General features: G+C 34.5%; 2 protein-coding genes across 2 annotated transcripts; both read left to right on the top strand.

The window, feature by feature from the left end:
- The first annotated feature begins 21,014 nt into the window (after window positions 1-21,014).
- On the top strand, window positions 21,015-40,329 carry LOC103031216 (immunoglobulin-like and fibronectin type III domain-containing protein 1). The gene is made up of 22 exons (XM_049479168.1): window positions 21,015-21,104; window positions 21,626-21,748; window positions 23,283-23,422; window positions 23,532-23,631; window positions 23,721-23,756; window positions 23,855-23,897; window positions 24,006-24,192; window positions 24,534-24,647; window positions 25,834-26,002; window positions 26,076-26,348; window positions 27,112-27,513; window positions 31,112-31,236; window positions 31,337-31,478; window positions 32,154-32,447; window positions 32,610-32,909; window positions 34,609-34,788; window positions 34,880-35,008; window positions 35,158-35,237; window positions 35,336-35,528; window positions 36,851-37,144; window positions 37,865-38,185; window positions 39,281-40,329. The coding sequence occupies exons 1-22, from the start codon at window positions 21,056-21,058 to the stop codon at window positions 39,283-39,285; spliced, it is 3,699 nt and encodes a 1,232-aa protein (XP_049335125.1). The 5' UTR covers window positions 21,015-21,055; the 3' UTR covers window positions 39,286-40,329.
- Window positions 40,330-45,777: 5,448 nt separating this feature from the next.
- Window positions 45,778-61,457, top strand: LOC103031522 (immunoglobulin-like and fibronectin type III domain-containing protein 1). The gene is made up of 21 exons (XM_049479627.1): window positions 45,778-45,814; window positions 46,653-46,784; window positions 46,973-47,112; window positions 47,210-47,309; window positions 47,844-47,864; window positions 47,962-48,013; window positions 48,572-48,764; window positions 50,758-50,926; window positions 52,289-52,561; window positions 52,627-53,055; window positions 53,830-53,951; window positions 54,082-54,223; window positions 55,255-55,548; window positions 55,641-55,931; window positions 56,047-56,226; window positions 56,520-56,648; window positions 57,366-57,445; window positions 57,601-57,793; window positions 58,444-58,737; window positions 59,979-60,299; window positions 61,260-61,457. The coding sequence occupies exons 1-21, from the start codon at window positions 45,778-45,780 to the stop codon at window positions 61,262-61,264; spliced, it is 3,597 nt and encodes a 1,198-aa protein (XP_049335584.1). The 3' UTR covers window positions 61,265-61,457.
- Window positions 61,458-62,653: the final 1,196 nt, after the last annotated feature.

The following is a 62,653-nucleotide window of genomic DNA, read 5'->3' as shown; positions in this document are numbered from 1 at the left end:
TAATAACAGCCAATATTCTGTGTGAGAACACAAGTGTAAGCTGACTGTAAAAGAGAAATGTAACGAGGCCGTGTGACAGTTGGAAAAATAGAGCCTCTGGGTGAGCATGTGGTGGAGAGAACGACATGGATTGGAGCTGAAGGATGGACAGATGGTGATGGACAGAGATATTAGTGTCCTATAGCAGTGTTTTCCAAACTTGTGTTTAGAATGATGTTTTTTTTATTTATTTTTTTAATTACCATTAAAATATCAGGATAAATATCCTTAAAATATAATCTTAACCCTCTTGCTATTTTTAAATTTACTAACATCTTTATTCCCTGGGTCGACATGATTCCAGCAATTTAAACCTCCAAAAAATTAATATAATTACCTTCAAAGTTTATTCACCAGTAACTTCATGTTTATTTGATAAATTGTCAGCAGTTCTGGCATTATTATAATGTTATATTAGTATTACATAAGTTTTATAAGTGTTGTGTTGTTAAGTCAGGGCCTAAAGTAAATTAATATTTAAAAAAAGATTATAAAACTGAATGTCATAGTGACCTCTATATTACTACCACACAAATGTGTGTAAAATATAGATATTTCTCATGTTTTATGCCAATAAAACAGCCTTAATAAAAGTGACATTAAATAAGAAAAGACATTAAATATGAATCACAAAACTAATGTCAAAAAAATAATAATAATATTTAGAGACTTTAAACATTGAGTGGGGTCAAACTGACCCCAAAGATAATAGTAGGGGTTAAGCTTAATCACAACTGAGCATCTACATGATTATATTTGTTTCTAATCATAACAAAAAATAAATTTTAATTGTAACAGATTTTAATTCATTTTAAATCATATTTTAAATCCATAAATAATGGATTGGCTGCCCGTCCAGGGTGTATATACTGCCTTAGCCCGATGCTGGCTGAGATAGGCTCCAGCCCCCCAACCTCCCGCAACCCTGACGGATGGATGGATAAATCATAATGAAATTAAATAAAAGAAACTATATTTAAACTCTTATTTTGATTTTATAATGTATACATTAATGGGGCTGTGCATTAGAAAGAACTTGGTGACAGAATAAGTACAGGGGTTGTGATTTAATATATTGCAATATAATGTGATACTGTAATATTTGGTGATAGTTTGAATCAAATTTGATTCCATCAAAGACACTACCAGAGAGTACAGCACTGCCATCTAGTGGGCGGAGCTTAAACACATCACAAAGTGAACCATTGTCTTTACATGTAAACTATTGATTAAAAAGCAATGTTGTGTTTGAGAATTTATACAGTATAGCAAAGCAAATGAATGAAGTTACACTTATATAGAGGCTTTCTAGAAACCCAAGGACACTCACGTTTTACACACAACCATTTATATTCACACCGCAGCAGCCAATAGCGCACAGCATACTCTTAACCGGAAAGCACCGTCCACCTGGAGGACTGCGTCGGGCACTACTTTTACATTACATTTACAGGTTTTAGCTGACAATTTTATGTACAAGTGAATGACAAGGTTACTCGTATTACAGAAATGGACCAATGTAGTGTGAGGGGTCTTGCCCAAGGACTTTTATTGGTGTAAAACTGCATAGTGACCCATCCACTGCGTGGACTGTGGGAGGAAAGCAGAGTCCCTGGAGGAAACCCAAGCAGATATGGAAACTCCACTCAGATAGGGACTTGAACCCAAGACCGTTAGTTCTGGGAGGCGAACGTGCTAACCACTAAGCCACCGTGCCATTTTAGTTCATGTGCTAACAGTTTTGTAGCACAGAAATTTGAAATATAGAAGCCTTTAAACTTTTATTTATATATATCAAAAAAATCTACAATCAAATTAAAACCCTCTTTGTTAACAGCTTCTAGTGGTCGTTTGATTGCAGCCAGCAAAAAATCACTAGAAAACTCCTCAGAAGCAAAACACCTCCTGGAAATCTTTAACTCAGCATACACTTAAAAACTATAAATAAACAGCATTTTAAGTAGCACCTTGGTTTAATATTCAAACTCACAATGCAGGTTCAGTCCTCAGGGAGCCCTTAATCTACTGTGCGTACTCTTGTTTGTAAAAACATAATGACTCTGCTGTCGCCATTTCTAAAAGTAGCATCTTTAGACAACCCCAGACGCTCCAAATGAGGCACAGAACTGCGTGACTTTAAAAGTATCAAACAAAGCACGGGACATTGTTGTACTGCTGTATCATGGTCACTCCTTGACCTTGCCCACCACAGCAATAAATGCCTTCAAAGACATGAAGCATCTAAGCTCATAGCTCAGCATGCTCAGAGCCTGCTTTAGGCTGGCCTGCAGTGTGCAGCACATAAAACTTCCTAAAATACCCGTCCCTATCCGTCACGCTTCTGTCGGAAATAACACATTTCCCTCTGCATGCAAGACTAGTTGCAGCTGTTTCTAGAAGGAACAGCATTTTTTTTAATTATTCAGTTATGAACTAAATCAATTTAAAGTAAAAAAAAATATATATATATATATATATATATATATATATATATATGTATACATATATATATATATACATATATATATATATATGTATATATATATATATATATATATATATATGTATATATATATATATATATATATATATATGTATATATATATATATATATATATATATATATATATATTCATTAAAAACTAAGAAAATAAGTATAAACAGACTGGTAACTATGGAAAGGAGTTCTGTATCTGTCCTACACTGAAAAAAGTGTCTGTTTGTTTTATAAAAAATAAAATATGTCAATATGACAATGATCAATTACGTAAATGCACAATCTTTCTCCAACTCAAATAAATACATTTTTTGCAATACCTCCTTATTTGTTGTAAAAACAATGTAATTCATTTGCGCACAAACTTCCACAAACAAGCTTGAGAGTGCCTTTTCAGGATGTAGTTATTTATGATGTACACACCTTTCCCATTGGCTCCTGGCACCACCAAAGGCTATGATATGTTACGTAAAAAAACTGTAATAATACCAGAATATATCTATTACAGTTTACCTGGATAAAAAGTAAACATAATTTTGCATAGTTAATATAAAAATAAGCCTAATTTATACAGTAATAAGATAAATTTATTGCAATTTAGGTCAACATTTTGACTTTCAGTTATATGTATATGTATTTTAGCAACTGTATCCCATATTTTTCACACTATAACAAGCATTTAAAATCCTTAAACTTCCTCAAAAATCATCAGTGTGCCTTATATATATATGATTTATGAATTTTACCAGTCAGGTTGTAAAAAAGCAGTAAAGCCACTCCGCTGAAGTACAGCGTTATACAGGAGTTTCAGTTTAGTATTAGCATTAACCGCTAACCATGCTAAGCAATAGCTCTTTAGACATTCAGAGGTGTTTAATATCGGCCTGTAGTCTGCAGCTAACCCCAGCTAGCACTGCTGGAGCAGCATTAGCATTAGCTGCCAATCGTGCCAAGCTCTAGCTCTTTCACTATTCTGAGGTGAGTGTTATTAGCCTGTAGCCTAAGCATTTACCGTGTTAAAACACGTTATGTGGGACGAACCACTAGCTAATATCGCCCTGGCTTACTTAAAGCTAAGCTTAAAGTAAATAAACAGAAGCGAATTACTCAACAAATAAACAGTTCTTAGGAGAGATATGTGTAGATTAACATCCAGCAGTTTGAATTTGAAAGAAAATATTTTAAAAGAATCAAAGTTTTGTTTACTTAGCTTAGCTTAGCTGTACCCAGTGGTGAGATTTAGCTGAATTAGAAGGGAAACATGGCGACACCCTTGTTCCTTACTAGTGTCGCATAATGCACTTTACAATCCAGTGCACCTTATAGTGTGAAAATAGACATTTACTGATAGTGCGCCTTATAATCCGGAAGTGCCTTATAGTGTGAAAAATACATGTTTTTCTCACACAAGTTCTTGCGTTGTTCCAAACAGATACTTTTACATTGAGGAAACACAATACAGTAACATGGAACCACATGATTAAATGAAGTTAAAAGTGATATTTTTTAGTGTACCTTCTGTGAGGATCCCATTTAATGATGTATAAATTAAACACACATGAAGTGATCATGTTAAATAACAACAAACATAACTAAATAAAACAAAATATCTTTTATATGTAGTGAAATGCAGTTAGTGCAAATAGTTTAAACTTCTTCTAAGTGTGCACACACAGTCATGTAATGTGTATAGCAGCTCACCGTCAGTGCCTGCATGCTTTTCCAGTTTCAACACCACTCATCATCTGGGTGTCAAAAGTGATTTACACATTTAACATATTTAACATATTTCCCTCACCACAGTCAGAGATCACCGTAATATCATATATGGCAAGGAGCACGAGGGTGCCTGGCACAGCTGAGAAACAGGCCTAGAGGTGCTAGGCTGTTAAAGCTGTTTAAGCTGCAGCAACTATTTATTACATGATATTAAAAGAATCATACGTAGATTAGGCGAGTTAGTGAACATGGATATCACCTAACTTCTCAGGCAACAGTGGTAACTTAGCATAGCATTAGTAAGCAACAATGTATCTGCTTTATTTTTTATTTTAGTCTGTCCACTTATCCATTTTTGGTGAAAGTGTGTTAACTGCTTTTGTTTTATGTTTTTTTCACAAATCTATCTTTAATTATTTTGATGTTTACCTTCCCTTTTAGATTAATTTGTTTATTCTTTGTCAATCATGTTTTACAAAATTAGTTGCATTAAAAATGAGGGTTACTCTAAATGTGTATATACAGCTCTAGAAAAAATTGAGAGACCACTTCAGTTTCTGAATCAGTTTCTCTGATTTTGCTATATATAGGTATATGTCTGAATAAAATAACCATTGTTGTTTTATTCTACAAACTACGAACAACATTTCTCCCAAATTCCAAATGCATAGCTTTCAGACCTTAAATAAAGTTCATATTAATAAGAGTTCAGAATATTTGGTGGAATAACCCTGTTTTTTAATCATAGTTTTCATGCATCTTGGCATGTTCTCCTCCACCAGTCTTACACATTGCTTTTGGATCACTTTATGCCTTTACTCCTGGTGCAAAAATTTAAGCAGTTCAGTTTGGTTTGATGGCTTGTGAGCATCCATCTGCTCTTAATTATATTCCAGAGGTTTTCAATTTGGTAAAAGCAAGGAAAAACATAATCATTAAGTGGTTTCCATTGTTTTCCAGAGCTGTATATTTCTATTTAAAATATTGTCTGTATTGTAGATGTAGAATCTAAAAATTAAAACATATTCTGGTTTATTTAACACTTTTTAATAAAATAATAATTCTGCATGTGTTTCTGTATAGTTTTAATACAGACTTCAATATTAAATTTAGAATGTCACAAATCATTAAAAGAAAGAAAACACATTAAATGAGAAGAGGAGTGTCTAAATGAATTATTGACCTTTAATCTAAATAAAATATGTATTTTCTCTTAGCATAGTTAAAAATTTAATATTTAGAGATGGAGAACAAGCATGCAGCGGTGGAGCCTAGTGGACAGGAGTGATCAGGGTAAAAACTAGCCATTTACAGCCTATTTACAGGCTTTTACTACATCAGTGTCACTATGCTGAGCAGTGAGAGCAATAAAATTCAGAAGAGGTTGCTGCCCACCACTATATAATAGAGAGACAAATCTTGTCAGGTTCATTATCAATGATGGTGGCATTACAGACACAGCAGGAATACATTGTCAACATGTAGGTGGTACAAAGATGAAGCTATATCTATTATTATTCATTAATCAGTAGAATCAATCCTTTTTTTGACTCAAACGGGATTGAAGCTGTCTCATAGTTTACTTTATGAAACAGTTTCAGAATATTTCTGAAACTTAAGAAAGGCAGCCTATTCAGGATAAGTCAAAGTATATCAATCTAGCTTTTAACCTTCAATTTATTTGAGTTAAAATCAGGGGGGTGGGCGACATGGCCCTAAAATGATATCACAATATCAGAGTATTTTTGTGACAACAATATATTTGGCAATATGACAAAACATTGAATGAAAAAACATATTTTAAGAATACACTACTTAAACAAAATAAATATTACAGTTTTATTTGCCGATATTATTTAATACGATATGATGGAGGTTTTCACTTTGACTGTAACATAAGTCAATGATCCAACATGTCATGATTCTAATAATGCACGCCATGAATCCAGGAATGAAGTAAAATTAAGTAAAATTAAGTAAAATTAAGTAGAGAGAGAGATAGAGAGAGATAGAGAGATAGATAGATAGAGAGAGAGAGAGAGAGAGAGAGAGATAGATAAATAGAAAGAGAGAGAGAGAGAGAGAGATTGATAGATAGCAAAGTGCAATGACATTGATTATAAACGTGACTGATGTAACACATAAATAAAAATATAAATATGCATATGTTACAAAATAGTTAAATGATACTAGTTAAATAGGAAAATGATACTGATCTGATATAATATGTCTCTAGTAGATATTTAAAGGAAAACAAGAAATGTGTAAATTTTGCATATGGCCATAAAATAATGTCACAATATTTCCAGGTATTTTTTTGTGATAACAATATAAAAAAAACAATATAAAAAAATATCATATTCAATATTCTTGAGTATAATATGTTGTGGCACAATCCTAGCTTAAATGCTAACAACTATTGACATCACAGCTAGATACACATATCTGCCAGTGAGATGTCCATACTTTGGCATCGTCAAACTGTATAAAAAATTCTTAACTACAAATTTTCTAACTGCTTCCACTGCTATTGTGGCTATTCACCTGAATAATACATGTGGATGTAAAATTACTTTTTAGAGATTTATTTCTAATTTTCTTTCATTTTTCCCCCCTAATTTAGCTAGGCAGTTTGTCCCACTCATTCAGCTGCTACTTAGCTAAATATCCCCATCACTAGTGATGCCACAAAACCAGGAGGGTGAAGACCAACACATGCCTCCGCCGATACATGTGAAGTCAGACTGCGCCTCTTTTCAAACTGCTGCTGATGCTGCATTGCCGAGTAGCATCACAGCGCTCTCTGAGGAAAGCGCAGCGACTCGGTTCTGATACATCAGCTCACAGATGCCTTGTGCAGATCGATATCACCTTACAAGTGATGAAGGGAAAGAGTGGAATCTACCCAGAAAGATCAAGACCTATTGTGCTCTCTCAGGGCTCTGGCAGTTGATGGCTAGCTGCATGACCGAGATTCGAACCAGCGATCTCCAGATCATAGTGGCAGCACTTTAGACTGCTGAATCACTCGGTGCCCTGTATAATGACTGTTAATATTATTTATAAGTTGGCTGATCAGAGGAGTATGTGCCCCCCTTATATATTAGCCTTTATAGTACATGTGATACTACATGTGATAGTACAAGGTGCATGTTAGCCTTGATCCCTCCCAGCGTTTCTTCCTCCTCCAAGTCTTAAAGAATTTTTTTTTATGCCTCTGTTGTTCACTGGGGGTTCTGTATTGTATGTTCAGTGATAATAATAATAATAATAATAATAATAATAATAATAATAATAATAATAATAATAATAATAATAATAATAATAATAATAATAATAATAATATCAATGTAAAAAATAGTGTTGCTTTATTGCATGGATTAGCTCTCTTCAGATATGTATCATTGTTTAGTATATAATCATTTTAAGTGACACTCTGGCGCCAGTCATTCCTAGGTCAACATACTGAGAGTGACTTGCTGGCTACATCAACACACTGAGAGTGATTTACTAGGAAGCTACAGGTGGGGTAGCTGGGCTCAGAGTGTTATGCATTCTCTGCTGATGAATGGTTAACTGCATGTCTGAATTATGATATGGTTGAAATTTAATACCTTCCTTCTGAGAAAATGACACACTTGTGTGCTATTGTGCAACTATACATCACTCATAGTCCTATTCAGCAATGAACAATATCAAGCTGGTTGTGGAACTGCAATTATCATAACAATGGCTATCATAATGCATATAATGATATAAGCTGCGTTTGCTTCAAAGGCAAGCTGGACTACATAGCAGGTGACTTCATCATTCATCTTACAGACTTGCGTACAATTTAAGTACAAAAAGAGATGTGTTAAACTTGAGCAGAACAGCGCTTAAAACTATCAGAACATGAGATGCATGGTAAGTATAAAGAAAAAGTGTTCATTTAAGATTATACCATGTTTATTTATGTTTGTTACTTTCTTAAACATGATAATGTCGGAGAAAATCGTGCTTAGTTTCCTTTTTTTTCTGTTCACTGACAGTAGGTTTATAGTGTTGTTATTATGTATTGTTGCAATTAAGACTCTATGTTTGCTTAGATAAATTAGGTAATTGCTTATGAACACCTTTTTTTCTCTTCTCAATAGGCTTTGCAGGTGTAATTTATGTGACAAGAATCAGCTAAATAACATACCTATACTGAAGCAGAGCATACAGAAGGAAATAAACAGAAGGAAATAAAATGTTGTAGGATTTAATTGTATTCATTTGTATTTACTGATGCACATCCAACACTCAAACAGCATCTATCTCTGCGGTTCAGCATTCAAACTGTTTTAGGCTAAAAGACTTGAAGTAATAATCAGTTGGAACAGAAACTGAAGACCCAAAGTTGAAGCATTTCTTAAAAACTTTCAGAAAAAAATAAGGATGTTGATATATTGATAATAAAAAATATTGATATATATATATAGAAGTGTCACAATATTACTTTTTTGCAATACTGAACTCATTCTCAAAAGACCAGTATATATCGTCTTGTGTAAAGTATTGCATTATATTGCATTATATAGTGTTCTAACTGTTTTATTGTAATATGTATATCATCAGGTTTGCTACGTATTGTGACATGTGATTCTCATTACACTGATTATCTGGTCGTTTACCAAAAAGCACTTAAAATCATCGTTTTTTTTAATCATTATTATTAAAACATTTTCTTCATTGCAGATTAATAATAAAGTCATACAAACCATGAAGTAAATTATATGACATTATTTATTAAACAAAAAAGGTAAACCAGAATATGTTTTGTATGTTAGATTCTTCAAATTAGGCACCCCCTTGCTTAAGATTGTTTAAGATTAAGACAGCTTTGCACATCTTGTCTTAATTTTCTCAGTCAGCTTTATGAGGTAGAGTCGCCTGGAATTCAGGCTTTCAGTTAACAGCTGTGCCTAACTCACCAATAGTTAATAACTTGATTTTCTTGCCTTTTAATGTGTTTGAGAGTTGTGAAGAGGTAGAGTTGGTATACAGTGATTAGCCCTATTTAAGTAATGTTTTAATCCATATTATGGCAAAAAACTACTTAACTATGTAAAGAAAAAAAATACTTTAAAAAATGAAGGTCAGTCAGTCAAAGTATCCTCAGATGCAATTGAAAAGACCATAAAAAATGTCATGATGCAACTAGCTCTCATCAGGACTGCACCAGGAATGGAAGAGCAAGAGTTACCTCTGTTGCACAAGATAAGTTCATTAGAGTTACCAGCCTCAGATACCGCAGGTTAACATCTCCCCAGATAAGAGCACCAAAATGCTTTACAGAGTATTTTAGTTTGTTTAATACTTTTAAGTTACTACATTTAAGTTACTACAAAAAGAAAAGAGAAAAACACTGAATGAGAAAGTGTGTCCAAACTTTTGACTGGTACCCTAAATAATGATCTTACATCATACTTTTTCCAGTTGCTCTCCATTAACTATCAAGTGCTGCAGCTCCCATCCGTTCAGGAGGAGCTCTCCGTCGATAATTTAGGACCCTCAGATTGGCAGCTACTGGGCACTGAGCTGTTGGGCAGGGAAACCTTCCTGGCATTCCTAGATGGATTTATTAGCCTTGTGGATCAAGAGACCTCACTGGACTATCAAGCCGAGCAGCAGAGCAGTAAGAGCAGAGAAGGTCATCTCACTGAGGGTAAGTCCACACAGCTTACACACTGTGTGGTACCACATCTTCAAAAACACATTCAATTCAGAGAACAACCGTGTAGATTATGTCTTTTAAGACTTTGGCTACTTTTAGTTATTTGCTTTTGTGTTTTTTTGCTGCTTAATTCATGCTGACATATTTATAATTCATTATCTGATTCCCAGAGGTGGAAAAAGTACTGAAAAATTGTAATGAAGTAAAAGTATCTTTACTTTGCTAAAATTCTACTCAAGTAAAAGTAAAAGTACCCATCTAAAAATCTACATGGGTAAAAGTAAAAAAGTACTCGATTTAAAATGTACTTTGAGTAAAAGTTACATAGTTAATTATTTGATGTAAAAAAGTACTTTCAGGCATTATTTGTTCAGATCACCCCATAAAACATTTTCAAGAACAAGTGGCATAGGTTTCAATTATCCTTTTTTTTTTCTTTTTTTTTTTTTACTGTTAAAAGGTTATGGTCATATAGGTGACGATAAACTGTATTTTTATAGTTTTACAGTTCATTATTATTTTTATTAATTTGCCACTGCTATTTACATGTTTTTTGTTTACATTTAAGCAGATTGTTTAAATGTTTCCAATAAAACTTAAGGAATCATCATCATCATTTTTTAATTCAGACAATTTGTTTTTTTTCCCCCAGCATTTAATTATTTACTTAGTAACGGGGAGTTTTCCAATGTGAAGTAAATTACTTGTGTCAAAATGTACTTGAGTAAAAGTAAAATTACCTATTTTAAAAACTACTTAAAAAATTACAAATTAATCAAACTCTACTCAAATTCCAGTAATTTGAGTAAATGTAATTCATTACTTTCCACCTCTGCTGATTCCTTAAAATTTGTTGAAATGACATTTTTAAGCATTTATATGTAAAGGACAGAAGTTAAGTTATTAAAAATGTGTATTATTTGTTCCTTTAAATGTAATTCTAATTTATTTAGACAGGAATTATTTGTATGTATGCTCCTATAAACATACAAGTGTAACATGTGCGTGATGATCTAGCTCACAGATGATTCATCATTCCTCATCATCCCCAGATGGTAAATGTTCATCACTGTTCTTTTAATAGCCACAATAACCATTGTGGCAAATTTCACTTATATAAATACAGTACTACAGCTTATAAATTCCCAGCTGACTTCAAACTCAGTGTCCTACCACAACTATCAAGTTCCTACTGTACTGTACTTCAATTTGTTTATCATAACCATTTTGTGATTGTGTATTTTGTGGACTTTAAATGGAATTTGGAACACAATCTAAATTCATTGACAAAGTGCATATGAGTACATCATATATTCTAAGGCAATATTAAGCAAATATTGTGATATAAATCTGATAAATGGTTCAGAAATGGCTTTTTGTAATGAGAATTTGGGACATGCGCTATTCCAGCGTAATAACTTTGCACATTTGACAGCCCTAACCCTTCTTCTTTTAACAAATAAGGTGTCTGCATTTGAGAAATATGTAAATGTCTGCAAAACACTATCACACTAATGAACTAATGAAGGACGTCAGGGTTTATATGCAACATGAGCTGCATACAGCTCCAGGACTGCATACAGAAGAAGCGCATGGTTCATAGAGGACTAAATTATGTTAGACAGCAGTGAAAGTTAGAGTTATGAAGAATCAAACTGATAAATTAAGGTAGAAAAATCTGTCTTAAAATGATTATTTAATATTACAGGGTTTAGAATAGAAGAATAGAGCTTTACTAAACTGTGTAACACATTGATTTTCTACTAAGGGAACTCAAAAACATACTGTGTGCATCTTGACCTACTATAGTAGAGGTGGGCGATATCACCCTAAAATAATATCACGATATTTCTTGGTATTTTTGCGATAACGATATTCATGGCGATATGACAAAACATTCAGTTAAAACATAACTGCAACAAAATAGATATATAGAGATATATCCAGAGATATGGAGTGCATTAAGTAAAATAAATGATACTAGACAGATAATTTGGATCTAGTAGATTTTTAATGGGAAATGAGAACAGTGTGAAGTTTTCTTTTGCTAAAAACAGAAAATAAAGTAGTACCCTGATGTGATAATTAGGGATGGGTGATACGGCACTATATTTCAGGATATAATATTGTTCACGATATTCAACAAAGTTGGCGATACTAGCATTGTTTAATCTTTCAAGCTAAAATTTGATATAACAATCGCAAATTATCACCTTATTTAAAATACTTAAACATTTCTCAATATATATTAAATTGTATGTATATTGTATATATTTGTGTGAAACAGAGTGTTTCACCAAGTTCTTGACAACACACAGCCCTAGAAATGCAATAATTTACTAGTACTGGAATTCCGAAACACTGATCTACATTGTGTCCATCTCTACATACAGTAGCATTAGTTTAATATTATACTAAGTATAATATTTAAAGTTTAATATTATATTAAGTTTTATACATCTAAATTTGGCAAGTGAAGAAAATGTGCTACATATGTCACTTTATGTTCATTAACACCCATTTCACACATTGGAATCATGTGAACTCAAAACACAAGTTGTCAGTTTAGTTCATTTCATACAACAGTCATTGCAAACTGGAGAGAATGACTGCAAGTTAAAAAAAAAAAAAAAAAAACAGCACAAAACTATTTGATGAAACTTGGTCGTACTTTCTATGATGCATTAAGAGTTAACTGCATCTTTTTCCTCATCATACTAAATTTGGAATGACTTTCTAGTCTATTTCGTATGTTACATAACTAGGCATTTTCCTTATTACAGTGTGTGAATTGTAAATCCTATATATATATTAGCATTGGTATTTGTCGATCCTGTCTGTGTACTTTTGTTAATGCTTGTCTATGTCTGTTTATGTCTATGTGTGTCTCATCTATGTCTGATAACCTTAAATTGTGTATGTATGTAATCCTCCCTATATATATATATATATTTAATTTTGGGAATATGGGTGTTGAGAGGGAAGTAATAGGGACCTACTTGGATTGTTAGTTTTTTTTTGCTATAAATAGAAACATAATAATAGGATGGAAATAAAAAAAGAGTAAATAAAAAAGTGTGGATAGTGGCCCGGGATTAGAAAAGGGAAAAAAAGTATTGTAAATAAATGCAGTAATAAATCATCTTAGTAAAAATATACTTGATATAAATTACTTGCCCTGTTTTTTTTAATGGCAAGTAAATCTTAAAGTAAAGTTAGTTTAAATCCATAGTTCAAACACTATTTCTACTAACAAATTCGTAAAGCTTTTAAGCATATAAAACCCACCTGGTTACATCATTTCCTCTGACCTCTGAGTTAAATCTGCTAGCATAAGTCAGTTACCTATTATCAACTTATTACCATCCATCTCATTACACATGCATACTGGGGATAATACAAGCACAGTCTGCAAACTTATAATACTGGAGAGAGCTTTAAAATACGAGGCAGACCTTTATTAGACGGATGAAGGGATGATTTCCCACAGCAGCAACAACAGCTTAGTAGTCAGAGCTGGCAAATAATCACTGGCTTGAGATTTGAAATAATATAACGCAAACCTTAATTACAAGTATTATCATTATTAATATTGACGAATACTAAAGTGTGTAATGGGAGCATGCACTTTTTCCTTTTTACTCTTTTTTATGATACTTTGATACTTAGTTTCTTCACAATACTTTTCTCTAAGCTCACTATTCACTGCAATAATTGTGCTCATGTAACACAATTTGCAAGCACTTGTGTCATTTACAACCTCTTGCCACATTTAAACCCTGTAAATTCAATGCACCATTTCAGAACAGGGCTTATGAGTTGTACAAGTTACTAAGAGTGTTAGCATCACTGGGACACCCAATTAATATATCTACCTACCTGTATCATATATTTTGATATATAATAAATGTATAAATGTTTTTTTGTTCCAACAAGATCCAAAAGTATGGAGTCTCTCATGGTGACAGTACGAGAATGAGATTTCTCATGTCGGCTGTTAAATAAATACGTTGTGTGAGAATAATCAGTTTTTATTTGGTTGCAATTTAAAAAGGGTATCGAAAAAGTTCAAGGTATTGTACCAGTATCTGTATCGAAACATTTAAAACGATACCCAGTTCTATTTATAACTCATAATAACACAGTAGCACAGTCATATGCCACAATCATTTGATATTCATTAGTCAGATTATTTTTCAAAAAAAAAAAAATTAATTAAATTAAAAATACAAAATGAAAAAAAATATTTTAAAAAATCACTTTAGATTAAGAAGAGTTTGTTAATTGTATTATATTAGCTATTTTTTGCTTGTTTTTGGATTAGTAAAAAGTCCAGAGCCACTGCTAATCCACTGTGAAGTTTGGAAACTACACCAACATAGAGAAAGTTAGCGAGCAGCAGTTACATAAGTTGACTCTTCAAGTGCAAGACGTTGCTAAGCTACTCAGACTGGTTGGCCTCACTTCTCCAGCATATGGAGTGCCCTTGGGCAGCACCTTTGGTGTTTGGTCACTCCACACATTGACAGCGCTATGTTTTCCATGCTGTACTTCTGGCCCGGCCACGAACACTGGCAGCAGGTGTCTGCAATAAATGTTAGCATTTGCAACAAACCACATGGGACCATAAAAACCGACCCCTGCCGTGTCAGGTGGACCGGCTTTACGTGTCCTGTCAGTGGACCAGAAGCTCATTTTCAGCCATAGGATCCATTCCAAGAAAGGAGCAGACCCTAGTCCTGGTGGGGGCACAGGCCAAATTTACACCCTCATGTCTTTGACAAACCTGAGATTAACACTTTCTTTACAAGGCAAATGATATGTAACATACAGTCCCAGCAGTGTTTTAGATGAATGTTGTTAATTTCATTCTAAAACAACATGTCTATAAACTGGTACTAAAGTAAATCAGTAAAGTTTAAATTAATATATCCTTCCCCCCGTATTCCAAAGACTAAACATTTTACAATGCTGCCTAGTGGTAGATCCAGCTATTAAGCTCCAGTTAGATTAAAATATGCATTTAACTATTGGCAAATTGCTTAAATTTAGCTATTCTTTTATTAGAAACATTAATTGTGGATGCTTATTAAATGCACTGCGATGATCAGCATAACATCTAACCATGTCAAATGTTATACTGCACAATATCGTTTGTGTAATGTTTGATGATTACTTAAATTGTGTGTTGCTGTAATTGTATATTGTGACTGTTCTTTTAATATTTAATAATATAAAAAAATAATATATATATATATATATATATATATATATATATATATATATATATATATATATATATATATATATATATATATATATATATATATATACACTGTTGGGATGTCCTCGTGAGGCTGTAGCAAGAGACATAGATATTCGAACCTCTCGTTACGTATTAAAGCGTAATAAATCACTTAGCTCATGATCATCAGTTCTGTTTAGAGAATAAAAGGTGCTAACTATGAACTTTCATATAATTGGATTCAAAACTGGAGTGTTGAGTAAATTCCTGATAACTGGCCAAGCGTAGAGGAATAATTAAAAAATCATCTTACATTTTTATTTTTATTTTTTTGCTCTATTTATTTATTGTCATAATGTAAATGTTAGATTTTTCCAAATGGCTAATTTCCATGTTCAGTCACTGCACAGGTTGATGTTATATATGAACATGGAAATTAGCCATTTGGAATATATATATATATATATATATATATATATATATATATATATATATATATATATATATATATATATATATATATATATATATATACACACATTTACATTATGACAACAAATAAATAGAGCAAAAAAACATAAATACATAAATAAAAATGTAAGATGATTTTCAATTATTCCTCTATGCTTGGCCAGTTATCAGGAATTTACTCAACACTCCATTTTTTAGTCCAATTATATGAAAGCTCATACTCAGCACGTTTTATTCTCTAAACAGAACTGATGATCATGAGCTAAGTGATTTATTACACTTTAATACGTAACGAGAGGTTCGAATAACTATAGCCTCACGAGGCCATCCCAAGAGTCATCTACTGCACATAGTTTAGAATTACAGTAGATATTAAATCAAAATCTTATTATATCTTTATTAGTGCACGAGTTAGTGACCGGTCAAACATGCAGGCAATGGATTCTAGAGAGTGACATCTATATGCAGTTTTTTTTTTTTTTCTGAACACTCATTGCGTTTAAAAAATGAAATATATATATTTTTTTTTATTTAGGACAGTTTTGATGATTAAACTTTTCTGATTTCTATTAGTAATTTGTGCTAATGGTGTTTACAAAGGATGGATTTCAGGGTATTAAATGTTCTTTGGAAGGTTTAATATCTTCTGTATGTAAAGACATTTTTACAATACATAATATTTAGCTTGATACATGTGATTGCATCAGTAGCTACAGACTGATTAAAAGGACAACTCCATTTTTTTTACTATTTTTTTATTGTTTCTTACACTGTGTCAACATTTTATTATGATTGAACCAATAGAACATTTCCAAAATGACGTGAAATAAACAATTTTTTACATTGACTTCCATTGAAATTTATCATGGTTTTATCTCTCTCCCATAAAGCATATTTTTTGGAGATACATGTTTTTCATTGGACAGCAACGATATTCTTATTTACTAAGTACAGATAATTATTTTCCATATATAAACTGTAATTAATCTAATGAAACTGGATTAATTACACTCTTTGAAATGAATTGTGCAGTTGGGTCACAATATGATTAAATATTATCATACTGTTCCCCTCTGCTTTTAGGCATAAATTACATTAACTTACACTCTGAAGAGTGGGAGTATTTATTGCTTGCTGGAACTGTCAATAACAATTGCTGACCTACCCAACCAGTCCTTAGTGAAATATGTTCACATATGTATGTGAAATGCTTATTTCACCCAAAGCGATGAACACCTCAGTTTCTTTCTTTATTACCAAATATAGTTGCTGTTTTGTTTCCCTTATGTTATATTTAGGTAGATTTATCATGTAGAATCACTCAACAGTGACTCAATCTCTATATTGCACTGGGTTATATTCATAACAGTGTACATTTTGTGGTTATATATCTATTCATTCTATGTATTTTAGATCCATTATTGCAATATATACAGTACAGCTTTGTAAAAAAAAAAAAAGAGACCCTTAATAATGATGTTTTCCTTGATCTTACCAAACTGAATTTAATCTAGAGCAAGATGGATGATAACAAGCCATCAAGCCAAGTGGAACTGGTTGATTTTTTGCACCAGGAGTGGCATAAAGTTATCCAAAAGCAGTGTGTAAGACTGGAGGAGGAGAACATGCCAAGATGCACAAAAACTGTGATTAAAAACCAGGGTTATTCCACCAAATATTGAACTTGTTATAAATGTTATAAATTACAATTTTTTTTTTGGAGAATTTTTAAAAAATGTTCGTAGTTTATAGAATGACAAAATGTTCATTTTACTCAAACATACACCTATAAATAGCAAAATCAGAAAAACTCATTCAGTCTCTTAAGCTGTACATTTTAATGTATTTAAGGCGCACTACTCTCTTCAGATATCTTCACTGCTGGCCACGTTTCAAACACTCTCATACCTGTCCTCTCTTCAACTTTAAGATTTAGTGGAGACCTCAACGAGTTGGTAGATTACGGAAAACATGTCAGCATGTCAGCATTGGCTTAGCTCAGAGTCTGTGGCCAAAGTGTGAGTGACACTTGCTGTCTTCCCCTTAGCACAGAACAAGACAAATGTTCGGTTAGAGACCCTGCTGAGGTCAGGGCTGGAGAGTCTGTTCCAGCTTTAAAAGGTCAGCGCAGTGTAGCTCACACTCTGGTCCAAGAATGAACTGAACCTCACGTTATATCTCCTACTGCTATCATATTTCATTATACTAGCAGGATAAAGAAAATTTACTTATTAACTTATATAACTACTATTAATCAACTAATGTAACAAGTACTGTCAGTATTTAAAACTGAATATAAAAAAAAAACTAGAGAAATCCTAGAAAATTATAAAAAAGGTATTTTGGTAATATAGTTTATTATACTGTATATTGGGGTGTGCAATATCATATTGTATGCAATAATATCACCAAAATTATTGAATATATTTTTGAACAATATTATACCCTGAAATATGTTTTTAGCAAATGAAAAATTCACACTGTTCTCATTTCTCATTTTATATCTACTACAGACAGATTATATCTGTCCAGTATAAGTTATTTTACCTTAAACCTGGATATACAGAGATATTTGGAGTGCATTATTAGTATCATGATATTTTGGATCATTGACTTCTGTTACAAATCTAATAAAATAATAATACAATAGAATATTTTATTTTTTAATTTCTCAGTTAGGGGTGTGCCATATTATATTGTATGCAATAATAACATTTAATTTTCATTTTGTTGCAGTAGTGTATTCTTGATTTTTTTAAAATTTATTTTAAATTCAGTGTTTTGTCAAATCGCCAAGAGTATCGTTATCATGAAAATATCATGAAATATCCTGATATTATTTTAGGGCCATACAGCCCACCCCCACTGTATATAACAATGTTATAAACATTATATATGAATTAGGTTAAATTAGGTTACACATATAAATGTAATATCGAAATGAGTAACACTTTATAATAACTTTTATTAATATACCATTAACTAATGATTAACTGTTATTTTTTACATTTTAAGAAACTAAAAAGTTGCTATCACATTTGTAAATACTAATAAACGCATTTGCAACATGAACTGCAATTGATAAACATTTGCCTAGGTTAAAATTTGTATTTACAAGTGATTTATTAAAGTTTAAATTCTGATGAGCTAATGCTTTAATAACATTTAAATATGAATATCCATGCTGATAAATAAGTGTCATCTGTGAGCATATGTTAATATTCAAATTCTGATGAACTACTGCTTTGTGCACATCTACTGATCATTAGTTAAAAATATGTTATTGAAAGTTATTATAAAGTGTTACTTAGAAATGTACACTGCTAAGAAAAACGAAAATTAATAAAACCCTTCAAAACTGGAAAATGGAAATATATTTATAGTTTACATGAGTTTTTTTTTTTTTCCAGCTGTATAATGTATAATGTTTAATTTCTCATTTCTTCTCTTTTTAAGACTGAATTTTTATTTATTCACTGAATACTAATTATATGCTTATGGCTGACATCAACAACTGGCAAATGTACCATTTTACTACTGGATATTTTAAATATTTAAAGTGTAAAACATATTAAAATTTCATTATTTTGCCATTATCCTGCTAGGGATGGTTTTAGTCTATAGCAATATAGCAAACACTAGCAAGCAATGAAATCCACTGACACTATTAGAGGCGTAGTATAATAGGCAGCAAGTGAACAATAATTTTGGTGCACCTATTAGAATTTGAACATCTTTTACAAGGGCCAATCAGTGACAGCTATCTGAGACTAAGTCAGAACATCTTCAAATCAGAAGGTCTTGTGGGTTGTTGGCGGTGTGCAGTGGTCAGCACCTACCAAAGGTGGCCAAATGAAAGAGCACTGGTGAACTGGTGATAATGACATGGGCTCCCAAAGCTCCCCTTGTCCAATTTGACAGAAGAGCTGCTGTAGCACAAATAGTGGAAAAAGCTAATGCTGGCTATAGCTCAATGGATCAGAGCTGTTTTTGCAGCACTACATGTTATTACTGCTAATAAACAGACTTATTAAGTAGCTCTCCTACATAATCTCTGGGCATACATATAAATGTATTTATGTATAAATGAAGTATTAATGCTGCAGTGCTTTGGCTAAACTTAAAAGTACATGTAACAATGTACATGTGAGTACTTACTGACCCCTAGAGGTGTTCCAATGTGCTACAGACAGACAGACAGACAGACAGACAGATAGATAGATAGATAGATAGATAGATACTTTATTTATCCCGAAGGAAATTTAGGCAATATAGACAGACAGACAAAGATACAGAGAGACAGACAGATACACAGAGAGACAGACAGATAAATACATAAAGAGACAAAGAGACAGACAGTCAGATACATAGAGAGACAGATATACAGGCAGACAAATACATAAAAGGACAGAGACAGACAGACAGTGACATAAAGAGACAGATAAACAGTGTGACAGGTACATAGATAGACAGGTAGACAGAGAGGCGGATACATAGAGAGAAAGAGAGACAGACAGATAGATAAACAGACAGTGAGATACATAGAGGGACAGACAAAGACAGACAAATACATAAAGGGACAGATAGACAGACAGATACACAAAGACAGATAGACAGACAGATACACATAAAGAAACAGATAGACACTCACATAAAAGACAGACAGATACATAGAGAGGCAAAGAGACAGACAGAAACATAGAGGGACAGATAGACGGATAAAAAGAGAGACAAATAGACAGATACATAAAGGGACAGATAGACAGACAGTCACAGAGAGACAAAGAGACAGACAGATACATAGAGAGACAGATAGACAGATACAAAAAAAGGCTGTTAGACAGATACATAGAGAGAAAAAGACAGACAGATACATAGAGACAGATAGATAGACAGACAGATAGATACACACACAGAGAGACAGATAGACAGACAAACAGTCACATAGAGAGACAGACAGACATTAACAATAACCATGCGATGGATGGTGCAGTTAACAATAAGTAATCTACAGTGTAAAAGACTGCACAATGCAAATGACAGTGGTTATAAAAGTGAACTGGTGTGCCTTTACACATGTAGCTATATGTATGATAAGCATACTGTTTGTCCATATAGTGTAACTGTATTAAACTCAGAAGCAACTGATAAAATAGCAATAGACCCCCATCTCCAATAGGAATAGTTAAAAGTTTAATAGATCTGAGTTTTTTAACTCTTCTTATTGAGGACAACAGCAGAATGAGTTTAGTCCAGCTGCACTATATGAATATAAACGATAAACTATATTTGAATCACATGATAAACGTTTAATCATAGAAAATAAACCACTTATTCTTTGTTTGCAGATACACCCTGAGATTTGTGTTTTACTACTGGTAGCAAAATGTGGAAGAAAAAATCAAAGCTGTCGGATCCAACTGCAGTAGGCCAAGGTAATTTTAATTTATTTACAAATGCTATTCATCTAATCCTCCTACTCACCAACATAAGAGTTAACTCTAGTGGTGCTACAAATTCTACAAGTGGCACAAATGTGACAATTCTGCTATTTATTCTCTGCTTGCACTACTTGACTACAAACAGGTCCTGACCAAACAAAGCCCTCTGTTGTTTTCCCCCGACTTTCACAAAATAAACTGAAAAAATCTGATCTGAGAAAATATTTGCACTTTTGCCCTTCATCCCAAAAGGGCATGCATGATTTTTAACAAGAGTACTACTGCAATATGAAGTGCCCTTCAGCTCCCGCTACTATGATTACATGCAGAGGGTGTAACTGAACGTTTAAACAGAAGTCTTGCTTTATTGACTCTGCTTCATGAATAATTTCAGTACAAGTTTTTATATCCAGGATCCAGACAAAGAAGTAAAATCCACGCAGGATTCAGGATGCCCAGGATGCCACTTTATTTTTCTCAGTTTCATTAAAACTCTTCGCTTTTTTTTAATTCAGCGGGCATTAAGAAGAAGTCCAAAGTGCCTGGTGTGATGATCACCCAATTTGTGGAAGACATCCCAGAAGGGAAATCTCATCCAGACTTCACCCGTAAACCCATTGCTCTGACCATTCAAGAAGGTGAGCCTCTTCTAGTTGTTTGCAAATAACGATACAATCACATTCACACAGCAGGCAAAAGTGGGCCAGTTTTGATTTTCACACCAAAGCCAATATTTTCGCTCATACCCTTTTTAATATGACCAATATCAGATATTTAACTGAATATTTAACGGACCAATAGAAACTCTTTAAAATGACCTGAAATAAACTCTTTTTACATTGACTTCCATTGAAAGTTTACAAGGTTTTTTTTCTCCTGTAAAGTTGCTGTTTTGGAGATTTATTTGGAGATATATTACATTTCAGTTTCATCACAGAAGTTATCAGTCCATTTCAGTGTCTGACAGCTGAGGTTCTTGCAGAGAATGCATTCCAGCTCATGGTAAAACAGGCACATACTATTCGTCCATGTACACTTGTATTGTTTGTATTATTCTCTTTTTTTTAAGCTTTTTTTTAATTTACAATTAAAGCTGCAGCCAGGGTCTGTGACCGCTTTTAACCATGTTACACAAACACAGAATGGTTGCAACAAAAGGCTTCAAAATTTAAAGTGGCTGTCTGTATTATTTTGTTTCTACACTGAAAGCTGTAGCATTTCTGAATAGAGCAGCAAAATATTGTGTTTAATGGAACCAGTGTGCTGGAATGACCATCGCTGCTAAACCTAATATATTAATTCTAAAACAGATTATTCTTTCATTTTAATGCTATATATTGAAGTTAATTCTGGCGAGCTGGAAGCCCTGCTTTAAGACGCAACACACATGATGTACAGTGAATTTATGTTAAGCTATTATTTAGTCTATTTAGTTATATTAGTCTAGTTTCTTCCTTCTCCTTGAAGTAAAAGTTGAAATTCTTATCTGGCTGTTTAGACTCAGATACAGAGTTGCATTGGATTTGTATTGAATTTTAATTGCCACATATTGAAGTGGCCCAAATTAGACTAAAAAAAAAAAATCATATTTATTATGGTTTTGCCAACAGATTTTGGCCAATTCTACCTGCTATATAAACTGCTGTGCACTCTAAAAAACAGAGGTACGATATGAGTACTTTTTTGTACTCGAAGGTACACTCTTTATAATTGTACCCTCAAAGGTACAATATTGGTCTTTACAGGGTCAGATTTGTTCCCTCTGAAGTACAAAGTAATTTCTAACAGCAATAAGTACAAATTTGTACCATTTAACCAGCCAAATGGTACATTCAGTATTCTGTATCTTTGTACTAATGAACAATATATATTTAAATTGCACATTTTTTATTTGAAAGCCAGACAATTTTGTATCATCAAGTTTTTGAGCCATATTTAGTTGATGATAATGTTTATAATCTTTATGATCTTTACTGCCACAAAAACCATGGGTACAAAAAAGGACTTTCACTGAAAGGTACTTTTTTGTGCCTCAATATAAGGTACAGCCCCAGCGACAAGCTTTGTACTCTTTTAAGTACAAATCTGTACTTACTTTTCTTAGAGTGTGTAAGCCTTAAGATGATTCAGTAAGTTCAGTAACACAGTGGCTTTGTTTTCTCTGTCTAACAGGCAAACTAGCCATTTTCAAGGCTATTGTCATAGGTGATCCTGCCCCTACTGTCACATGGTCCAGAAATAATGGCGATGTCTCCGACCCAAAGAAATATCAAACTAAGTTTGATCCTGTTTCTCGAGAACACACAATTGAGGTTAAACATATTTTACTTTAAAAAGTCAGATATTTTCTACATATTGTCTTCAGTATTTTTTAGAAAGGTTCAAAAGAGAATCCTCAGTGACTCTTTTTCTGTGTTCTAGATGCCAAATGTATCACCAGAGCAAGCAGATACCTACAAATGTTTTGCAAGTAATGAGTTTGGAAAGGCATCCGTCACTGTTGTTTTGAACGTCATTGAAGGTACAGAACTGTCTTGCCTGTGTTTACATTCCAATTTCAACCCATAAGTCTCAGGTCAGTAACGTTTTGTCATTCTCCACGCATTTCAGTGGGATACAAAAAGGACAAAGCCCAGAAAGCAGTTCGTGAGTCCTCTATCACTTTCTCACGATCAGTATGATGAATGAGAATGAGAGATCTTTTTTTTCATGTTTTGCTTTTCTTTTTTTTTGTGTGTGTGTAGTAAGTGATCCAAATGACTTCAAGATGGCACTAAAAAGGAAAAGGTTAAACAGAGCAAAAAATAAGATTGATACTTTGAATTTCTTTAAATCTAATGATTCAAAAATTCCTTTTACTTCCACAGTTCTCAATTTTCTTTCATTTCCACACAGTAAAGTGCGTCCAAAGACGGAACAGAAAAAAGAGGGCGAGATCGACCCAAAGTTCTGGGAGATTTTGCTCAGTGCTGATAAGAAAGACTATGAGCGAATTTGTGCTGAGTATGGAGTGACTGACTTCAGGTGGATGCTGAAAAAACTCAACGAAATGAAAAAAGAACGAGAGGAGGAGCAAGCCCAGGTATATCTCCGTATATTTCCTTATGAAGAACTTGCCTAACAAACAAACAACATAATTTCAATATAGTATAAGAGTATTTTGTTTGGCATTAATTTTTTTTTGTGTTGGGTTTAAATCCCACCCACTGTAGAGCAGTGCAGTACTCCCATTAGATCCCACTGTTCTGACTGGATCAAATTTAAACTTTTTCTTTACACAGATTTTATAAATAGGACATATCACCTTTGGAATGCAATGCATTTATTGATGCATATTATATTAGCAAGTTATTGTCAATATATAGCCCTAAAAAAAAACTTGGCATACTATTCCTCATTTTCTTTGTCATCTTCCTCCTCCAGTTTGTCAAAAGCATCTCTAACTTGAAGCACATTGAAGTCAAAGGTGAAGGCATAGCATCGTTTGAAGTTGACCTGGACCTTATAGATCCTTGTAGCAAGGTTTTTGTCTACAAGGTAAGTTGAATAGGTAGTTACACATCTTTTGTTAAAGTTACAACACGCACTGACGAAACAAGAATGCATTAAGATGAAGTTGTTGACTGGGTTTGGGGGTGCCAAGTGGTCCAGCAGTCTAAAGCACTGTCACTATGATTACACTAAGACTGCTGCCATCAGCTGCCAGAGCCCTGAGAGAGCACAATTGGCCTTCAGCCCTCTGTGAGCTGATGTATCAGAACAAAGTTGCTGCGCTATTCTCCAAGCGTGCTACTCTGCAATGCTGCATCAGCAGCAGTTCAAAAAGAGGCGGCGTCTGACTTCACATGTGTTGGAGGAGGCATGTGTTTTGTGGCATCACCAGTGATTGGGGATATACAGCTGGCTAGCAGCTAAATGGGAGGGACAATTTGTCTAGCTAAATTGGGAGAAATTACAGAGTAGATCCTGCTCTACACTCAAAGATAGCTGAAGCTGGAATTCCAGCTAGTCCCATACATGCTCAATTACTGATAGATCAACAAACCAAGCAGGTCAAGGAAGTGTTGCAGTGTGGCTGAGATATCCCTGGGAAAATCTCGGTGTATGTGGGGTGAGCATGAACCTGCTCATAAATGCCAGTTGGAAGCCCTTCCATAATAATAATAATAATAATAGTAACTATACAAGTCACAAGAGAATGGCTCCACAGATTATCATACCAGCAGTAGGGGCATTGTGTCACTCAATGACAAAGCAAAGACAAGATGGAGCTCATCTTAAACCTCTATCTTTGACCCTAACCATTGTCAGACCCAAACAGAACCTGTATCAATCACTAAACTCTAGCAGTAGAGGTTTTCCATTCACGACACCACTGCAAATGAAGATGGTGGATAGCTTACTAATAGCCAAGATGGCAGGTAATTCAGCAAAACAACTTGAGAGGGGGTGCATCATTGGACATCATTGGAGTCAAAGATCTCTCACCAAGAGGTACACTGCCTAAAAAGAGCCTCTTAGAACCTTTTATTACAGAAGAGGAAAGACTTTCGTGACCTTTTGTAAAAGACCCAGTGTCTAAAACAGACCACGCCTATCATTTAGATATCATTTACATATTTTCCTGCAATAAACTATTCATAACTCCTGCAGTAATCCAGTGTGTAAAGTGTATTTCAAGACATGTTCAGCATTTTGAAGAGCAGTGCAATTTAATCTTTAGGACGGAGAGATGATTGAGTGCTCCAGAGAAATGGAAATGGAAATAAAGCACAGCCTGAAACAAGTGGGCAAGAAGTTTGTGTTCTCCATCAGAGACCTTCTACCCGATGATGCCGGCCTTTATCAGATAGACGTTGAGGATGTGAATATGTTCTCCACAGAATTTAAGAGTAAGTGAACTTTCTAAAATGAGCTCTTTGTGTTCATCATGGATGAGACTGCTACTAAATTAATGTATTTCAGTTCCACAGGTGGACTTCTTGGTGAAGATTCAGGAGGTTAAGGCCATGGAGAGGGAAGATGCTGTATTTGAGTGTGTTTTGTCCAACCCCTTCTCCAAAATCATGTGGGTGGGAAAGAATGTTCCTCTGGAAAATGGAGAGAAGTATGAGATTTCCGTGTCCGAGGACAAACTAGTTCACAGACTTGTGGTGAAGGACTGCATGCAGGTGGATAAAGGCATCTATGCTGCCGTGGCTGGAATCAAATCTTGTAATGCCTGGCTTTTAGTTGAAGGTGAGCTCAAATATGAATAATTTTAATAGTTTTGACTTTCTGTTTTATAAAACCCGTTGTTCCCTTAAAGTCATAAAATGTAAGTCCAATGTGGGTCCAAACTTTTATGTGTGGTTTCAGAGTATTTACCCAATAAATCACAATAGTTATCAAAAAAAATATTACAATTAGAGCTGGGCGATAAATCTTTTTTTTTTTTCTCTCTCGATTAATTTAAATTTACAGGCAATGTGTTTTTTTGAAAATCAATTTTCTCTCTGTTGTAACTTCCACTTCCTCTTCTCCCTATTGTGTTTTTCCCTTTGTGAATTAGTTTTTCATTTAAGTAAAACCAAAATAAAGGTAAACCCAGTTTTGAACCATTTCATTGTCATCTGCAGTTTGCGTTTAATCAAAAAACATTGACTGGAACAATCTGTAATTAACCCACATGGCTGGGCATTTCTCAACAGTTTCTCCAAAGCAACGATAGAAAGAAGTCCACCATCTATCTACGTTTCACCTCTATCAGAGGCACAGTGCTGCTACTGCAGCTTAGCCAATCAGCTCTCCCTCCTGTTCCGCCTCTAAACCCATACATCACCCAGTTTTTGCTCTTTTCAAATTTGATCTGAGGGTGGAGTCAGCATAAATTAGGGGGTTTAGTGGCCATTTAAATTTCTATTCATTTACATTTACAAGTTAACATGGTTGAGTATTTTGTATTTTGTATTTAAAGAAGTTAACCTTAATATTGAAATATGTTTCTTATTTTATGCCTAAGCTGACAATGACCCAAATCTGCATGGCAAAAAGAAATCCAGAAAAGCAACACAAGCTGGAGGATCAGGACTGGACCTGGGGAAGATTGCAGCAGATCAGCAGGCCAAGCTGGAGAAAGAGAGAGCAGAGAGGATTGAGGCGGCCAAAACAGCCACAGCAGATACAGACACAGCAGGAGGAGGAGCAGGAGATGGAGGAGCTAGTAGCAACTCTGGATATGGATCTGGATCCGGCTCCAGCGCTGGATCCGGCTCCAGTGCTGGATCTGGATCTAAACCTGTCTGTAGTTCTGGTTCTAGTTCTGGGGGTCATTCTGGAGCAGGGACGGTGAAAACTGGAGACACTTCTGGACACACTGGGCGCGGAGATGATGGACCACTTAGTGCGGACACTGGAGACACAGGTAGGAAACTGTATTTACAGTTATTTTTACAAGTGAAGTAATTATTATTAATGATCAATAATGACGTTTTTTTTAAAACAGTACCAGTCAAAAGTTTGAACACACCTTAAATGTTCTGCATTGTAGATTAATACTAAAGTCATCCACACTATGAAGAAAACCACCATTGAATTACTAATCGAACTCAAAGTATAACCTCTTGCTCAGAAAAGGCTTATCACATCTTGGAACAGTCGCAAAGACCATCAAAAATGTTATGATGAAACTGGCTCTTATCAGGACCACCCCAGGAAAGACAGAGCAATAGCTACCCCTGCTGTACAGTTTAAGTTCATCCGAGTTACAAGCCTCAGAAACCGCTAGTTAACAGCTCCCCAGATAAGAGCACCTAAATCAGGGGTGTCCAAACTACGGCCCGCGGGCCATTTGCGGCTCGTTTCCTTTTTTGGAGCGCCCCGCGAGGTATTTTAGAAATAGAATGAAAGTTGGCCCGCTGTTAAGCAGGTTTTTATAATGTGAGATTCAAAGTTTGAACGCTAGGTGTCAGAAACGGGCCAAAGAGTCTAAAAGCGGAGAGGGTGCTCAGTTGTAGCGCAGAAAAATGGGCAAACGAGTCGAAAAGCGGAGAGAGTGCACAGTTTTAGCGCAGAAAAAAAGGGGCAAATAGTCTAAAAGCGGAGAGAGTGTTCAGTTGTAGCCCAGAAAAACGGGCCAAAGAGTCTAAAAGCGGAGTGTGTTCAGTTGTAGCCAGTGTTGGGCACGTTACTTTGAAAAAGTAATTAGTTATAGTTACTCGTTACTTCTCCAAAAAAGTAACTGAGTTACTAACGGAGTTACTCCACTATAAAAGTAATTAGTTACCAGTAAAAGTAACTATCGCGTTACTTTTTATTATTCGCCCGTCAAAAAAAAGGAAATCAATTATGCATTTACTATTATTATTAAAAATAAATAAATAAATAAATAAACCCAAAATGTTGACAGAAATATAATCTAACGAATTAAAAAAAAAAAAAAACGAAATTGTTTTCGTAACGTGCAGTAACGTGCAGTAACGGGGTGTCTGAAATGGTAACAGCGTTATAGTTACAGTCATAGTAATTAGTTAGATTACTCGTTACTGAAAAAAAGTAACGGCGTTAGTTACTCCCAACACTGGTTGTAGCCCAGAAAAACGGGCCAAAGAGTCTAAAAGCCGAGAGGGTGCTCAGTTGTAGAGCAGAAAAACAGGCCAAAGAGTCTAAAAGTTGCCGTAATTAAGCAGTTTAATACTAAGAGACATCATGAAATGAAACATCAATTTGAAAAATCTTAGTTTACACAACACTGTCAAAGATAGATAAAGATAGTAAGTCAAGTAAAATGGTGTGTAAATAAAAGTAATCAGGAAAATGTATTATTTAAAGTGGTATATTTCATTATTTGTTTTATTATAGAGTCTGTGGCCCGTGACTTCAAATATATTTCTCCTTCTTGCCCCCAACAAAAAAAGTTTGGACACCCCTAGTCTAAATGCTTCACATATTTTGGAGTATTTTGGATGGTTTAACACTTAAGTTACTACATGATTCATTGTGTTTTTTCATAGCCTGAATAAAAAAAAAATAAAACACTGAATGAGAAGGTGCGTCTAAACTTTTGATTAGTGATCATGAGAGAAAAATCAATGCATGAATGAATGTTTTTTTGAAGGTGAAAAAAAATTGTTTAATTCTAAGTAGTCAGCTAAGGGACCTTTTAAATTGTGTAAAAACTAATTATTTAAGAAACTTTGAAGAGCTTAGACAAAATAAGAATCTTGGAGTCCGAGAGAGCACAATTGGCATTGCTCTCTCTGTTTGAAAAGTTGGGAACTCTGGCTCAATATATACTGGCGGAGGCATGTTCTAGTCTTCACTCTTCTAGTGCTCTTAGTGATAGAGGGGAAGTTTATATGAGTGGGTTGGGTAACTGGCCATCCAAATAAGGGAGGAAATGACAAAATTAGAAATAAATTATATTAAAAAAGTGATACTATGAGAAACGTGACAGTGCACTTAACAGCAGACAAAAACAACTACATTTAAATTAAGTTACTGCATCAGTTTGCATCTGTGTGATGTAAATTTTATGGTTATGTAGGAAATGTTTCAGGACTGTCAGCACAAACTGCAGGTGCTGCTAAAGGTACTGACATGTTGTCTGGAGACTCAGACACTGGCACAGGTAGGTTTGTAATAGATTGATTTATGTGTCTTCAGCTGTATGGAGACCAATAACATCTAAAAAATTCAATAATTAATGCTTTAGACATTAATATGTGTGACCCTTGAGTAAAACTGTAAATGTACTAATCCAGCAGAAGCTAAAAACTAAAATGGTGAAGATAACAGCAAAAGCAAAGCTAATAATGAGTCAACTGTAACCTGTCATATTCATACATCACCACAGTGTGGCACTACAAGATCATAAACAGCACACCATTTAAAGATGATGGGATGCTACAGTGTAGTCACTGATCACTGCTTTCATTTTTAATAACCCTGTTAAAACAAGTGGGGTGGGTGATCTGGCCCAAATATTATTTCACACTATTATATTTTTACGATAATAATATCCTTGGCTATGTGACAAAACACTGAAGATTATTTTATTAACTTTAAGAACACACTATTACAACAATTTTAATGTTAAACTTTTATTGAGTATAAGTATAACAGTTTAAAATGTTCAGTAGAAACTTTTTTACTCTTTTGTAAATAATAATGTAACAAATGTAATATATGTACGTACAAATGTAATAAATGTAATAAATAATGTAATATAATATTTAGTGCATGCATATCATTGCTGTCCAATGGAAAAAAACAGCAACATCTCCAAAACAGCAACTTTACAGGACAGAGATAAAACCGTATTCAATTTCAAAGGAAGTCAATGTAAAAAGAGTTTATTTCAGAGAATTATATTATAATTATATTTGGAGAATTTCTATTGGTCCTTTCATTATGACATGTTGACACAGTGTAAGGGACAGTTTGTGTGTTCAGATTACATAGTAAACTAAAAATCAACAAAAATGGAAATACTTGTTTTTCATTGGACAACGACGATATAAACTGCAAAGTAAACAATTACACAAAAACACCCGTAATGTCTTACAGTAAATAGCAAAACTATTTCAAAATAAATTTTAAAGATTTCAAGACAGAATACTGTTTTTAGCATGATATGGATTCTTTTGTATTGCCTGAAAAAGTATATTAATATTTTCGTGAACTATATTTTGCACAGCCCTATCCAAAATAAAAGAGAGTTTTACATGTTAAAATTCATCTGCTTGCCACCAGAAAATTTGTCACATACAGAATGTACCTAGACTACACAATTAGCAAAACACTTTTTGAATGAACTATGCATCATACATTATTAATTCAGATTTCATTTTGTTATTTAAATATTTGACAAATACAAAAAAAAACTTGAGAACAAAATCAGAACTACCTTAAGTGTAGATATGATATAAAATAATAAATAATAAAAAAATATATAATAAAAATGAATTTAATTACTATACCATTAGTTATCTAATATAGCAACCCCTATGTGCTCCTGCTAGATGGAAAAGTGCACCTGACCAGCGGACTGTCGGATGTTTATGCAGTTCGTGGAAAGCCAGTAGAACTGGTCTGCAAACTGAACAATAGTAAGGTTGATGGAGATTGGTCGAAAGATGGGGAAAAGGTAAAGCTCTGTATATATATTTTTTTATATATGATGTAATATATATATTCTGAACTCTTCCAATATAGGATTCCTTTTTTTTACTCTCTATTTTTGAAAGCTTTCCTCTAAAGGTGGAGTAACTATATCCAAGGATGGTGGAACACATAAACTGACTATCCAAAGCTGCAAGGATTCTGACTCAGGCCAATATGAGTTTGCAGCAGGTGACTGTAAAACCAGTGGGATGCTGACAGTTGGAGGTATCCAAGCCTATTCACATTATTCCTTCTGATATAATGAATACTGCTGTATTATAACCATTATGCAAAACTACTTACAGCTCTGGAAAAAAAAAATAAAAGACCACTTCAGTTTCTGAACCAGCTCGATTTTGCTATTTATAGGTTTATGTTTGAGTACAATTAATATTGTTGTTTTATTCTATAAACTATGGACAACATTTCTTCCAAATTGCAAATATAAATATTGTCATTTGGAGCATTTATTTGCAGAAAGTGAGAAATGGCTGAAACAACAAAAAATAATGCAAAGAAAACAAGTTCACATTCATTAAGTTTTAAGAGTTCAGAAATCAATATTTGGTGGAATAAACCTGTTTTTTAATTACAGTTTTCATGCATCTTGGCATGTTCTCCTCCACCAGTCTTACACACTGCTTTTGGAAAACTTCATGCCACTCCTGGTGCAAATATTCAAGCAGTTCAGTTTGTTTTGATGGCTTGTGATCATTCATCTTCCTCTTGATTATATTCCAGAGGTTTTCAATTTGGTAAAATCAAAGAAACTCAATTTTTAAGTGATCTCATTTTTTACAGAGCTGTAGATCATCATAAATGTGCTTATATCATAAAGACATTGATATAAAATATCATTCATGCTGGTCTTTTCTATAAATGTTTGGATGAATGTTTCAGATGCTCCAGAATTTGATGCTGATGAATTGCACAAGTTCTCCAAACCTGTGGTTGTGAAGACTGGCCAGAACGCATCCTTTAAGATGGTGTTCCCGCCACAGGATTCCTTGCAGATCAAGTGGTTTAAGGATGGTTCTGAGCTGATGGATGGTGGTGGGGTGAAAGTGGTGAAAGAAGCAAATTATAGTCGCCTTCAAATAAAAGACTGCCTGGAATCAGATGCGGGAGAAATTAAAATCCAGCTTAAAAACACTTTTGGTACTGTTGAGGCTTTGTCCAGACTAATAGTGCTAGGTAAGTGGAATATTTTCATAAATTAAAATTTAAAATGAACGATTTTAATTTAGAACCAGTATAGTTTAGTAAGGTTAATTGTACTATTGACTCATAATTATACAAAATACTGATATTTTATGCAATTCTATGTTGTTGTTTTTTTTATTTCTTGTTTAAAAGGAAAGCCCGGTGCACCAAAAGGTCCAGTAGAGGTGCTGGAAAGCACTGCTTCTGTAATTGAACTCCAGTGGAAGCCACCGAGCGATGACGGTGGCTCAGCAGTAACCAACTACATTATTGAGCGTCAGCAAGCAGGCCAAAGTTTGTGGAAAAAGATGGGGGACGTTTCAGGAGATCGAGTGACCTTCAGAGACAGAAATGTGTCCCATGGCAAGAGATACACCTACCGCATATATGCAGAGAATAATGAGGGGATTGGTAAACCACTGGAGACTGACAGCATCATGGCTGGCACTTTAAGTAAGAGACTTTAGAGATATTGCTCATATTGCTCATGCTTAGGAGGTTTCCACACCAGCATTATTATTGCTTCATTTTGTCTGGTGTAAAAACAGTAATTGCACTCAAGTGCCGACCAAAACCATCATACTGAGACCTGTAAGAGGAGGTGGTTTTGGTCCGGTTACAAAAAAAAACTCCAGAGCAGTTTGTTTTCGGTGAGAACGTGATCCGACCTCAATATACTATTTTTTTTAAATATACATATTTGAGTTCAACAACTGTTCAGGTGCAGTTTAACCTGATATACAGTCATATGAAAAAGTTTGGGCACCCCTATTAATCTTAATCATTTTTAGTTCTAAATATGATATGATCTAAAAACAAAGATTGTTTAGAACATAGTTTTGTCTAAGAACATAGTTGTTTAGGGGAAGGATACAAAAAGTTGTCTCAGAGATTTAACCTGTCAGTTTCCACTGTGAGGAACATAGTAAGGAAATGGAAGACCACAGGGACAGTTCTTGTTAAGCCCAGAAGTGGAAGGCCAAGAAAAAATATCAGAAAGGCAGAGAAGAAGAATGGTGAGAACAGTCAAGGACAATCCACAGACCACCTCCAAAGAGCTGCAGCATCATCTTGCTGCAGATGGTGTCACTGTGCATCGGTCAACAATACAGCGCACTTTGCACAAGGAGAAGCTGTATAGGAGAGTGATGCGAAAGAAGCCATTTCTGCAAGCACGCCACAAACAGAGTCGCCTGAGGTATGCTTTTGCATAATGAGAATATATATTTTGCATAATAAGAAATGGCTTCTTTTGCATCACTCTCCCATACAGCTTCTCCTTGTGTAAAGTGCGCTGTATTGTTGACCGATGCACAGTGACACCATCTGCAGCAAGATGATGCTGCAGCTCTTTGGAGGTGGTCTGTGGATTGTCCTTGACTGTTCTCACCATTCTTCTTCTCTGCCTTTCTGATATTTTTCTTGGCCTGCCACTTCTGGGCTTTTATATTACTGTGTCCATCAGTTATTAGATATATCAAACTGAAATGGCTGTTTCAAACACCCAAATATTTAGAACTAAAAATTATTACGATTAATAGGGGTGCCCAAACTTTTTCATATGACTGTATTAGCCAGATAATCACTACAGATCTAATGCCATCTCTGCTGCTGCTTCATGAAAAGCTGTTTTCCCACTGAATCATTTACTGCACAAGCAGAGCTCTTACAGTTTGGATCTCGCCAAGGTGATACACTCACTTTAGGAATACAGAGCAAACCAAACTAATGTCTGAGATTTAAATAAGATGCATGCTTTTAGCATTGTTCATTTCATTTCATTGTGTGTGTGCATGTACAATCAAATGTAAAGCAAATTAAATCATAAATGTCATGTTACAACTTGCCTCAGTTTGATGCCAAAGGAAATTCTAAATGTACACATTTTATATATTAATAAAATGTAGTTTCCTAACTTTTTTCTCACTAGAAATGTAACCTGTGTTGGAAAAGTTATTTCTTCAGTGATGTATTTTAAATATATATGCTATATTTCTCAAAACTATTACAAGGTGTTCAAAAAGACATTCAATTTCATGTGGTGTGCTATTTTTTCAAAATTACAATGTTTATGAGCTGCTAAAGAATTATATATTTAGGATTTTTTTTTCAGATAAATCCAAGATATTTAATACTTGTTCATGTGTTTTAGTCTATCCTGGCCAACCAGCTGCTCCTAAGGTGGTTAGCGCATTTAAGAACTGCATTAATCTGGAGTGGAGTCCTCCGGAGAAGGATGGAGGAACAAAAATTCTGGGTTACCAGCTGGAGAAACGCAAGAAAGACACAAACCAATGGGTTGCTTTAAACTCAGTTAATGAACCAATTGAAGGTATATATATTTTTTATTATCTGAACTTTTTGTCATTTACATAAGTTAATTGAATGAAAGGAAGTGGTTTAATTAAAATATTTTTTCTCAGCTCTGAAATATGCTGTGAAGGAGGTATCAGAAGGATCAGAATACGAGTTCAGAGTGTCAGCTATTAACGCCTCTGGAGCTGGAGAACCCAGTCAACCTTCATCGATGGTCTGCGCTAAAAATCCCAACTGTAAGTGGCAGAAACAACAGGCATAAGTGCTAAATATCTGATGAAAGGTTCCATCTAAATCTGGTTCTAAATTTTAAGGTATTAGATAAAAATATTTTCAAATACTTTAATTGTATTTCTGTTATTTCTCTGTTGTTTTTTTTTCTCAGTAAAACCACATTTCAAAGATCCCCAAGACTTCATGGTTGTAAGAGCAGGAAACTCTGCCAGAATAAAAATTGATTATGAGGTAATATACTTATCCCAATTCCCTTGTTCTTTCACTCCATGTAGCCATAAACACATGACATTATACAGAAAATACCCTTCCACTATATTGGGTTACAGGCTTCCCCACCACCAGAAATCCAGTGGCTGAAGGATAATGAACCTGTCTCTTCATGGTTCAACATCGTCAACATTGAGGGCTCATCAATGCTCATCATACCCAGCTCACAGCGCTCAGACTCGGGCATCTACACCATCGTGGCAAAAAACTCCAGCGGGAAGACGAGTTTTGACATAGAGGTTAGAGTAACAGGTAACGTAATCCTATATATATAAATATATTTCCATAAATCAAATAGTTGGTCCATTATTTTATTTTTTTTAACTTCATTGCCATTAACACACATTGACAGGAAATTAACATTGTGTAACAAAATCTCATTGAGATTGGGCTTCACTTAACACATATTATATACAAATAGAATCAAAGAAATATATCCATCTTTACCTTCTCTTCATTCATATCTACGTATTGATACATGTTTACCTATACATACCTACAAAACATACATACATACCTATATACAAACATACCTGCATACATTCCTACATATCCACCTATATACCTACATACATTCCTTTATGATACATATACAATTTTGATACAATCTAACTAAGGTACATAATAACAGGTGTCCACCTTCTTATACAATTTGGAAGCTTTAGTTGTAGCTGTGCAGTCATGTGCTCCATCATATAAACATATTTGACTTTTTGTAACCATTGTCCAGCAGTAGGGGGATCAGGTTTCATCCAATTAATCGTAATAGTTTTCCTCGCAATCATCAACAAAATATGCATTATATAACACGGATTATAGTTGGTCCATTATGATTTAGATTTATTGGTTCATTAAAGCTGATGTCCATAAGTTTTGGGATTTAGGGCCCTATTTGGTGAGAGTGGGTAATTGCACCGAGAATGTGGAAGAATCATTTTAAACGGGTGTGGGTGGGTGGGTGCGATGCGGCCTCCTTTCAGAGCAGATGAATCAAATTTCAGGTTATGTTCAGAAAAAGAGAGAGAGCACGCTCAGTCAGAAACTTTACTTCTCTGTTCTATGCTTTTGCTGTGGGTGAATGAGCTATTGAGGTTTCCCCTTCTGAAGTCTCCACTGCTCCACTAGCCGCTCGCGTTCAGTAAAACTGAACCGGACCCTCTTTTAAAGACTGTACGTGACGTAAGTATGTAAAAACACGTGACGTGGGCTGAAGAACTCCAACAAAAAGCTACCAAAAAATTAAATAAAAGCTAATCTAAATAATTTTCAGCTCCCCTTCACAGAGAAATTAAGGAATGGACCATAACAATGGGTGAAATGGGATTAAGCCAAAAACACAACTTTACGCTTTCACGTTTAGGGATGCTGGGATTAATTTTAGGGGTGCTTAAGCCAATTAGTGCTTAGAATATTAGAATCTTGTGAAGGACATTTCATAAACAAGCAAAGACCTTACTAAATTAACAAGACATTTTGTATATTTTAATGTAGGCAAATTTGTAGGTCATTCTCCACATTATACACTGAAGATAAACATTTACAATCTGTCCACTATCCATTCTCCTCATGATCAGATGAGCCCAAGAGACCAGGTCCAGTGGCACTGGAACAGGTGGTCCACGGTAGGGTCATCATCACCTGGGCTCCGTCCCCAGATGAGGAGCTTGATGACCGAGTGCACTACATGATTGCCGCACATGACTCCAGCTGCCGTGTATGGCGCCCAATAGCTGATCGGCTTTTCTGCACAACCTACACCACCAATGTCCAATCAGGGCAAGAGTACCACTTCAAAGTCTACGCCAAGAACGACGTGGGATTATCTGAGCCGTCAGAATCACCAACATGGGGAGTCAACAACAGCAAAGGTGAGGATTAATGAAAGAATAGAGATGCAAAACTGGTCACTTGACCTTGCCAAAAGTGTTGATTGTAGGCCTGTCACAATAACAATTTTTGCAAACGATATTATCCCAGAAATAATTGCGATAAAAACAATATTGTTGGCATTTTAAGACCATTAAATGGCACTAATATAATGATAACATAATATCATAACAAAGGAATTACACCCTTTAAAAGACAAACTTACCATTCCTGTTCATGCACCTAATTTTAGAACTCGAAAAGTTTCCAGCTTCAACCAAAGTAGGTTATAGGCAAGGGAACCACGCCATGACGTGCAGCCCCGGTTTGTCCCAGCTGGCCTGCATTGGACCGGCATAAAGGCAACACGAACCTAAGAGACATTAAAGTTAGGAGACTAGAGCCGCACTGGGCCATTACTATGTTTCTTTAAGTTAGTTTTGGGTGTCGATAGAGGCCATTTTTTCTAATAAAAGGTACGTTTTGAGTTCATTCACTGCCTGTGTCTCTCTGTGCTTCTGCACTCACACCCACAGTCACAATATACTGTATGTAAGTGCATTTTGTAACTGCAAACACAATGGACGATATCACGATTATTAAAATGATTGAGGTCATGTCCATTTATTGAACGATAAGTCGATAATGTAAGTATTGTGACAGGTCTAGTGGGTTGGTGATGAGTATTTCTGTTTTGGACTCATTGCCTTCTGCTTTTCTAGCTTCAACATTTACGTCTCTACCCGCCATGATCACCTTTGAGAGACCACCCTCCATTCTGGTTCCTCTGAAAGTTCATACTCCACCAAAGGGCTATCAATGCTTCATGACTTGTGCAGTTCGCGGCTGCCCTACACCCTACGTGTCCTGGTACCTCGACAACATCTGCATCAACTCTAATAAGCATTACTACATCACCAACGCTCACGGAGTTTGCTCCATGTACATCCTCAGAGTGCAGCCTGATGACGGCGGCGAGTACAAAGTGGTGGCAGTCAACTCTTTTGGGAAAGCAGAGTGCTCCACAAAACTTAAAGTAAAAGGTAAGAAAACTTTTAGTTTTGGTAACACTATATGTGGATGGTCCATTGTATAGCCTCATTGATGCTCAACTGACATTTAACTAACATTCAATTTAATGTATATTAACCCTATTGTTATGTTTTATTTTTGTCAGGAACAGGAAAAGTGTTCCTGGGTCAGTTTGACCAGATGCATGTTTAATTATACAAAAGATTTCTGAAACCAAAAAAAAATAAAAAATCCTATGAAGCAGTGTGAATATTACATTACTAACTCCATTTCTAATCATTTTCTCAATATTTTCGCAATGGTGTTCCTTACCTATAACAGATAATGGTTTAATTAGGATAATTCACTTGTTTTTTATAAAAAAATGTTTAAACTTTATTTTATGTTTCACTACTTTATTACTTAAAAAAAACAACATATAAAACACAATATTTTTACATAACATTAAAACATAACATTGCAATTTTGTTTTAGTTTTTGTTTTTTGCAGGGGGTGGTTGCAAATATGTGAGATGAACCATTTTGATATTATATGTTGATTACACTAATTAAGACAAGCAGCAGACGTTTCATAATGAAAAAATACTTTTAACTATTTTTTTCTCTTATATTTTCAAACTTTAAAACGGGTCAATTTGACAAGAAACAGAAGGCAACTTAATCCTATGTTGAATGTAAATTATTTAAATTAGAACCAAATCATACACCTAACTCTAACCTTAAACATGAATCAACCCTAAAATCTAACCCGAAACCTAACCCTAACCTTAACCCTTAATCAACCCTAAAATCTAACCCTAAACCTAACCCTAACCTAAATTTTAAATTTAACCCTACACCCAGTCCTAAAATGTTAAGATTAGAGTTTGGGTTAGAGTTGGATGGTGGGTTATATTCAATAGAGAATCAATTACTTTTAACTTTTAGTTCAATTGCATATAAAAGACATTCAGTTGAATGTTAGTTGAATGTCAGTTGAGCATCAATGAGGCCATCAAGTGGACCATCCAAGTAAAATGTTACCTTAGTTTTAAATGGTCTTTTTTAATACAAAAAAATAATTTGTAATCAGACTTGTAATTTGATTTTTTTTTTTATTATTTCAGATTGAACTACGTGTCACACTGGAAAATAATATAACTGATTCAGACATTTTTATAATTAGAAATTAAACAACTCATGGGTGCACACGTCATGTAACACTATATGCTGTCATTAAGAATGTGTGACAATGTCTATGATCAATTATACAAAAATATAGTGTGTATTCTCCATGTTAACAAAACTGTATTTTCTGTTTTTGAAATGCATAGGCCCCATTTCTGTCTTAAAACAAATGATTGCATGATTTCTTAGTATGACAATTGCAAAGCAGGAACTCTGAAGGAAAATAAAATAGTTGTAAAATAGTTGTCTAATGCTTTTGTATGGTTTGGCTTATTTATTAAATGGTAAATAATTTGGTGTGTCTTAATAATCAATGTGTGTCTTATAGTTAATACATTCAGTACTTAAATAAACACTGTCTAGCTGCAAGTTTCATAGAAATAATCATTTTATCCAGTTTAACCCTTGTGTGGTGTTCGGGTCTGTGGGACCCGTTTTCATTTTTCATCAAATGATACAAAAAATATATTTTTACTGTAACTCAAACTCATTGGCATTGGCTCATTTTTTTGTGAAAAACATATACCCAAACACATTTTCGATAAACACACACTGTACACCCCCCCCCCCCTCACACACACACACACACACACACACACACACACACACACACACACACACACACATTTATACTACATACAGTATGTTTGGCCAAGGGCTAATAAACATTTTCATTTGTAAGTTTGAAACTAAACAAATTTTCCACTCATATTTTGAGTTTAAATCATTTTCTTTTACATTTTATTAAAAACTAATAAAAAAAGTGTAGCACTTTTTAGAAATGTAACATAAGAAAGATAAAGGGCAAATATTAACCATGTAAGCTGTTTATATTACTTGCAATTTAGGTGAAGCAAGCATGTGTAAAGCATTTTAATGTAAAATTGCTTAATTTTGCTGAATTAAATACAAGTAACAACAAAAAAATGAACACCACACAAGGGTTAAATGGGTGTAATGCAGCAGATTATTGTACCACTAGTGCATTTTGTTATTTTGTCAAAAACACCATAATAAATATTGTGTAAAAAAAAGTCTGTGAGAATTGAGTTATTGAGGGTCGATGCAGTATTTATAGTGATTATCACTCACCTTCTACTAACAGTAATTTCTCAGTAACGCGCCACCATGTTCTAAATACATATACAGATATAAAATATCTTATTGCTCGTTTTCCATATTCCCATAGCAGCATCATAACAGAATAATTGTAAACATTATCTCCAGTATTTTCTTTAAAGGACTCTTACAGTCCTCTAACCCAAAAATCTGTCAATATATCTCAAGGGAATCTCTCAGAACTAGAAGCCTTTTTCGCAATATAAGGTGCAAGTATCCTTTTATTTTCCCAAAAATCATCAATCTGGTACGTCTTATGTATAAATTCTACCCGTCAGGTATTAAGGAGCAGTAAAGCCACTCCGCTGAAGTACAGCATTATACAGGAGTTTCAGTGAAGTTTCTCCAGCACTGAGCAGCATTAGCATTAGCCACTAAGCACGCTAAGCGCTAGCTTTTTCTCCGTCCAGAGGTGAGTATATCAGACTGTAGTCTGTGAGTATACCGTGTTAAAACAAGCTATGGGAAACAAACCGTTAGCTGATAGTGCCATAGCTTACTTCGGGCGGCGTTTACTAGCGCTAAGTGCTAGAAGAGACACTTACGGCACCCTTGTTACTTACTAATAACACTTAAAATGTGCCCTATAATCTGACACAACTTATGTATGAAAATAGGCGTTCAATGACAGTGTGCCTCATAATATGGTGCGCCTTATAGTCTGTCAAATATGGTAAATTAAAGCATTTTCATTTTTAAGCTTAACAAAGGGCTGTTTTCCTTATTTAAATTTTGAAAACTGTAAAATATGGAAATAATAAAAAATCTTTACATTTATAATACAAATATTATGAGAATGTGTCATCTTTAGCTTTATGTCAGGTCACAGCAAGTCTTGTTTTACTGCTATTCACAATCACAGACATTTTGACCATGGGTATTCGAACGTTTGTATGCTATAAATAAAACAAAGTCTAAAACTAAACTTTTAATAATGCCTAAAGGGTTAATTAAGTCGTAATTTGGGGTGTCCAGATTATGGCCAGCGGGTCATTTGCGGCCCATTTCCTTTTTTGGAGCGGCCCGTGAGGTATTTTAGAAATAGAATGAAAGTTTGCCCGCTGTTAAGCACGTTTTTAAAGCGGTGAGAGTGCTCAGTTCTAACACAGAAAAACGGGCCAAAGAGAGGGTGCACAGTTGTAGCACAGAAAACCGGGCCAAAGAGTCTAAAAGCGGAGAGGGCGAGCAGTTGTAGCGCAAAAAAATGGGCCAAAGAGTCTAAAAGTGGTGAGAGTGCGCAGTTGTAGCGCAGAAAAAGGGCAAAATAGTCTAAAAGTTGCCGTAATTAAGGAGTTTAATATTAAGAGACATCATGAAATGAAACATCAATTTGAAAAATCTTAGTTTACACAACACTGTCAAAGATAGATAAAGAGTAAAAATGGTATGTAAATGAAAGTAATCAGGAAAATGTATTATTTAAAGTGGTATATTTCATTATTTGTTTTATTGTTTGTGGCCCGTGACTTCAAATATATATTTTCCTTCTGGCCCCCAACAAAAAAAGTTTGGACACCCCTGACTCTAATCTTGGGAAATCTCTATTGAAAATGCCATGCTGTCCAAGCCTAGGCCTTATCGCTGCTTGGAAATCTGCACCATGGTGTTCAGAGGACAGTTTTACTCGACAGTTTTACTCTCATATGGCCTATCTGACCACCTGGCTCCAACTTACGAGAGCAACTGTCTGGGAATGTGAAGCCTGTTCTACTCAGCCCATATGAAATAAAATCCTGTTCTAGAAGCAGTAAATGGAAGTGCACCAGCTCATATGCATATCTGTCCTAAGATAGGATTAGAATCAACACTAACAACTTTACCTTATTCTGCTTTCCATTGTGTTAACTACAATTCTACCTTTTAACTTAAATAGTTACACCTGATTGTTTTGCTGGCACCAGATAATAAAATGATCAACTCAAAATTGATAACTCAAATACTATTGTCCAACATGCCCATACCTTTGATTCATTTTTATTACATTACACCATTTATAATGGCACAGCACACTCAATGCAATTAAGTGTAATAACTATTAAATGCTATTGAACATGATTGAGAATATAATAAATAGCATTAACATCGTATAATAACAATGAAATAATAATAATAACTAAGGGAGATAAGGTTTAGATGTAGTGTCTATAGTTTTGTGTAGTCATTATGTGGTATATTTTATATATTTTTGTGGTTGACAACAGTAAGAATAAAAATCTTCTGTATCATTGCAATTAACCATTCAATAACGTTGTTCTCTCATTATTTTAATTCTCTCATTTCTAATTAGTGTAAAAATATACATGGTTCACATACAGAAACTCCTCCTCACTGCTTGGGTAAGCCAAAACAAATAAAAGCCCATACAGGGTGGGAGATAACCATATGCAGAGATTCAGTAAGGATACCCAATATTTTACCACAGAGTAAAAAGAAGAGTCCGCCCCTAAAGACACCAGTTACAGAAAGAAAAACTCAAAGTACTAAGGTGAGTCCATCTTCTATCCATTATTTTTAACATTGCCTAGATATTTATCAGTGTTCAAATCAATGTTTAAATTTTGTCATTCCCAAGATCAGAGAGGAATTTGGGGTTTTACAAAAAAATATATATATAAATGTTTGACCGAACTGACTGGAAGATATTAATTAATATTGTTTTAATATAGTATTATATTAGTTCATTTTTTTTACCTTGGTCAGAACTAGGTTAGTAACTAAATTAATTCACTGGGCATGGTACCAATCATTATGTACAGTTAAATATATATGTATTATATGTATATGTATGTACATTAATGTTTCTGGTCGAAGTATCTCCTATAAGTAGGTACAGTAAGTGCACATCCTCTACAGAGACGACACTGATGCACACTCTAATGCACAATTCTTGTTTCATTTATTAAATTTAACTCCCTACAACATAAAAATGTTACGTTTATAAAAAAAAACAACAATCTTCTGTGAAGTTTGCCATGCTCACTTTTCCGCCTGTTTAATTTACCTGTATATCTCCTTAATGAGATTCCTTACTGCGTTTTCATATTCTGCATTGATGTTGTTGACTTTTTTAATATTCAACATAGTTCACTAAGAACAAACTGTGTAAAAATGAATAAACCAATCAAAATTAATAATTAAAAACAAACATATTTCAATATAAAAAGTTCCCTTGTGCTGATCTTATAGTAATACTTTTTTTTTACCTTTTTACCTTTATTTTATTCATTAATAAAATTTAATTAATAAAAGTTAATCATTAATTGCAGTAAATTGTGCGATTAGTTTTATTGAAATCCATCAACAGCCCTAGACTGTACACATATTTTGCACAAGTGCTCACGACCGAAATTATGAATTGTAAGATACATTTACTCCCACTGTTCAAAAGTTTAGTGATGAATAGTAGACGATTACATTGGATCAGTGTTCTGGGTTAATAAAAGTCATGAGTAATAAGTGACTTTAATAAGTGAGGAAAATTAATACTTAAAACATATAAAATGGCAAAATATGTATGGAAAAACATCACATTTTAGTTTGTGTTACAATTATTTACAGAAAACCACAATGCTAATTTAAATGATTGTCTAAGTATGGTTTAACCTAAAAAAAAAAAAAGGAAAATTTGACTTCATATGGTAACAAGCATACCAATACTGAGTGAAATATGATTAAAATCTACTTTTATTAACCAATGATTTCTTACATTTAAATTCTTACAGAGTCAAGTTTTATATAGTTTTAAAGAAATAATAATACAATAATTACGAATATTGGAAAATATAAAAAAGTTTTTTGCTTTGAAGCCCAGAAAATACAATTCAAAGATAATTCCAAGTAATTTTGTGCAGAGCATGTATTAGTGAGACAGCAGAACGATAGAGAAGGAGTGGTATTGGATATGCTAGCACATCCCCGCTACTAGACTTTATGAGGTCTGTGACCTATCAAGCGCAAAATCATAACTGTCCCCTGCAGCTTGCAAACTTCGCTAAGGATCTCGTTAAATTCAGGACTCTAAAATTAAAAGTTTAACTGTTGGTCTTGCATTACTCCATATAAAATACATATCAAATCTAAAACGGATTCTGTTTCCAGAGCCACTGGCTGAATACAACACTTTGATTATGTAAAAAACACCATCTTAACAAGGTAAAGGTTTCTTAAGCAGTATAACAGTTAAATACTGAGAAAATGGCAAAGACGTTTTAACAATACACACTATGGAGGGAAAAATAACATTTTGTTAGTAATTAAGCCAAATAAAAACATTTAGTTTGCAAGTTTTGTTTGCAAGAACATTTTATTCTGAAATGTAATCTTAATTGGAGCATGATTTATAAAACCATATGTCAGCACCATGATCCCGCTGAAGACAGATTACATGACGTTTACTACCTGGAGAATACAAGGTTGAAATATCACGACACACCCAGAGGCGTCCGAGGTACCGTCCGAGAATTATGGCTGTCAGATAAAGTTTCATGTTACATGTTTGCACCCACAAGGTTTCTTGGCTACTGATGGCCAGTAACTTTCCCTGTGCAGCTGAGTGATTTGCAACGTACCGATTAGAGTTTTTCCATTTCCATCATCTGCACTATTTCTATGCACAGTACAAACAAACAGTGAGTTCTGTAACTACTTACTAATGTGCTATATATGAGAACAAACTACAGAAATAATTGGATTTTCAGCAATGCATTCCAATTTTTAAAAACAAGGATGCATTGAATACAGCATAAATAAGTGAGTAAATTAGAACAAATAAATGAATAAATCCAAATGAGCAGAAATAAATAATTTACTTAATTTAAACTGAAAATATTTAATCAATCTAATTTAGTTAAAGTCATATTTCAGTGTTTACTCTATTGTATAAAAAGATACATTTTTAAGTGGCAGAGGCAGGCTCAACCCGTCCAAAATACATTTAGTCCATTTCCTTTATACAAAAGTGGAAAAAGTGGCTAAATTAATGAAAATAAAAAAATAATTGTTTTGCAATCATTTTTTCAGCCAAGTGTTTTCATTATGTTCAGTTCTGTTTCAGCCAAAACATTTCATTTTACTGCATCTCTACTTTTAACCACATCATCACTGACAACAGATGACAACCTTGTAACTAACTCATGCCCTGTGTTTAAACTGTGTGAATTACCTTAAATGAAAGAACAATAATTTAAAGTAAATTTTTTTTTTTCATTGTAGAAATTATTAATGTTAGATTTAGTCCCCAAAAAGATAAGTGTGTGTTACTAAATGTTACTTTTCTAAACTTATTTAGCACTCATCAGAAGAACACAGTATTTCAGACATGTCGGTGTCGGTGGCAGATGCTCCTGCTGGGGGAGGTAAGGCACAAATGCAGCTCAATGTTTTTTTTTTACTCAAAATGGCTGATAAAAAAATGTATAAATAAATATGTGAACTGATACGGAAATGCAATTCTTCTATGCAAAATCACTTAATGTGTTTATTGAATATACAATAAAAACTAATTGTTTACATGATGTTTCAAAAAATAAATAGCATAGTTTATTGAAATTAAATAATGTGTGTGGAGTATTTTGCATTTGGCTGCTAAAGTAAAAAAAAAAAAAGTATATTCTACTATAAAAGCCGCCATGATCTTACTTTTAAAATGACAAAAGATATATACATACAAAACTAACAAGTCTGACATTTCCATAGGGTTTACCTCCAACTCAACACATACAGCTGTGGGAAAAAAAGAGATCACTTCAGTTTCTGAATCAGTTTCTCTGATTTTGCTATTTATAGGTATATATTTGAGTAAAATGAACATTAATGTTTTATTCTATAAACTACAGAAAGCACTTCTCCCAAATTTCATATAAAATGATGTCATTTAGAGCAATTATTTGCAGAAAATGAGAAATGGCTGAAATAACAAAAAAGAATATTTAGTGGAATAACCCTGGTTTTTATGCATCTTGGCATGTTTTCCTCCACCAGTCTTACACACTGCTTTTGGATAACTTTATGCCACTCCTGGTGCACAAATTCAAGCAGTTCAGCTTGGTTTGATGGCTTGTGATCATCCATCTTCCTCTTGCTTATATTCCAGAGGTTTTCAATTTGGTAAAATCAAAGAAACTTTTTTTAAGTGGTCTCTGTATTTAAAAAAATGTAATTAACACCTTTTTATTTCTAAAACTCCTATTCTAGTCCTACAAGTGGAGATCAAGAAAAGATCCAAAGTGCCTGGAGTAATGATCACGCAGTACGTACAGGAACTCCCCCACGGGAAAACTACCCCTGATTTTACCAGAAAACCCATCGCTGCCACAGTTCAAGAGGGTATGGACTTCTTTTTCTTAGTCAAATGTAGAGCATAATGTGCATAGGCACAGTTTTCCTGACAAATTTTAGTATTAATTCATTTATTAGATGCAAATAATTAATTATACATGTCCATGTCTGTTTCTGTAAGTGAAAGAACCTGTAAATTCTCACAGTTACCAATGCTTAAACACATTTTTGTTCAGGTAAAAATGCCGTTTTTCGAGCAGTAGTGACAGGAGAACCTGCACCTACAGTCAGCTGGGCACGCAACAAAGGAGACGCCTCAGATCCAGAGAAATACAAGCCAAAATATGATGAAAGGTCCAGAGAATATATTTTAGAGGTACAAAGGTTTAATGGTTAAATTAAATGATGTAATTTGACAATACATGTTTAAATAATTGTTTTACATTAATTGTAATGTTTTTTTAATTGAACAGATACCAAACGTATCAGGAGCACAAGCAGACACATACAAGTGCTTTGCTACAAATTCATTTGGGAAAGCTGTTTGCACTGCCACACTGACTGTTATTGAGGGTAAGAAATCTTTCTATAGCACATCAACAGGTAAAGACAAAGCTTCATGTTATGGATATTTATGTAATATTTGATAAACAAGATACTGCCAAAGAAACAGAATCTTGAATTAACTTTAATTAATTGAACAGAATGGAAAAAAAAACTAATTATAATACTGTGATTTTAACTAGATGTTAAATATATTCTTTTTTTTTTGATAATTAAACAGAAATAGCTTTTCCTTTAAGAAATAAATCATGGCTTTGCAAACAGGAATTAAGCCCTGGCCAAGACAAGCATATCACTGTTCTTTTACAAAATCATGCTAATTTCTCACCAATTTAATTTGCAAGCAATTAATCACAATACGCAGCACAGAAGGCTGTGTGGAGCTGGGAGTTTGTACAGAAGTGTGCACATCGCATATATATTATATTATTATATGTATTTTAAAACTACAGGTTTTTTTTGTTATATCACCAAGCCTTAATAACAAAATATAATGGTATAAAGACACTCAATCTTACTGTAAACCTTTTCTCCCTTTTTCAGCTGGATTCAAGAAAAAGAAAGGTATGTGCTATAACAACAAAATGTTCAGTATAAAGACCATTAACATTTAAAATATGAATTATGAATTATCGTTTATTGTACATCTTTCTTTTTTTAGATAATACACAAAATGACCCTGAAGACTTTAGAAAAATGCTCAAGAAAACAACGTAATGTATCATTTTTTTATTCAAAATCTTAGTTTTCCTCACTTCAGATAGCAAATTAAACAGGTAAAACTAAATAACTAAAATGCAAACTTACTATTGGAACACCACAAATTCAGTTCCTGCAACAGTCAGGTGATGTATAAAGCATCCAAGAAGTCACTCTGATTTCTGTCATTTAAATCAAGGAGCAAAGTTTTTACTTTTAAACTGACCCTTTCCAAAGAACAATCTTTAGCATGTATCAACAATTTCTCCCTTTTCGGGTAAATCAGTTATTTTTCTTTTTTTATTACTGTAAGTTATTTTTATTTATATTTCCAAATAAAAGAAGAAACACAAGTCTATGTAAAAAGGTCCCAGATTTTAAAAAACAAACAAAAAATAACTAAAAATAACCAAAAGGCAGAAATGGTTGATACATGGTTGTTCATTGTAAGGTCTCATAACAATGCTAGAAAAGTTTATTTGGTGCAAAACAAAATGTTTCTAATTTCAAAATTTAAAAGGTATTATGACAAGTGGACGACTAAAATGCTCAGCTTCTGTTTTTTCATGCAGAGTTGTGAAGAAGAAGAAAAAAGAAAAGCCAAAGAAGGAAGGAGACATCGACCCAAAGTTCTGGGAGATGCTGCTGAGCGCCCAGAAGAAAGACTATGAGCGTATCTGTCGTGAGTTCGGAATCACTGATTTTCGCTGGATGCTGAAAAAACTTAATCAGATGAAAAAGGAGAGAGAAGAGGAGCAGGCAAAGGTATCTGTTCAATTAAAAGTTTCAGGACTTTTGCAATCAAAGACAGTATTGAAGTTAAACTGCATCTTATGCGCCACTTACTTCTTTTTTTATTATTTTTAACAGGTTGTTGAAACAGTTGAAAAAACAAAGCCGATTGAAATAAAAACCAGTGGAAGAGCTGAGTTTGAATTTAACATGAAGCTCAAAGATCCAAACAGCAACATTTACCTACAGTTGTGGTCAAAAGTTTACATACACTTGTAAAAAAACATAATGTTATGGCTGTCTTGAGTTTTCAATAAGTTCTACAACTCTTATTTTTCTGTGATAGAGTGATCGGAACACATACATGTTTGTCACAAAAAACAGTCATAAAATTTGGTTCTTTCATAAATTTATTATGGGTCTGCTGAAAATGTCACCAAATCTGCTGGGTCAAAAATATACATACAGCAACATTAGTATTTGGTTACATGTCCCTTGGCCATTTTCACGGCAACTAGGCGCTTTTGGTAGCCATCCACAAGCTCCTGGCAAGCTTCAGGTCGAATGTTTGACCACTCTTCTTGACAGAATTGGTGCAGTTCAGCTAAATGTGATGGTTTTCTTGCATGAACCCGTTTCTTTAGCACTGTCCACATGTTCTCAATGGGGTTTAAGTCAGGACTTTGGGAAGGCCATTCTAAAACCTTAATTCTAGCCTGGTTTAGCCATTCCTTTACCACTTTTGATGTGTGTTTTGGGTCATTGTCTTGTTGGAACACCCAACTGCGCCCAAGACCCAACCTTCGGGCTGATGGTTTTAAGTTTTCCTGCAGAATTTGGAGGTAATCCTCCTTCTTCATTATCCCATTTACTTTCTGCAAAGAACCAGTTCCACTGGCAGCAAAACATCCCCAGAGCATAATACTACCACCACCATGCTTGACAGTAGGCATGGTGTTCCTGGGATTAAAGGCCTCACCTTTTCTCCTCCAAACATATTGCTGGGTGTTGTGGCCAAACAGCTCAATTTTTGTTTCGTCTGACCAGAGAACTTTCCTCCAGAAGGTTTTATCTTTGTCCATGTGATCAGCAGCAAACTTCAGCCGAGTCTTAAGGTGCCTTTTCTGGAGCAAGGGCTTCTTTCTTGCACGGCAGCCTCTCAGTCCATGGCGATGTAAAACACGCTTGACTGTGGAGACTGACACCTGTGTTCCATCAGCTTCCAAATCCTTGCAGACCTGCTTCTTGGTGATTCTTGGTTGACTCTTGACCATCCTGACCAATCTCCTCTCGGCAGCATGTGATAGCTTGCGTTTTCTTCCTGATCGTGGCAGTGACACAACTGTTCCATGCACTTTATACTTGCGTATAATTGTCTGCACAGTTGCTCTTGGGACCTGTAGCTGCTTTGAAATGGCTCCAAGTGACTTCCCTGACTTGTTCAAGTCAATAATTCGCTTTTTCAGATCCACACTGAGTTCCTTTGACTTTCCCATTGTAGCTTTTGTAGCTGAGTCTAATCACTGGGTCAAATGAGCCCTATTTAAATGGGCTCATGAGAAGTCAACAGCTGTAGTCAATCAGAATCACTTACAAGAAGTGAAGAGGCCATGACATGAAGCTAATTTGATTGACACAACTCGCTACATCACCAAAATTGACAAATTTTGTTGCTGTATGTATATTTTTGACCCAGCAGATTTGGTGACATTTTCAGCAGACCCATAATAAATTTATGAAAGAACCAAATTTTATGACTGTTTTTTGTGACAAACATGTATGTGTTCCGATCACTCTATCACAGAAAAATAAGAGTTGTAGAACTTATTGAAAACTCAAGACAGCCATAACATTATGTTTTTTTTACAAGTGTATGTAAACTTTTGACCACAACTGTATATAAGGTGAGACTAGAAGCTATTTTTTTACTAACAGTGATTTATTTTTTTGTTTAGTTTGTTTTGTTTAAATTTGGTGACTAAAACACATTTGAGAAAATGAATTCATTTTAAGTATCTCTTTGTAGGATGGTGAGGAGCTTGAATACAGCAAAGGTGCTGATGACTCTTCTAAACACAGTATGAGCAAAGCTGGTGATAAATACACCTTTAGCATTAACAGTGTTGGCCTACAGGATGCTGGACTATATCAGGTTGATGTTGAGGATGCCACCATTTTCTCAACAGACCTTAAAAGTAGGTACATGTAACTGTATGAGCTAATATTAGCACTATGTACAGACAATCAACACTTACATGGACAGAAAAGGTCAATACTGATGTTGGTATTCTAGGTTTCATAACTCAGGATTTACAGACATGATCCATAACTAACAGCAAGATAGCCTAGTTAATCTTTGGAGAAAGCAAAAATTGTTGTATTGCGAATAAAGTACTTGATATTAATACAGCTCTGGAAAAAAAATAAGAGACCACTTCAGTTTCAGAATCAGTTTCTCTGATTTTGCTATTTATAGGTATATGTTTGAGTAAAATAAACATTGTTGTTTTATTCTATAAACTATAAAACAATGACATTTAGAGCATGTATTTGCAGATAATGAAAAATGGCAGAAATAACAAAAAGAGCAGAGCTTTCAGACCTCAAATAATGCAAATACAACAAGTGTATATTCATAAAGTTTTAATAGTACTAAAATATATTTGGTGGAATATCCCTGGTTTTTAATCACAGTTCTCATGCATCTTGGCATGTTCTCCTCCACCAGTCTTACACACTGCTTTTGGATAACTTTATGATAACCACTCCTGGTGCAAAAATTCAAGCAGTTCAGTTTGGTTTGATGGCTTGTGATCATCCATCTTCCTCTTAATTATATTCCAGAGGTTTTCAATTGGGTAAAATCAAAGAGACTCATTATTTTTAAGTGGTCTCTTATTGTTTTCCAGATCTATATCTTACTATACGTTTCCATTACATCTAAAAAAATAGAATAAAAAAAAATATATATTTCTGTAATTCAATTCAAAATCTGAAACTCATATGTTATATAGATTCATTACACACAGCGTAATTTATTTCTTTTTATGTTAGCGATTAGGGGTATATAACCAATGAAAACCCAAAAGTCAGTGTCTCAGGAAATTGTTTTGGCGGTGAGGGCAGTGTGACAAGTTCTGCTGGAAAATGAAATCTGCATATTCATAATGAAATTCTCTAACATTTCCTGGTAGACACTGCAATGACACTCGACTTGATATAACACAGTGGACCAACACTGCCAAAAGTACCAATTGGTCTTATATAATAATCTAATTTTCTGAGATACTGACTTTGAGTTTTTATTAGCTATAAGCCATAATCATTAACAATAAAATAAAAGTAAATGCTTGAAATAGATCACTCTGTGTATAATACATCTATATAATATTTAATTTAGAGTTTCACTTTCTGAATTGAATTATTGAAATAAATAAACTTTTCTTTAATATTCTAATTTCTTAATATGCACCTGTATGGATGACTTCATACCCACAAATGTTATACTAAATTATCATTAATCTACTGTATATCTGATGTAAAATCTCTCTCCTCAGTTCCTGATGTGGAATTTGATGGTATGCTGAAAGATGCTAAGGCTGTTGAAGGACAGGACGCTTTATTTGAGTGTGTTCTCTCTGGTCCTGCACCAAAAATCACCTGGTGTGCCAAAGATGTCTCTGTTGAGCATGGAGATAAATATAATATCACCGTATCAGAGGACATGCTTACTCACAGATTGGTGGTAAAGAACTGTACACCAGAGGATAAGGGCGTCTATGCAGCTATTGCTGGTGTCAAATTAAGCAAAGCTTCCCTGACTGTGGAGGGTATGTTTCCTAATTTTTCCTCTTTTTCCTTCATCTGTTATACATTAAATAATAAATCTACACAGCATATTTATTCCACAATGGGTATGTTCTACATGCAGATGATCCAAATGCCCTTCGGAGAGGACAGAGTGGTGCAGATGATGCCAACAGCCTGGCCAGGCTGAGGAAGGAGAGGGATGAAGCCGGGGGGAAAAGTCAGGCTGAGAGTAACGCTGCAGCCAAAGCAGCTGGAGCTGATGGTGGTAGTGGTGGGTCTGGCATTGGAGATTGGACTGGAGGAGACAAAGGTGGGAGGTACGGGTTAGGAAAAGATGGATCTGGAGGAGAAGGATTAGGAAGAAACGGCTCTGGACAAGGTGAACAAGGAAAAAATGGATCTGGACAAAGTGGATTAGGAAGAGACGGGTCAGGAACTGGAAATGGATTATCAGGAGGTGGATTAGGAAGTGATGGATGTGGTGGAGATGGTTCTCTTCAAGATGGACTTAAAGGTACATGCTTTTTATCTTCTTTCTCTAAGTTTAACTTAGATGCAGCATTACATACTTTAACCTGGCTTTTAGCAATCACATCTAAACAGTTATAGGCCACTGGAGGTCAATTGCCATTGTCTGCATTCCTCATTTATATTAAATTAAAAGCAGGGAAGTTGATTTAATAATTGACAAAATACATGTAAGCTATTTAATTAATGCATTGGTGTAAAAGTGAAAACAAATAGTCAGCAAAAATGTTTTTTTAATTAGACAAATTAGGAAAAATTAAACCAAACAATGACTTGTTTTATTCTATAAACTACGGACAACATTTCTCCCAAATTCCAAATAAAAAATGTCATTGACAGCACTAATTTTCAGAAAATAAGAATAAGAATAAGAGCTTTCAGACCTCAAATAGTGCAAACAAAACAAGTTATTAGGAGTTCAGAAATCAATATTTGGTGAAATAACCCTGGATTTTAACCACAGTTTTCTTGCATCTTGGCATGTTCTCCTCCACCAGTCTTACACACTGTTTTTGGATCACTTTATGCCTTTACTCCTGGTGCAAAAATTCAAGCAGTTCAGCTTGGTTTGATGGCTTGTAATCATCCATCTCCCTTTTGATTTTATTGCAGAGGTTTTCAATTTGGTAAAATTAAAGAAACACATCATTTTAAGCAGTATCTTATTTATTTTATTTCAGAGCTGTATAGTGCCTCTATAAAATGCATTATGATATTTTTTATGATGTGTGATGATGTATGAGCTATGTCTTTACTCTAGATGGTCAGCTATTTTTAATTAAGATGTCAGACATATACGCAATTCGTGGCCAACCTGCAGAACTCATGTGTAAACTGACCTCTGGGGACTATAATGGAATTTGGTCTAAAGATGGAGAAAAGGTGCGTTTTTACAAATACTTTTGAACTTTTATTTAAATCATTTATTTGTCTCTAGTTTCATTCTAGTTTCTTTTCTTCGTTATCTTCTCATATATAATTGTTCTTTTTTCCATGTACATGTTTTGACTAGATCTCCTCAAAACCTGGATTGACTACATCAAAAGAAGGGGATACTCATAAATTGAGTATTCAATGCTGCAAAGATTCAGATGCTGGGCAGTACCAATTTGAAGTTAATGACTGTCAGACGGATGCCATGTTGGCAGTTGGAGGTAATACATCTACTGAATTTCCTTTTTTGAAAAAGGTTGTAGCAGTTTGTAGTCTTGTCCACCAGTGCTACCTTCCCTTGGTGGTATGTATGAATGGATGTATGGATGGATGGATGGATGTACGGATGGATGAATCATGAAGTCACACTTTGCAGTAAAGATAATGGTTACTTGCTGCCATTGCCTACAACACACCAGGCCATGGCAAGGCACTGAATAAATGGACATCTAAAGGAAGATAGCTCTGTTGGAAATGACTATACATTGATGATAACAGTGAGTTGGGTGGCATCCCCATTGTGTAAATACAAAAAGGTCAAAAAAGTTACGGTTAATTCTGGCATATTTGCTTGTGTGCATCAGCTGTGTAATGTAACTGTAACTGTGTAATGGGGTGAACTCTCATCCAAACCCCAAACAAAGTGAATGCAAATTGTTGCAACAAAGCAGCAGAAATGAATCAACATCAAAAGTTGAATTATGCTCCTGTAAAAAAAAATATCCCCTGAACTTAAGTTTAGTTGAAACTGCAAAAAAGTAACTAGAATTCCATTTTCAACTCCAGAATAGGGGTGGGCGATATGGCTCTAAAATAATATCACAATATTTCAGGGTATTTTTGTGATAATGACATACTTGGCAAATATAGGAAAACAGAAAAATAATTTACTGATTTCAGAAATGTAGTAAAAGAGTATAACAGTATAATTATTAAGTGGCAAAATAAATAATATAGCATAAAATAATATAATGCAGCAAAAAATATTGCAGAATATTTAGTGCATGCATATAAACTGCAAACTAAAACAATTATACAATAAATACTCTTAAAGCTTCACTGTAAATAATAGACTACTTTCAAGACAGAACATCCCTATTATCACAATATGGATTTTTAATATCACAATATTTCTGTTATGATATATTGTATCAATACAATATTGCCCACCCCTGCTCCAGAAATTTGCTGTGTATAAATAATGAGTAATGTTGATGTTTCTAAATAACTGTGGCACATTTCTGCATTTCAGATGCTCCAGAGTTTGATGCTGATGACTTAAAGAAATTCTCCAATCCTGTGATTATAAAAGAAGGCCAAACAGCATCCTTTAAGATGTCATTTTCACCCCAGCCCTCTTTGGAGATCAGGTGGTTTAAAGCTGTCTCTGAACTTCTGGATGGTGGTGGGGTCAAAGTGGTAAAGGAACCAAATCACAGCCGCCTTGTGATGAAAGACTGCCTGCGGTCTGACTCTGGAGAAATTAAGATCCAACTTAGAAACAAGTTTGGGACGGTTACTGCTGTATCCACACTTATTGTGCTCAGTATGCTGCTCTTTTCTTTGCTACCATTATACAAGTTAATACTGTCAACCAATGAACTGCATTCTAACTGATATATCTATGATCCTCAACAGGTAAGCCCAGTCCACCAAAAGGACCAGTAGAGTTGATTGACAGCACAGACAATATCATTGAATTTAAATGGAACCCACCAAAAGATGAAGGTGGCTCAAAAGTGACAAATTACATAATTGAGCGCCAACAGGTAGGGCAGAGTACCTGGAAGAAAATGAGTGATGTTTCATCCGATCGCACAACCTTCAGAGATAAAAACGTATCCCATGGTAAGAGATACATCTACCGCATTTATGCTGAGAACCCAGAGGGCATCAGTGAGCCACTGGAAACCGGGAGCATCATGGCTGGTAGTTTGTGTAAGAGAGTAAAAACCTTTTCTACACAACATTTTCCACTGATAACAAAACACGGCTTTTCCCCACATATAAGTCTAAGTCATATATATTTGTCAACATGTTACAGTGTTCCCTGGAGCACCAGCTCCTCCTAAAGTGGTCAGTGCCTTTAAGAACTGTATACACTTAGAGTGGACCCCTCCTGAGAAGGATGGAGGTACAAAAATCCTCGGTTACCAGCTGGAGAAACGCAAGAAAGACACGAACCAATGGATAGCTTTGAACCCTGTCAATGAGCCTATTGAAGGTATTTTAATCAAATTTATATGGGCATCAACATTTCACAACTAGAGATAAGCACTTCCCTTATAATCTGTGCACTTGAGTGTTTAGCACTCAGTTGGTTTTCTATGTTGTTCTATATAGAAGAAACAAGCAAATCATTAAAAGAAACTTTTTGAAATTCTGAAAATGGCACCACAAAAACTAAGAAGTTCCTAAAAAAGTAGTCCTACACTAGAAATTAATATTAAACTACGAAATTTAAAGATAGCATGAATGGAAATGCTATGTTCTAAAAGCTTCTCTGCTCTACTTCAGCTCTGAAATATGCTGTAAAGGAGGTATCAGAAGGATCAGAATATGAGTTCAGAGTGTCGGCTATTAACGCCTCTGGAGCTGGAGAACCCAGTGGCCCCTCGCTGATGGTCTGCGCTAAAAATCCTAACAGTAAGTTTAAATATTTGGTTATTATGGTCATAACACACTACAAAAATGACATGGTCCACTAAAGCAACTATAAATGTTTAAATCAACATAATGTATGTTACTTCTACATGTTCAGGTACATGTTTGTGTATTAAAAACTAAAACTACCTAGTACTCATGTTGCTGTCCTGATTTTTTTTTACCAAAAAATCGAACTACAGTATATACCCGAAAAATCATATAAGTTTTTAGTTAAATCTACATATTTCAACTTTATGTATGATTGTATGATTGGTACAATTGACATGGTGAAAAGATCAATTAAGTTACAGGGACTAGCTAGGTTCAAAATTATTCTGTGTTTTGTTACACTATACTCTTTTTTATGCACTGCAATTTTTAAATGTTTTTCCCATTTTGCACTCATAACTTGTGTTTTTACCATTCACAGTTGTAGTGATTTTGCTCTGTGCTGTGGATATGGCTATATCTACATCTATGATTGGCTACTGGCCATGTACTTCAGATGCTGTGAAGCAATGCACAACATTAAAATGAGAATACTAGAATACGCTTCTTACTTTTGCTTTTTTAGTGGCCCACATACAGAGCAGCCCGCCTGGAATTGTCACAGTAATCCCATTGTCTCTCACTGCCTATTACATAGGATTGAGCTTTAGGATGAGACATTGTCAAATTGGGTTTTAAAATAACTCATGTAATTGTGTTTGCCTTCAGTGAAACCTCACTTCAAAGATCCGGAGGATTTTATGGTTGTGAGAGCTGGAAATTCAGTCCGGATCCTAATTAATTATGAGGTAAATGAAAACTACAAATTCCTACTATGAATTGTTATGGCATTTTCACCAACTTTATGTCTCAAGAGGCTTTTACCATGATTTTAGCTAAATATGTCTATTTATTAAATCAAATTAACCATTTAAGCTATCACCAATCTTCAAATTGCACACAGGCATCTCCACCACCAGAAATTACATGGCTAAAAGATGGTGCACCAGTGTCTCCATGGATTAACATTATCAACACTGAGGGAACATCCATGCTCGTCATTCCCAACTCAAAGCATGCAAACTCTGGTATCTATACAATTAAAGCCAAAAACTCCAGTGGTCAAGCTAGCTTTGACATTGAAGTCAGAGTAACAGGTAATATTAAGCTAATGAAATTGAAATTCTATTAGTTATATTTGTACAAAAGTATAAAAGCTACACATAAAAGTATACAAAAGCACACAAAAGTATACAAAAGCTTGTAAAAGTATTCATACCACTTGAACTTTCACATTTTGCCACCTTACAACCAAAAACTTAAATGTATTTTATAGAGATTTTAAGTGATAACCCAACACAAAGTAGCACATAACTGTGAAGTGAAATGAAAATGAAACATTGTCTTCAAGATTTTTATAAAATAAAAATGTAAACAAAATGTAATGTGTAAAAGTATTCAGCCCCCTAAATAAAATTCAGTGCAACCAATTGCTTTTAGAAGTCACTGAATAAGTTAATAGTGAGGTTGTGTGTAATTTAGTCTCAGTCTAAATGTAAACATCTGTTCTATGAAGGCCTCAGTGGTTTGTCAGAGAACACTAGTGAACAAACAGCATCATGGAGACCAAGGAACTCACCAGACAGGTCAAAGATAAGGTTGTGGAGAAGTTTAAAGCTCACAAAATGTGAAAAAGTTCAAGGGGTATGAATACTTTTGCAAGCCACTGTATATATAGAACGTCTTTACACTAACTATATGATATCAAATGAGGGTGTCACAATTATGTATTGTATTATGTCTCCAGATGAACCTAAGCGACCAGGCCCAGTTTCACTGGAGCAGTGGGTCCATGGTAAGGTCATCATTACTTGGGCTCCTTCACCAGATCAGGAGCTGGATGACCGGCTGCACTACATGGTAGAAGAACATAACTCCAACTCTCGTGTTTGGCGCACAATAGCTGACCGGCTTTTCTGCACAACCCACACCACCAACGTCCAATCAGGGCAAGAGTACCACTTCAGAGTCTACGCCAAGAACGATATGGGACTCTCTGAGCCCTCAGAATCACCAACATGGGGTGTTAACAGCGATAAAGGTCAGCAACAACCTTTGCTTATGGGTTAAAGGGTGGGGGTAGTGGTGGTTACATTCATAATTTTGCCTTGATATAAAACCTTTCTAAAAAATGAGTATACTTAAGAGCACTAAAAGTATGTTTGAATTAGGTAAAGATACCTAATTCACCAAATACTTTATAAAAATAAACATTAAATATATTTTCTTTGTATTTCCCTAAAATGTATTTTAAGAAATATATATAAAATTCTACTTCTCTAGTGTGTTTTGAAAAAATATATGTACTTCTTAACATACTAAAACCTGTTATAGCAAAAGTATACTTCATTATAAAGTAAATTCAAATGTATTATTTAAAATGTATTTATTTAAAAAGAAATGCACTTCAAAGTGTGTTTAGTACAACTAAAGAAGTACACTTAAATGAAGGCATTTATGCATCTCTTCACATTGTAAAGCACATTTAACCATAATTTATTAAATTGTGTCATCTAAAGGGCATTATTTAAAAAAAAGCACGTTTTTAAAAATGCACTTCGACCTTTTATATACCTATCCTTTAAAGTATTACATATTTTGGTATCCCTAATTGAAAGTATATTTGATTGTCATTTTATGTGTAGTATGCAAAAAGTATTTTAGATTTTTTTCTGAAGTATGATTTGATACCGCTTAGGATTTTTTTTTTTTTTATAGGAATTATAAAAAATAGCAATATATCAGTAAAGAGAAATTACATTAAATAGTGCTTAATGTAGTAAAATAGTAAATAGTACATTTATAGTATACTTCAAGTGTATTAACAATTATGTTTAAAAATGCATAAAAATATTCACATAAAACGTCCACTGTCCAAGTTGCACAAAAACAATCAAAACGCACAACTTTATGCTTTTAAATTGTATTTAAATATTGCTTAATTATAATTTAAATACACTTAAGTTGCCATAAGTTGTTCCAAAATAGTACATTTGGTTTGTAATTAATTATGGATGGATTTTAATGCTAAAAGTATGTACTTTTCCATCTTAAGTACATTTCTCGAGTGTGTTTAGAGAAAATATATATGTACTTCTAAACATACTAAAACATGTTATAACAAACATATAATTAATTATAACGTAAAATCAAATGTATTATTTAAATCTATATTTAAAAAGAAATGCACTTTAAAGTGTGATTTAGTGCAACTGAAGAAGTACACTTAAGTGAATGCATTACAAAGCAAAATATAAACTTAAATGCACTTTCCTTTGGTAGTTTCACCATCTGCAGGTGTTTCAACCATGATCACATTTGAGAGACCCCCCTCCATCCTGGTTCCTCTGAAGGTTCATATGCCACCAAAGGGCTACCAGTGCTACATGACCTGTGCTGTTCGAGGATGCCCTGCTCCTAATGTGTCCTGGTACCAGAACGGCATCTGTATCGACTCTAATCATCACTATTATATTACTAATGTACATGGAGTTTGCTCCATGTATATCCTGAGAGTGATGCCTGATGATGAGGGCGAGTACAAAGTGGTGGCCGTCAACTCTTTTGGCAAAGCAGAGTGCTCTGCGAAACTTCAAATAAAAGGTATTATAGCTCATTTACTATGAAATAATATTGTTAAGCATAATTGGAAACCAAGTACCGTATTTTTTGCACTATAAGGCGCAAATAATTATAAGGCGAACTATCAAGGAATGTCTATTTTCTGGTTTATTTTCATACATAAGGCGCACAGGATTATAAGGCGCACTATGCGACACTAGTAAGGAACAGAGATGTCTCCATGTTTTCCTTCTAATTCAGCAGGTCTCACCGCTGCGTGGTGGTGGTGGGTAACTAAGTTAAATAAAGCTAAGCAAAGTAAACAAAACTGTAATTCTGGATGTTAATCTACACATATTTCTCTCCTGAAAACTGAGTAAAGCACCTCCATTTACAGTAAGTTAACCAGTAATGCCCCAACACAAGGACTAGCACACGCCTCCTTCGACATGTGAAGTCAGCCACAGACTCTTTTTAAACTGCTGCTGATGCAGCACTGCAGGGTAGCATCACAGCGCACTCGGAGGAAAGCGCAGCGACTCAGTTCTGATACATCAGCTTACAGACACCTTGTGCTGATCGACATCACCCTTTAGAGTGATGTGGGGAAAGAGCGCCATCTACTCACCCAGAGAGAGCAAGGCTGATTTGGCAGCTGATGGCAAGCTGCATGCCTGGGATTAGAACCAGCAATCTCTTGATCATAGTGGCAGCGCTTAGGCCGCTGGACTATTCTGAGCCCAAAACTATGCTATATTTTTAATAGAAGAACGCACTGTCCAGTGTACGAAGTTGCAATTTTGCAAGCATTTTTACATTTTTAATTTTCAGAAACAAATGCCAGATTAACTTGTTGCATGTTTATCCTGTTCCTTTTTTTTATTCTGTTCATCTACAGTATATTTCAGTTAGAACAAGTTCTCAGAAACACATTTAAAATATTTGAATGCTACTGTATTGATTTTTAACGAATTCTGATGGTGTCCTTGCTGTCCATTTCAGATTGAACCTCTGGATGATGGATATCTGGATCTGTATTTCACCTTCATTTTATTTAAATGAAATGCTTAATTTAGAATGAACTTCTAGTGCACAAATGCTGATAAATCATCAACAGGACATTTGAATAAACTGTAGTAATTAAACTTTGCCTCCTTGCTTAACCTTTGGGTTGCAGCATCAATAAAACTGAGAATGTAAACTGTAGTACTGTGTACAGTTACACAATTCACCCACATAAATCAAAATACTTTATGTCCCAATGTGCAAATTAAACTTCAGTGTTTGAAACTCTGTGAACGGAAGCCTCTTCTGTATCTCACTCATACTGTACTCTCTGTGCTCATGCTGCTGACATGTGAATTACTGGCAGCCTGTAAGACTGAGCTGCATTGTTTCATATTTCAGCACGAATAGCCCTGGTCTCAGCATGGTTCCTACCACATACGACTCCAATATCAGCAAGCATCCCCAGTCACCTCATTACGGGTATCTCAGCACAACGATCAACTGATAAATGTCAAGTGTAAATTTTATTGCATAGCCCAGAATATCAGCTTAAGTTTTCAATAAATGTCTCGATGTATCCATCATTTTGCACATATGAGATGCAGCATCAGCATCAGAAGTGCTTATAAGGACAGGGAAGTGCTATACATGGACACACACACAGGTCAATGATCCATTGACGGATATGGCAATGGGTGGCTAGTGGAGCAGGTAATAAATGGTTGTACACTATTTCAGGTTAAAGATATTTCATCAAAGAAACAGGTCACTTTAAATCCAAAACAATTAAGTATTTTTTTTTGTTTGTTTTCACAATGAAATTAGTAGTATTTTTAAAATTGTAAAAATTGACATTAGTATGCTTATGCAAAGATCACTGCAAAGCCAAAAATATATTATTTCTTAAAAAAAAAAAAAAAAAAAAAGGGTGTCTGGCAGGTCTCTCTGGGAGTTTTTTTTTTTCTAGACATGAGAGCTTTTGCCTGTCACCTAGGCACTGCTGCTAATGGTGCAGATTCAAAAGCTTTTGCGAATATAAATATATCTATTTATTCTTGCCTCATCAAACAAACAACAAAAAAAACAGAAAAGAGCTGGCAAACTACAAGAAATTTACCAGATTCATAAAGAGATCCCCAATCTTATGGACTGTCACTTTAAGACTACGTTCGCATTAGCAGGCTGAAGTGACTCAAATCTGATTTTTTTTGCTCAATATGGCTCAGATCTGATTTTTTTTTTTCATAGCAATGAGAACATGCCAAACACGATTTTTTCAAAACAGATTTGAGTCACTTTCATATGTGGTCCTAAATCAGATGCATCTTTTTGCTTCTTTCTCGTACCCACACATCTTTTGGTGCAGCTGTGCAGCTATAGCTGCAAAA

The sequence above is a fragment of the Astyanax mexicanus genome, chromosome 5, assembly GCF_023375975.1.
Source record: "Astyanax mexicanus isolate ESR-SI-001 chromosome 5, AstMex3_surface, whole genome shotgun sequence".
Lineage (NCBI taxonomy): Eukaryota > Metazoa > Chordata > Actinopteri > Characiformes > Acestrorhamphidae > Astyanax > Astyanax mexicanus.
This window is presented reverse-complemented; position numbering and strand designations above follow the sequence as displayed.

What these genes read in the sequence shown, in the direction of transcription:
- LOC103031216 (XM_049479168.1), top strand. Translation starts at nt 21,056, where the DNA reads ATGTGGAAGAAAAAATCAAAGCTGTCGGATCCAACTGCAGTAGGCCAA. An exon ending in CTGCGCTAAAAATCCCAACT is followed by an intron (nt 35,009 to 35,157) that starts GTAAGTGGCAGA and finishes TTTTTTTCTCAG; the next exon opens with TAAAACCACATTTCAAAGAT. An exon ending in GGGAGTCAACAACAGCAAAG is followed by an intron (nt 37,145 to 37,864) that starts GTGAGGATTAAT and finishes CTGCTTTTCTAG; the next exon opens with CTTCAACATTTACGTCTCTA.
- LOC103031522 (XM_049479627.1), top strand. Translation starts at nt 45,778, where the DNA reads ATGTCGGTGTCGGTGGCAGATGCTCCTGCTGGGGGAG. An exon ending in AAAATGCTCAAGAAAACAAC is followed by an intron (nt 48,014 to 48,571) that starts GTAATGTATCAT and finishes TTTTTCATGCAG; the next exon opens with AGTTGTGAAGAAGAAGAAAA. An exon ending in GAGAAGAGGAGCAGGCAAAG is followed by an intron (nt 48,765 to 50,757) that starts GTATCTGTTCAA and finishes ATCTCTTTGTAG; the next exon opens with GATGGTGAGGAGCTTGAATA.